The 64,152-nt window shown below is 32.3% G+C and overlaps 3 protein-coding genes and 1 pseudogene across 4 annotated transcripts; 1 reads left to right on the top strand and 3 right to left on the bottom strand.

Annotated features, from left to right (window-relative positions):
- Window positions 1–22,849: 22,849 nt before the first annotated feature.
- On the bottom strand, window positions 22,850–30,691 carry LOC7486625 (pleiotropic drug resistance protein 1). 2 transcript variants are annotated; one of them, XM_002298087.4, is made up of 24 exons: window positions 30,172–30,685; window positions 29,563–29,683; window positions 29,368–29,456; window positions 29,192–29,276; window positions 28,920–29,079; window positions 28,748–28,824; window positions 28,308–28,361; window positions 28,149–28,239; window positions 27,756–28,057; window positions 27,363–27,644; window positions 26,967–27,283; window positions 26,706–26,866; window positions 26,506–26,609; window positions 26,269–26,425; window positions 26,063–26,185; window positions 25,846–25,976; window positions 25,412–25,744; window positions 24,810–25,100; window positions 24,629–24,712; window positions 24,403–24,536; window positions 24,007–24,234; window positions 23,728–23,899; window positions 23,391–23,645; window positions 22,850–23,291 (listed from the first exon to the last, which is right to left on the bottom strand). In XM_002298087.4, exons 1-24 carry the CDS (start codon window positions 30,510–30,512, stop codon window positions 23,034–23,036), a joined length of 4,350 nt encoding a protein of 1,449 aa, XP_002298123.2. In that variant the 5' UTR covers window positions 30,513–30,685; the 3' UTR covers window positions 22,850–23,033. The 2 variants fall into 2 exon arrangements, with proteins under 2 accessions (XP_002298123.2, XP_024464746.1); XM_024608978.2 differs by lacking the exons at window positions 22,850–23,291; window positions 23,391–23,645; window positions 23,728–23,899 and having other exon boundaries at window positions 24,142–24,290; window positions 30,172–30,691.
- Window positions 30,692–37,775: 7,084 nt separating this feature from the next.
- On the bottom strand, window positions 37,776–41,698 carry LOC7490974 (uncharacterized). Its single transcript, XM_002298086.4, has 2 exons — window positions 41,501–41,698; window positions 37,776–41,245 (listed from the first exon to the last, which is right to left on the bottom strand). Exon 2 carries the CDS (start codon window positions 41,180–41,182, stop codon window positions 37,991–37,993), a length of 3,192 nt encoding a protein of 1,063 aa, XP_002298122.1. The 5' UTR covers window positions 41,183–41,245; window positions 41,501–41,698; the 3' UTR covers window positions 37,776–37,990.
- Window positions 41,699–46,453: 4,755 nt separating this feature from the next.
- LOC18094740 (uncharacterized) lies at window positions 46,454–50,055 on the top strand (annotated as a pseudogene).
- Window positions 50,056–51,880: 1,825 nt separating this feature from the next.
- LOC18094739 (root phototropism protein 3) lies at window positions 51,881–54,531 on the bottom strand. The gene is made up of 2 exons (XM_006369096.3): window positions 53,517–54,531; window positions 51,881–52,559 (listed from the first exon to the last, which is right to left on the bottom strand). Exons 1-2 carry the CDS (start codon window positions 54,252–54,254, stop codon window positions 51,981–51,983), a joined length of 1,317 nt encoding a protein of 438 aa, XP_006369158.2. The 5' UTR covers window positions 54,255–54,531; the 3' UTR covers window positions 51,881–51,980.
- Window positions 54,532–64,152: the final 9,621 nt, after the last annotated feature.

Here is a 64,152-nt window from a genome sequence, read left to right as displayed (position 1 = left end):
TTTACTAGAAATATATGGCATACGTACAAGAGCCTCCTAATCTACCATCTCTTTATATTTTCATGGATCAATTAGTCTCCAATGTTCCTAGAGTTGGATTCATTGTTTAACTCATCACTACAAAGCTAGAGCTGGACATAACCTAGTGTCCTAATACAATCTCTAATATTTTCATTGGTTCTAATGGATTCATGACCATCAACTATAATTGAGAACTTTAATGCATCAAAACACAATGACCACCAAATTTTGCCCGAAAAAGTTGTCCGAGTGGCTACTTTTTAGGTGTATCTAATGCTTTATATCTCCATCAAATTTGACAATACCTGAACCAAAATGATCACGTAACATTTCTCTACAACCCTATATGGTCCGTTTAGGCTGATTGTGTTAGGAGGTGCACTGGCCTAAATTTGACAATCCATGGTGCCTATTTTGAACCAACAGTTGGAATCCTTCTCAGCTGAATCAAGGGCCAATATTTGGCACCATTAAAGACAAGATAGAGGTGGATTTCATGGCCTGAGCATGAAGAAAACGAGTTTAAATTTGGCAAAAAATTCAGCCTTTTGCCCCCGGGTTTCTGCCATTTTTCTCTCCCTCTCTCTCTATTCGTCGTTTCAACCACCAACCATAGTTAGCTAGCCCAACTACCAGCCGGCCACTAGGAGCCACCGTCGGTCCCTCTCTCACTCCTGTAGACCTTTTTCTTCTTCTTCCTCCCTCTACCACAGACGGCTAGCACGACTAGCAACGCCTCCTCAATCACCGTCCGGACCTCCTCATCACAGTGACGACCATCTTGCTAGGTTACTTTCCTCTCCTTCTCCTTTCTCTCCCACCCCCCCCCCCCCACTGCAAAATTTGTCGCTGCATGCAGAACTTCTCGTTCTGCATGAAAAGGCAAATTAATTAACATGGTTGCTGAGTCGGGCCAACAACCATGCAGGCCTAGGCCAGACATGTTTTGATCCAGCCCAACCCAAAAAAAAAAAAATAAGAGAGATTTGTTGGGCTGAGATCGATCCGACCATTTTGAGTTGAGATCAGCCCAACCCAACCCTTTCTTGAGCTGGGCTCGACCCAGTTATCTAGATCGGCCCATCCCATATATATATTTAATATATTTTTAATTATAATATTATATATATTATAATACTATTATAGTTTTTAAAAATAAAAAATTTCAAAAAAATCATTTTAAAAAATTTGTGATTTCCTCGCGTGTTTTTCTACCAATTTTGTTCAATATTGGGTTGTATTTTTACATTGTAAGATATAAATCCTGTATTAAAAAACCTGGTTTTTTCTGAAATATTTCTAAAAAAAATTCAAATTTTTTTGAAAAATCTCAAAAATTTTAAATTAATTTCCCTTTTCGAAAGATAAAAAAAAGTTTTGTTTTTATGCATACGACTAAATTCTAAAAGTTTCCAATCATATTTGCATAAAAGACAAAACAATTTGCATCTTTCGCATGTTTTAAAACACAAAAATAGATATCGTAACCAGTTTATGATTATCTGTTAGGATTTAACCAAAATATCAAAAACCCCTTACCGATTATTTTGTTCATTTTATATTATGATTTAGATGTAGACTTTAATATCTGATGGTGTAAAACTACACAATAGAGTACAACTTTAGGCATTAAAGATACAAAATGCAAAATAAATGTGATACTAAAATTCAAACTTTAGAATAGTTAGGATTTAATCCGATAAGGTAGATACTATCTCACGAAGGGAGATCTACCTTGAACCGTAAATGAGACCAATGAATACAACCTTGACTTAGAAAAATAATCAAATAACAATGCAGCTTACCTTGAGTAGGGTACACTGGGTGTGACAGCCAGTCTCTTACCTAGACTCTCGCATGCCATAGGTTTCTAGTAACCATAATATCAGGTGACGACTTCTGAACCTTAATCATAATCCTATATTATGATTAAACTCAAATTCATTTTCTTTCCCAACAACAATACCTCTCAAGAGGCATGGAAAGCTCATCGTCACCCTGACATCGCGCACCCGCGACAACATTTTATTATTATAATATAAATTTCTCTAATAATGATATGAAGGATATCCAACTAGAGATGGAGAGCATATCTAATAACATAACAAATATAGTAATGGCAACCGAACCATGCATACCAAATATAATTAGTTGAATGAGATAAATAAATAAAAAAAACTTGTCAGATTATGCCTAGGAACAGTCGGATGTACACACATAAGGGGGTTTTCTAGGGATTTTTACAAAAACGAGTACTCTCATAGGAGAACTGTTTAGAATGAATAAAAAGAGGGTATTTTCCAATATATGATATATAGTAACAAACACGACCCAACCTGCATATGATAGCTCCTGACATGCCAATTGTTCCACAAGCAAACAAATAACCATGGCCAAATAGTTGGCCCCATAAAACTAATATTCCAAGTGACAACCTGTTATTGTGCAATTATAAGCTCCTCAAGTTGTGTTGCAGTAAGGAAATCTCAATCTTATATATATATATATATATATATAATTTAATAATATTTAATACTTAATAATACTTAATGGTTAGGTCGGTCTGCCAACCTAACATGGGGGCAACCAAATAATGGTAAGGCGTTGTCCTTTTACCAGATTGACTATTAGCAAGCCAGGACCTGTTTGACCACCCGGGTTTTGCTAAAGTTTGACCACCCGGGAGGTTTAGCTAAGGTTTTGTTAAGGTGTTACATATTTGAGAATATGGTAAAATATTTTTTATTTTAAAAAATATTAAAATAAAATTTTTTTTACTTTTTAAAAATTATTTTTAAAAACAGCACATCAAAATAAAATAATCTGAAAATATTAAAAACATATTAATATAAAAAAAAATTTAATATTTTTTAAAAACACTTTCAAAATACAATATCTTTTAGATTAGACCAGGTAAGTAATGGAGAGCAACCTCCTCACATCATTCCATCATAATAATTTATTTTTAAAAATAAACCCAACTAAGGTAATTTCATATCTTTTGTCTTATCTAATTATTTGGGAAAAGAAAAAACTAGAGTCAAATGGTGGACGGTTAATCAGTTACTATCATCCTCGTAAGCACATATGATGATGTCCCAATTAACAAATATAAGATACTATCAATATATTAAAACAATTTTAAAACATTAAAAAATTAAATTTAAATAAAAAAATTAATTTTTTTACAAATACATGCCAGCCACGTTGCCTAACAGTTTCTTAAAAGTATAGAAATAGATAGGTCATTACTCAGACATTGGAAGGAGATATATTTTCTTTCAATATGAAATATTACAAATACCTCGTGTCTCTTTAATTATATGAAGGTTACATCCATTTATCAACGACATTTTGAAACCAACATTGAAAAAAATATTTTTTTTAACATATCAAATCAATACGAAGATATGCAATGCATTTGTAAGGCCATTAAAAAAATATTTAATCATTGATAAACAAATTAATCTGAAAATATCATTTATTATAAAAAAAATGATATTTTAATTGTTGCCTTCGAGGGATCAAAATCTGGTCCCTGAGATTAAAAAAGAAATGGTCCTTAATTTATAGTGATAATTAATGCGAGTTTATCTTTATAAAATAAACGGGTCATTATTGAGATATTGAAATTAAGGACAGATTTTATTATTAATTTTTCCAATATTATTTGAACTTCTAGTTAGATGCAAAGTTGTCGATACTATCTCGAAGTTATTTCAGATCTTTTCTGCATATAAAAATTCTTGACACCTAATTATTTTGCTGTTCCATCTCAATTTTGATTATAACTAGCCATGTGCTCGCGTGGTTAGCTGCAAGACATGCAATAGAATTGGAACGAGGCAAAAGGAAAAATAAATCCTCAAAGGCAGAAGAAATTAATATTCTAAATACGGTAATAAATATTAATGATGTTTCATAAATTCAAGTAGGGTACAAATAGAGTTTTTAGATTGGATAATTGATTAATCAATTGATCCTAAAATTTTCATTCATTCTTCTTAGCTAAGATAGTTGATAACTTATACTTGGTGCTTGATAGGCCAAGGTAACTTATGGTTAGTACTTACAAAATATCTTATTTAGTGGAGGTGATGACTCTCTGATGCTTAAATAAGTATCTTTTTAAAAGGATAATAATATTTTAGAGAGAGATGCTCTAAAAATATATATGCAGTAGAGAATAAAAATTATGTACCTTTATTCTGAAGGTCTCATGATGTTATTATAACACATGAGTCTTATCTTTGTGTGAATAAAAGAGTATTCAGTATAATTTTACCCTGATAGTATTTAATGAGGGATAAATATTTCTTACATATGTATTAATGTTTGATGAAAATATGGTGGGTCCCTGGAGGACTTTTATAAACCTAAAAGGTGTAGGGAGATTAGGATCCAAGACGTCAAATGTAGCTGAGTCGATGGAGGCTGAGCTCTTCCTCTATAGGCTAGACCCAAAAGGAGGTGGGTCATTTTCTTGGTGAGCCTAAGAGAGGCTGGATTCATCCTTTAAGTGAGTCTGGGTCATCCTCTTAGGCGTGCCAAGAAAGGAAGGTCTGGTCTTTTTTTTTGGCGTGTTCAAGGAGGATAATCATTTTCTTGTGTATGCCCAGGGCTTGGCACATTGTAAGTCCATCATGCGAGGCTTGGTACACTACCAAGCCCAATTGTAAAGATTCAGATTCGTTTTATTTCCTCTCAGGATCAACTTGCAGATGTCTTTACTAAGCCACTTCCTACTGTTTCATTTACTGCTTTTCATTTCAAGTTTCGGGTTGATCCTCCACCCTCAGCTTGAGGGGGTATATTATAGAATGTACCTATATAGAAAATATTATAGGCGTACTCTTATGTTGTAATCTTCATCATTACTATTGTATATTGCTCTACACATATATATAAAAAAGGTTGGTTAACCAATAGATTAAATCTCCTAATTATTCTCAACTATTATAATAACTCTAGTTATAAAATCATAATTGACTTGACGGCTTGACTTGGGGCTTGTACTTGTCCGAGTTAAAAAAAAATAAAGGATCGACTTGACCTAACCCAGTCAAAAACCCAGGTCAACCTGGGATAAAATACGAGTCAGAAACCTGTTGACTTTTTAGTCAATCAGGTTGACCCTCCTGACCCTGGACCTAAACCTTGTATTGGGTCAACTCCTGAATCAGTTTTTAAAACTATAACAATAATTATTTTTATCTATATGTGGACTCAGGTCAACCCGTGTTGATCATCTCGACCTGTGACTTGGGCCTTGCTTAGTTGATCTCCAAGTTCGGTTTTAAAACTATGATAATAATAATTTTTATCCTTATATTGACACGGGCCTTATCCCAGGTTGACCCCCAAATTAAGTTTTAAAACTATGTTAATAATCAACTTTTATTTTATGTTGACCCGGGTCAACTTAGATTGACCCTCTTGACATGTGACTCGGGTTTTACCTTGAGCCGACCCCGAATCGGATTTTAAAACTATGTTAATAATCATTTTTGTCCTTACATTGACCCGGGTCAACGATCAACCACACTCATGACTCGAATCTTGCCCCAATTCGACCCCTAAATCGGGTTTTCAAACTATGATAATTATCACTTATATTCTTATGCTGACTCGGGTCAACCCAACCCGTGACCTAGGTTTTTTCCCGAATCGACCTCCGAGTTGAGTTTTAAAACTATGATAATAATTATTTTTATTCTTATATGTCTTAATTGAATAATTTTGGAATTGAGAGTTTTTACAATGATAGTTTAAGAATAAAAAATAAAAAATATATTATTTTCGAAGACATGTCTCCTCTATATTTCCTAAAAAATAATATTCTAGATTAAGTGTAGGGGAAGCTATGGATTCATAGCTAAAATCCAAAATTAACAAGTAAAAAATATAAAATAAGGTTTGAAACTTTGGAGGAAATTTTGATGGTCTTTGAAGTGGAATTTGGTGAATCTAAGTAGCAAATAAGCTTGAAGCATGGATGAATTTCGAATTCAATTTTTATCAAGAGTCAACTGTTTGAACTTAACTTATTAACAATTATTTTAACCACCATGACTTGTATTATTTCATTGTCTAATGGCCTTTAATAATAATCAGCCATTTTTTAAGGGTTTTTTTTTCTTACATAGGTGGATGGTAATCAGGTGGGAGTGCTCAGATTGTTAAAAACTCCCTAGATATTTATGCTGATGAAACAGCATATGTAGGCGATTATGTTTACACTGATGTGAATCAATCTAAAGTCCATTAATTGATTTGTCGAGAACTGGAAGAAGATGTTAGACCTCAATTAATTTTCTTATACTGAAATGATAGATTGGCTTAAAAAATGGTACCGAGAAACTATTATTGAAGGGCTAAAAGCAACTTTTTTATGGATAAGAGCCTTAAGTAGTGTTTCAAGTTACTTGTCTAGTTTTGTTTTAAGATAAACAAGTATATATGTTTGGCATTTCTAATAATCCTGATTGTTCGAATACTAATTAGTGTTTCTATTTGTGGTATTTGTTAGGTTCCTAAAATATATACACATAGCAAAAAGCAAAAACTATAAATTTAAAATTTTCTTTAAAGTCCCAAGGATCATGTGAGATAAATCTACAATTGTTTAGGGTTTACACAAAGATTACTTGAAGACGAGATACTTTTTTTGTTTTTGAATATTTGTTTCAAGGTTGGGTTGTCGCAAACCATAAGTCGTCTAAATATCCGGTTTCTAACGATAATCCACACAAATTACCAGTGGGAAATCTCCTAAACTGTTTTAGAAAAGAGGAGTTGCTATAACTTAGAGTACTAGCTTTTTTTTCTTTTCTTTTTTAGATGTTTACATATTGTATTCTACTTACCCCTTTATCACTTAGAAAATAAAAGACATATCTTTCTATTTATAGAGAAACCTAAAAAATATATAAATAATATCTCATATATTATTTTAGACTAATTTTAAAAATCTATTCAATCAAGTCCCTACATGGTTTTTCTAAGTCTAGAATTGTAATCCCCTATATAAATGCACTCTAGTCCTTAATTTCTAAAACTTATTTATAATCAAATCATACATGATTAATCATTCCATTTTAATTTCTGATCAATAGTTCTTATGTGTGTGACTAATTAGGTTCCCTAATAAGTTTGTTCACTTATAAATCATAATCCTAAATAAAATATGATTAAATAAATTAAACAAATTAATTTATTATTAATTCAACAATTGATTGATTTATATTTGAAGATTAAGTACAATGTTTAGTAACCTGTTATGATCTCCCAACACTAGAAAAGTTGTAAATTATTCTTTCACCAACAATGTTTTGATTTAGACATTATAGCATGGAGTTTGTATATTATATTAATTCACCAATATTTGCCCATTTGTTACCCTTTGTTAGAATAATGTGTAACATGATTAAAACATAACACTTTTTATATAAGATAACTTAGTGATCTCAAGTTTAAGATTACACAACTGTCATGTAAGCCTTTTTATAGACATAAGTGATCTCTCCATATGAAATTCTCATGAAGATAAGTTCAGTGTACATGACATCCAACAAGCATTTACATATTAGTTCTAGGTATCCCTCATATCTCAGTTTATATGAACAATTTTTTTTTCATAAAAAAGAAGAATATAACATATATCACTCTCAACAGCTATAATTAATATTCAATCTTAATAGAGCATTGATTAAGAACATTTAGGAACAATGCTTTGATACAATAAGAATTACATAATTGTAACAACTTTATAATTTTCTTTACAAAGTATTTTTGTCCCAATGACTTTATCTTTACTTTAGATTCATCAATAAAATATTTGATGAATATTAAAGATAAAAAATATTTATTAATAAATTAAATATATTTACATAAACAAAGTTAATGTCACGTATAATTAATTGAATGCATTAATATAAATGAATTCTTGAGCTGCTGTACATTGCTCTGATTCATAGTAGGGTCATCGGGTTACAACGATCGAGCTTATTAATCAGAAGGAGGTGGTAGGAGATCTCTTTAACCAGCTTCAGCTAGATCTGCAAAGGCAAAATACAGGCGTCCTACTCATGTTTTCTAGTTTAAATTGATGATCTATTTTTTAAGCATTTTTCAGTTTACAAACAACCTTTTTATATTATCTTTAGCTTCTTAATGGTTTGTAGGTAAAACCGGTTTTACCTCGTGTAAGACAAAGTGCAACAGTGCACCTGTCAACTTCAAATGCCGCGCGCCACCAACGCCTTCTGTTCTGTGCTTTTATCATCTTCCTGCTTCGATATGTTCTTTCATTTGGGCTTCAAATATAGCAAGTTGATGTTATCAAATTCACGTGTTAATCATTCCAATTTTTTTATTTTGTTTTTATATTAAATTTCAAAAGTGATTAGGCAATTTAGAGAGTGGAAAATGCAAGAGAAAGGGAATCAGGATATCAAAATACTTATAGAGAATTGTTTTACATTTTTTTTAATATTTTACAAGTTATTATTAGTTTTTATTTTTTAAAATTTAAATTTTAAATTTTTTTCTAGGTTTTTCATTTTTTTATGTTAATATTTTATTACGGTGATTATAAGACATTTTTTTTTCCAAAAAAGTATAAAATGACATACGGAAGAAAATATAATATATAAGAGCATATGGGATTGAAAAATGTTAGAAATCATATGATTCCAATTGTTAAAAACACTAAAACACAAAGTATTTGAACCTCCCTTCTCTTATTTATTGATACTCAACTCATTTAAATTTTGCATACATACACGCTTTGAATATATGATTTATATTTATATTTATAGAGAATTATAATCTCAAATTATCATATTTCAACAAGAATTCTAAGTACTAGTTCAATAATGATTCTAAATAACTTGTTAAATAAGGATTTTAAACAAAAATCATTTTTAATATATGATCGAATTCTTCTTCTACCTCAACATTCTCTCCTTTAAACTGATGTTCTTAAACATTCAGTTTCACAATGAACATCTTTCCTATAAACAAGGTTTCTTGGAGTGTAAACACCAAGTATCTAATTTGAGGATGTCTTCTTCTATATTTCGTTTGCAAATGATATACAGTTCTTCAATATATCACTAGAACCAAATCTTTTAAAACAAATTTTACTATGTGGAGTACATCTCGTTTTTGCAGGTAAGCGGTCAAAGTATTAGCAAACACTTTTCTCAATATTCTTTCTTGCGTGAAATATAGATTATCAAGTATAATTTTTTGTATTATTTTTTTATAATACATCTCTTGTTGGCTAAAGTACTTGTAGTTTTCATTACTCATTATACTGATCTTTATTTCTCTAACTATAATTTCTTTAGGTACATCAGAGTTCATTTTTGTCTACAAATAAATAATGAATAAATTTTGGCACGCCTTTTAGGTAGAAGTGTTCACAGTCTGGTTCAATTTTAAATAAAAAATTCAACCAAACCAAAAAATAGTATTCCTTATCAATATGACCCGGACAGAACTGAGAACCGGTTCAAACCGAACTAATGTCGTTATACCAAAGCCCTCTAATTCCTTCATTTCACAATGAACCACAGATGAGAGAGATGCTTAGATCTGCAAATGCATGTGGAGCCATTACAACCACTAAAAAAGGTGCAATCCCTGCTCTTCCAACACCAGATAAAGTCCACAAACACAAATTTCTATTACTTTCCACTTAATAGAAAAATACTCCATTCAGATGAAAGGATCTAGATCGAGCCTGAAAAACTGAAACTGGTTCTTGATGTGTGGGTTGTTGTTGGTGGTTGTTGATAGGAGTAAAGTGAAGGTTGTTGACGGCGTTGCTATATGGAAGACGATCTAGATCGAGCTTGAAAAATTGAACTGGTTCTTCATGTATGGGTTGTTGTCGATGGTTGATGATAGGAGTAAAGTGAAGGTTGTGGACGACTCTAGTATATGGAAGACCAGAGAGTGATGGTAGGAGGAGGTGGGGAGCTCTTGTGTAAAAACTCAAAAGGAGGATTTAATGTTAGGTTAACGGGAGAGAAAATGAGAGAGGAGAGAAGAGAGGAGAGGGAGGCTACTGGAAAGTGATAAAATGATTTAGGGTTAAAGATGTTTGTTTTTATACCTTGTTTTTTTAAGTCATTCAGATTCAATTGAACCGGTCCGGTTTGATCCGGTTCAATCGGCTTAAGCTTTTTGAAACCGAAACCGAACTGGACCGAGTGATCTTTTTATTTTTTAATTGGTTTATTCGGTTTTTTCTATCAGTTCGGTATTTTCGGATAATTTTTTCTCGGTGTTTTCGGTTTAATCGATTAATCGATTTTTTTGAACACCTCTACTTTCAGGTTGACAATCCCAAGGATTTTAAATACTATAGTTCTATAAGGATTCTAATTAACTAATTAAACAAAGATTCTAAACACAGATTTTTTTAATCTAGATCCACCTAAACATTGGAGTCATCCACCTAAACGGTGGAGCTGTACTCCAATTATGCAACACATGACTTGACTGGTCCACGAAAATAATAGTTTGTTACAAATATTTGTGATATGTTCTCATCATAGAGAGTTATGACGCTTTGCCATGATAGCTTAGTTACTTATTGCACGAGATAGAAGTAATTAATGTTGCCATGATCATGAAAATGATTTCAGCAAAAAGCATCACTTGAGCAGAATACATGGATAAACAAGGAGTGCACAGATCATGTGAATTTGTTGCTTGGCTTTGACTCCATTATTTTTCGGTGACCTTGTTCTTGTGTTTTTTACCATTATATCTTTGAGTTATTTCTATTTTGTTTTGTAGAGGAATGTTTATCTTTGAGCTCATTCGGATGGATATTCTATGGTTTTCTTTATTTTTGTTTATCTTTGACTGCGCTTTATCTTATATATGGTTTTTTATCATAGTAAGATATTGTGTAGCTTCTATACTACTCCCGCCAGACTTTGACGTTTAAATAATATACGCATCTTTCAAAAAAAAAAAAAAAACATCACTTGATGCCTTAAACCACGTTTTATTATTCAATATTTTGTCTTATATGTATTGCTTTCTTTGAGCTATTTGTCAAACATCAGAAATATAAATAATAAAAAATATAAATATAAAATTGATAGTAAATCATTTATCTCAGACAATACGTTTTCGATTAATTTTTGTAGTGATAATTTGACATGCTAGAGTAGACTACAGTGGCTTCTTAAATTATTGAAGTCGCATCCTTAGATCACCGACAGAAGAGGACATTAATTAAGGTTAGGGCGTCGCCATCAAGTCAAGTGGCCTCTTAAATTTATAGCATGGACTTGATTTTTTTTTTCTTTTTTTTTTCCTTGAACGGCCACAATATCTTTTAGGTCATCTTTGGTGACGAAGGTTTTTTTTTTTTTCTTGGTAAAAAAATTAAGTTATCCACAAATATTGGCAAAAAAAATATAATTTTTAAAAAATATTATAGATCTAACCAGGAGTTATATAATGACGAATTATTCATGTTATAACTACATCATTTACAAATTAATCAATATTGCATCTCATGACAAAAGAATATTGCTTGCATATGAATCATTTTACAGTTGTTATTGAAGAATGTCAGTCTCTTGCATCAATCTAAAACCATAAAAAATGAAAAACAAATATATGCAAAATTATCTGCGTATGGATGTAAATATACACTTGGAAGGGAATAACCATTCAGAATGAAAAACAAGTTTTTTTTTTATTAAGAGCTATAAAATTAGATTCAAATCACTTATTTAATTTGAGTATTTTTTATTTTTCTAGCATAATGTATATGTTGATCTCACAAATAATCACTTAATGTTAAGAAAAAATATGAAGTGTGGATGTCTCACAAATAAAAATATTTTTTATTTTTCTCACAATGTAAATTTTTTATTTTTAATAGAAACCTCACAAAACAATATGAAGTGTGGATGTCTCAAGATTTTAAACATTATAAGAGGTGAATCTATCTTACTTAATGTCAAGAAAAAAAATAACAAAAAAATAAATAAAAGAACAAGAGAAAGATAAAGAAAAAAAAATGATGCTTGTAAAATAAAGAAAATAAAGGTAATGCCAAAAAACATAAATTGAGGGAATAATAAAGGTAATACCAACATAAAATTATAGAAAACAAAATTCATATGCGGAGCTCACCATACCATCGTTTCCAGGTACTAGATGACCTATTTATATTGGTATGGAATTCAAGTTTTATTTAAACATTAAATTCTAATACTATACAAATTGTTTATATCAGATAAGGAACTTACACATTGAATCATAATACAATCTAAACTTCTCCTTGTTGATAATCATATGAATTCTAGCTAATCTGCAACATTGATTAGTTTAATCTATTAAGAATTCTTGTTATAAGTAGGACTAAACCTTCTGGCTATTCATGCGCACTCAAACTTCTATGGTTGATCACTTTTACTTGGTCGATCGTGATTTATACATGTCTAGTCAATCGCTTTCTAATTCCCTTAGTTGATCAAGACTCTTTAATCTTGGTTGATTTTATGATTCATGATCAATTTTATCATTTTCTTTCATGTTTGAATATGAACAGCTATTATTCTTATTTAGTTAATATGTTGATGTCTACTTTTTGTGTAAACAATACCTTTATATTCTTTTATTTCTTAAATAAAGAAATATTCCCCTTTATATTTATATTGGAATTGATTGTTCTAGTCGACTATTAATGATGTGGCAAGTGACATTGTTCCCCAAAAATATTAGACATGCTCTTAAATGTATTTGACATACTAGCCAATTATTGTCATTTAAAAATTATGTTTGCTCTGGCTTTTAGGAGTGATGTTTAAGGCTTTACAAATTACACCTAATCATTAATCTTTCATTTAAAAAACAATAATTTTTATTTCAAAAACTCGTAGAATCTTTAAAAGGAAAGAATCAAGAACCTTAAGCCTAGCCTTTCCTTTCTTCCCCGAAGAATATTCAAATGGCAACCTCAAGCTTTATTACTCTAAAATCTACACTCATTACCCATTTCCAAAATCATGTAGATTGTTTACCTCATGTTAATTAATCTATAATCAGTGTTGTAAAACACTAGTGGGAGAATGTTTTGGCCCCTCTTATAAAAATGCACTTCAAGAAGAAAAAGAACACCATTTCATGTTGGATTTTGAAAAAGGATGACTTCCATCATAAAACGACCATGTAAACCTATATACTTGGAACAAATCGATTCTAGCATGGCCTGGTGATGCTCCTACATATTATATTAGATGGTTGAACAAGGTGCAATAACACTTTGATAAACAATGGAATCATAAAAAAAAACTTTTTATATCATTAAGCTATCAAAATTCACCATCAAGTATAACAAAGAATTATTAGTCACTCCTTTTTTGGTCTATTTTAAGTCTAGTGACTATTTCCTTTTAGGTATGGAATGCAAACCATTAACTTGCATGACTTGACCATAATAGAAAGCCTACATACAATTGATGAGGAGCTTTATGCCTCTATCCTTCAAGGACTTAAAGTTGGAAGCACCTGAGTTTAGTACCTTAATGACTAGAAAGAAAGAAGAAATAAATTTGCCTTTATTCAAGAAACATATAGCTTTCCTACTATACTATATATGTAGGTGTTTAATATATTCCATATCTAAAAAATCCATCAAAACATGCCTAAAAATGGTATTGGCATTGGCTAATGGTAGAATAATGGTATTAAAGCTTTTAACACTTAGTCATATTTACAAATCAATAGGAGAATTTCAAGCTAGGTGGGAGGGTGCCCACTTCATGATAAAGAAAAATATTTATGAAGTGTTATAATGGGTTAGGCATGGTAAACTACTTATTTCTCATGGTTCAATAATATAAAATCGAACCTTAATCCAAAATCCATTTGCTCATTAAAAGGCTTATTATGATACTTCTTTTATGATTTTTCTTTTAGGAAATATGTAATAATCCGCACAACTTGTTACTAAGAAATTTCATCAATAATAGGGCATTGACTTTATAAAGACCTTCGGTCCACCTAATGCTTAGTATATGTCTAGCTCATGGTTGGACAGTTCACCAATTAGATGTTCATAATGTCTTTCTAAATATGCATTTGGATATAGCAATTTACATGGAGAAATCTTTGGGTTTGTCGATTCTAAATTTCCTAATCATGTTTGTAAACTTCAACAATCTCTTTACAATCTAAAATAGGCTCTATAAGCATGGTTTGCTTGTTTTAGCAACTTTTTAACTCCTCTTAACTTCTACGGCTCCTAAACTGACTCTTCTCTATTCATTATACTTATTTCTATTTTCACTGCATTTATTATTGCTTACATGGATGACATTTTTATCATAAGTGACAATCCTCTTTTTATTCAGTAGTTTATTTCTTATCGAGGTCACGAATTTTCCATCAGTGATGATTTGGATAACTGCACTATTTTCTTGGTATTGAGGTACTCATATTTGATGGTCTTATTTAATCTTATAATTGATATATTATAGATCTTCTTTGCAAAGCTGGCATGTTTGCTTGTACGCCTATTGTCACTCTTATTGTTAGAGGCTCTATGCTTTCATGTATTGCTGGTTCTCTTTACTTAGATCCTATGTAGTTTAAATAAATTATTGGTAATCTTTAGTAACTTGCATTTACTTGCCCGGATATTTGTTATGTCATAAATAAAGTAAAATAAATTCTATGATGTCTTAATGATACAACTTCCTCTAGTTTTCATGTTAATGTTAATGTGTTGTAAAGTTAGTTTACTAGAGTTGAATGTGTGTTAAGTTAAGCGCATTATTTTTTCTAAATGTTAGGGTACATGGGGTTGGAATTATATTAAGATATGGGTTGGAAGTGCAGCAAAAATAGGTAGAAATAGAGGTTATAACAAATTAAAAAAACTGCAACAATGTGTGTGTGTGTGTGTGTGTGTTCTTTCATTGTAAGCCCTCTCTTGTGTGAGTTTTGTACTAAAAAGTTATAGCAATGATAAGTTATGTTCAAGTGCATTTGTGAGTCTTATTAGCTTTAGAAAACACCCAAACTATAGCCCAACATATTCGTATCAGAGCAGAGGTCAAAGAGAAACTTTATCCAAATTCGAAAGAGGAAGAAGATATCCAAAGAAGGTAGTTCAAGTAGGATTTCAATCTTGTTAGTTTTATATGTTATGTAGTCAATCAGTTAGTTACACGTGACATTATTATATTCATATAAATACATATTTATTATTAATAAAGACTTAATTTATAATATTCATAATATTAAATTAATGAATTTATAGTAAAGATAAAGTTCATGGGACAAAAAAGTTTTGCAAAGGAAATTATAAAGTTGTTATAATTATAGAATTCCTATTGCATCAAAGCATTATTCCTAAAATATTCATACTCGATGCTCTCTTAAATATTGGACATTCATTAGAACCGTAAAAAATAGTATATATTATGTTCTCTTTATGAAAGGAAGAAGTTTTTCGCATAAGTTCAAGTATAAGAAATACCTAAAACTAATATGTAGGTGCTTGTCATAAAACATGTACACTGAACTAACCTGCATAAGAATTTCATATGAAGAGATCACCTATGTCTATGAAAAAGCTCACATGATGGTTGTTTAAGTGATTCTTAAACTTGAGATCACTAAGTTATCTTATATAGATAATATTATGTTTTGATCCTGATACATGTTATCTTAATCGAGGTAACAAAATGGTAGACATTATGTATATCATGAACTATATAAAGGTACTTAAGTGATAAAAAATGAATTCATCACCATAAGTGAATTAGAAAAAATATTTCATCTGTTCTTAAATAGTATTGACTGAGAAATTCTTGGTAAAGATGGAATGACATTTGAAAAGAGTTTCAAATCTTATTCAAACGATCAATGACTATTATGTAGAGAACAAACATGATTTAACATGACAGACATACTTCATGTTTAATGTTAAATTAGAACATTATTGATGAAAGGACATTAATTACACTGAGAAACCGGTCACTAAAAGGTTAGGACAAACCACTAATGACTTTTCTAATATTTGAAGGATCATGACATAATGCTAGATTATGCATCCGATCTTTAAATGTAAATTAATCAATTGTTGAATTGATAATAAATTAAATTATTTGATTTATTTAATTCTATTTAATTCAAATTATAATTTATATTTGGGTCAACATATTAGAAACCTAATGGGTCACACACATTAAAAACCATTAGTCAAAAATTAAACTGAGATAATTTCATTAAGTATGACTTGATTAAAATATATTTTAGAAATTAAGGACTAAAATATAATTAATATAAGGATTATATTTCTAGATCTAGAAAAATCAAGGACTTGATTGAGTTAATTTCTAAAATTATCCTGAATTAATATATGGATATTATTCAAGGGTAAATTGATATAGGATTTTTTATAGTTTCTTATAAATAATAAGCTATGCCTTTTATTTTAAGAGTGTTTTTCTGTTAGACAGAAAAACTATGTAAGTTATAAAATAGAGAGCTAGCACTCTAGGCATAGCAATCCCTCTCTCCTAAATAAGAATTTAGGAGATTTCTCATTGGTGTTTCGTGTGGATTATTGTTGGAAACTAGATAATTGGAAGGCTTGGGTTTGCAATAACCCAGCCTTTAAAGAATTATTCAAAGCTAAAAAAGATCAAATCTTCAGGTAATAAATCCTTACACAACTCTATATTTATATATCTAACGAGATCCTAAGACTCTCGAATAATTTTCTTTTATTGTTTTTGTTTCGTGTATAACATTCGGGAACCTAACAAGTCCAACCTTCAATATTCAAAAGAGACAACTATGAATTTTAGAGCTTAAAGATGAAGACTTTGCTCATCTCTCTTAACTTATGGGAGATGGTGGAGGTAGCATATGAAGAACCCGAAGATATTGACGATATTCTTATAGCATAGCTTAAAGATTTGAAAGCAAAGAGTAGAGATGCAATAGCCCTTAGCTTAATTCAAAAGGGAGTTGATGATCCTATTTTTTCAAGATAATAAGAGCTACAAATGTAAAGCAAGCATGAAAGACATTACAAAATGAATATAAAGGTGAAGGTAAGAGCTATTAACTTACAAAGTCTTGAAAGAGATTTAAAGAATATAAAAATAGAGGAAAATAAAGTTGTTGATGAGTTTTCTAATAGGATTGTTAAGGTTCTGAATAAAATGAAAAGTTATGGTAAAAAGATTAGTGATAGAAGAATTATAGTAAAAGTGTTGATTAACCTTCTGAAGAAGTTTGATCCTATTATGGTAGTTATAGAAAAAACAAAAGAATTGGCTAGTTTGAGTGTTCATGAGTTGATGGATTCTTTGAAGTCTTATGAGAAGAGATTAGTGAAGAAGAGTGAATAATCCATAGATAATATCTTTCATTCAAAGCATTCTCTTGGTAAATATAGCCAAGAGAATGAATCAAGTAATATGAGAATAAGTGTTAAATCATTTAGAGGTGGAGGATATAGAAGAGGTTGAAGTAGAGGAATAGGTAGAAATCAAAGGGGTAGAGGAAGAACTAATTTAGGCAATGGCTATAGTGATGCTAGAAAGTGTTATTCATGTAATAGATTAAGTCATGAGTCTAGGGATTATTGGTATAAAATGGAGACACAATGTTTCAATTGTAAGGGGTTTGGTCACTTAGCTAAAAATTGTGGTGTGAGGTAAAATCAGCAAGCACATGTTACCCAAGATGGGGAAGGTGATGGAAGAATGTTTTATGTTAGTCAAAGTGGCATGGAAGACAAGAATAGACAATGGCTCATTGATAATGCTTATAACAATCATATGACACCAAATAAAGACTTCTTCAATGACATTGATACAAGGAGGCAAACTGGAGTGAATTTTAGGAATGGAGAATTTACGAGTACAAGTGACTTAGGTACCATTGGAGTTGAAACTAAGAATGGAAAAGAGTTTATTTGTGAGGTAATACATGTGCCACCAGCTAACCAAGATTTGTTGACAGTTGGACAACTTATGGAGAATGGCTACTTATTGAATTTTTAAAGCCATTATTGCACTATTTATGATAAAACTCCAATTAGACAAGTTATGATAAGGGTGAAGATGGTGAATAGGTGTTTTCCACTTGACTTAAAGTGTGGAAAAGATATAGTTTTAAAGATAGAAGTGGTTGATGATTCAAGGTTATGGCATAAGAGACTTGGTCACTTGAATTTTGGTAGCCTCAAATTACTTCACCAATTCATTCATTTAAGAGATGAAAGATGCTTGTGAAGGATGTTCTCTTAGAAAACATCATCGACAATCATTTCCAAGAGGAGTATCATGGAGAACCAAAAAATGTACTTAAGTTGGTGCACACCAACATTTATGATCTGATGTCCACTTCATCTAATTCTCAAAATAAGTATTTTGTGATGTTTATTGATGACTATAATAGAATTACATAGGTGTATTTTATAAGATTAAAATATAAAGTTGTTACTATTTTCAAGAAATTTAAATGTATTGTTGAAAACTAATGTGGTTGTTATATAAAAGTAGTGAGAAGTGATAGGGGTAAAGAGTGCACTTCATGATAATTTTTCAATTTTTATGAAGATAAAGGTATTAAGAGGTAGCTCATTATTGGCTACACACCTTAACAAAATGGAGTTTTAAAAGGGAAGAATCAAACTGCAATAGAGATGACAAAATGTATATTGTATTTGAAGAAGCTACCTAAGAGTTTTTTTTTTTTGTTGCTAAAGTAGTGTAAACAACTGTTTATTTGATTAATAGGTGTCCTACAAAGACCATTTAGGGTAGCATACCATTTAAAGCATGGAGTGGGAGAAAGCCATATATGAATCACTTCAAGGTATTTTGGTAGTGTTTGTTATGCCTAAATACCAAAAAAAGAAGAGACGCATGCTAGATGAGACAAATGAGAAGTTCATATTTTTTTTTTGTTATAACTCATTGTATAAAGGTTATAAGTTGTACAACTTGAAGACAAACAAAGTGATTGTTAACCGATATGTGATTTTTTATGAAAATATTATTTGGAATTGGGAGCAATGTAGTGTTAAAAAAGAATCAGCTCTTATAGTTGTTTCTCTTGAATAATCTAATTATGGTGATGATGGGATGGTGATGGTGATGAAGAAGAAATTCAACCACTACAATCTCCATCAAGCTCAAGTTCATCTTCGTCAAGCTCAAGTTCGAAAAGATGAAAAGTTCAAGTGATGTGTATACAAGGTGTAATCTTTGCATTGTGGAACCTGAAAACTTTAAAAAAGCTATTGAAAATGAAGATTAGAGGAATGTTATACAAGAATAAAATGATTTCATTGAGAAGAACAAGATGTGGCGGCTTATTCACAAGCCAAAAAACAAAGAGGTTATTGATTCAAAGTGAATTTACAAGGTGATACATGATGTTGATGGCATGGTGCAAAGAAACAAAGCAATGCTAGTTGCAAAGGGTTATTCACAGCAGCAAGGTGTTGATTATAATGAGACTTTTGCTTTGGTAGCTCGGTTGGATACCATTAGAACACTTATAACACTAGCAGGTCAAAATGGTTGGTTATTATACCAACTTGATGTGAAATCAGTTTTCTTGAATGGTGAGTTTAAACAAGAGGTTTATGTTGAGCAACCTGAGGCTTTATTATTGAAGGTGAAGAAGATAAGGTGTATAGATTGAAGAATGCACTTTATAGGTTGAAACAAGCTCTTAGAGCTTGGTATAGTCAAATTGATGGTCACTTTGATGAAAAATGCTTCTTGAAAAGTAAGAATGAACCTACCTTGTTAGTAAAAAGGCAAGGTGTGGATGACATTCTTATTGCTTTGTATGTTGATATTTTGTGTTTACCAAAAACAATGAAAGAATGATTAAAGAGTTCAAGAAAGAGATGATGAAGAAGTATGAGATAAGTGACTTAGGGTTGCTTAACCATTTCATTGGCATGGGGATATATCAAAGAGAAAAAGGAGTCATTATTTGTCAAAAGAAATATGTTGAGAATGTGCTAAAAAATTCAAAATATATGGTTGTAATCTAGTTAAAATACCCTTGGTTGTGAATGAGAAATTGAAGAACGATGATGGAGCAAAGAAAATGAATGCAACTTTGTACAGAAGCTCGATTGGAAACTTTTTGTATCTCATTGCAACAAAACCTAACATTATGTTTGTGGCAAGCATATCGGTAAGATTCATGAGTAATCCTAGGTATGTTCACTTTAGAGCAGTAAAATAGGTGTTAAGGTATGTTTAAAGAACACTTGGTTATGGTATCAAGTTTAGCAAAAACTATAAAGTGAAGTTGATTGGGTTTTGTAATAGTGATTGGGCTAGTTGTGTAAATGATATGGAGAGTATTTTAGGATATGTTTTTTCAATGGGTTCAGGTGTATTTTCATAGTTCTTTAAGAAGCAACAAACAATGGCTCAATCTATAGATGAAGTCGAATATGTTTCAGCACCAATGAAAATTACTCAAGTGATTTGGTTGGGGAGAATTATGGAGGGCACTAATGAAAAGCAAAAGGATGCAACAAGACTTTATTATGATAACAAATCAACAATAACAATGGCTAAAAATTCAATTCATCATAATCAAACAAAGCATATCGCAATCAAACATCATTTTATCTGAGAAATCATTGAGAGTGGAGAAATGAAGTTGGAATTTTTCAAGTCTAAAGAACAAGTATCTAATATTTTCACCAAAGCATTTCCAAGAGAGAAGTTCAAGCTATTGAGAGAAGCTTTGGGAGTTCAAGAACATGACATTAGAGGGGGAATGTTAATGTTAATGTATTGTAAAGTTAGTTTAGTATAGTTTAAAGTTAAGTGGTAGGGTATATGGGGTTGGAATATACAATTAACACATATTCAGCTCTAGTTAAGTGGTATGGTATATAGGGTTGAAATTATTGCAATAGAAGGGCTAGAAGTGCAGCTGAAAGTAGGTAGAAACAGATATTGTAACAGATCAAAAAATAACAGCAGTGTGTGTGTGTGTGTGTGTGTGTGTGTGTGTGTGTGTCTTCTTCCATTGTAAGCCCTCTCTTGTGTGAGTTTTGTACCAAAAAAATAACAGTAATAATAAGTTATGTTCAAATGTGTTTTATGAGTATTATTATTTGTAGAAACCACCTAAACTACAGCCCAACACTTCATCTCACTTGATCAAGTGACCTTTTTTTACATACCTTCAGTGACTCTGATTAGACTGATGATGTTATGCTATCCTTCTTGGTCATAATTTTATGTCTTAAAAATCTAGCAAGCAACGCATCATTAATCGCACATCAATAAAGGTTGAGTACAAAGTGATTGTGAATGTTGTACCTAGCTAAAATGGCTATGTTCTCTTCTTCTAGAATGGAGAATTTTGGCATCTTCTTTTCCTCTTCTATGGTGTGATGATCTTGGATCTACTATATATCTCACTACAAATCTAGTTTTTCATATCACATGAAGCATGTTAGAATAAGTGCTTACCAAACCTCTTTCATCTACACGCTTTGCATTATTTTTAATCCAAGTTAAATGTGGTGTCGTTTTCATAATCAAATTACAAGGGTGTATTGAGGAATAAAGCTGACACATAGCAGTAGTGGGCATCCTACTAGAACAAGAAAATCCAGAATAGGAAAAATCCTAACATAATAGGAAAAGCCAGAATATGAATCCTATTGTAATACTAATTATATATATAATCGACAGTTGCAAACTGCAGTGTAAATAATTTGTCGCAATCTTCAATGAGTTTTTGTTTTCTCTTTGTTTTGTGTTTTACTTTAAGAGTGTTTGAGAATGTGATAGCGGTTGCTTTTTAAAATGCATTTCCTTCATAAATTCATCAAAATAATATTTTTTAAAATTTTAAAAAATTATTTTTGATATCAGCACATCAAGATAATCTAAAAACACTAAAAAATTATTAATTTAAAATTAAAAAAAATTCAATTTTTTTCAAAAGTACTTTTAAAATGCAAAAACAAACAATCTTAAACCTAAAATCCCTCTTTTTGAGTAAAAATAAGAGGAAAAACAGGTTTCTCTTTTAAGAAAAACATCTAGGTAGTGGCAATGGAAGTTAAATTTAGGAGTCAAATGTACTTGTGCCCAATAATAGCGTCTTTTGTTGTGCTGTGTTTTGAAATGGTCAAAATAAAGGACTGTTATGGTAAAGAAAATCAGATTAGGGGTGGCTTAGGGTTATCGTGCACCTCGTGTTTTATCATTTTTAAAAAATTAATTATTTTTTTATATTTTTTTATTATGTTTTATGTGTTGATATCAAAAATAATTTTTGAAAAGAAATTATTTTAATTTATTTTCGAGTAAAAAACATTTTAAAAAGCAACCACTAATATATTTCTAGAAGCCAAGGGATTCTTATTCTTTTTCTTTTTGTAAGTGTTGCCAGATTGCGTTTGCTTTGTGATTTTCTTCTAGTTCGTTTGAGCTCTCCCTCAATCCAAAATGGATAAGAAATAACAAGGATTCATTGGTTATTTTAAATTAAACATAATATAAAAATTATGTTCTGTCTAAGAAATTTTACTATGATTTTAATAATAATCTCTCTTGCCATATGTGTAAGTAAGAAAAATAAGATTTTATAGCATTAATAAATGTTTTGGAATTAATGCTATATTACCATTATTAAATTTATATACAACTATCACATGTTGCAACATCATTTAGTAAAACAATTCAACAACAAAATCCTTTAATATCTCTATTATTACTCTTAATTTAATAAATATATTGTATATCTTGTTGACAACATAAAATCATAAGAGAGAAAGATAAGTTTTTTAATAATTATTATGTTTATTTTTATTAATAATATGATGCTATTATTGCATTGATAATACAGTTAAAAATACTAATCTAGGTATCGGAATCGGCCTGGCTCCGCCTTGCATCCCGGGGCAGGAATATTTTTAAAAAAGAAAAGCTACACGTAAACTTCTACTCCTATCGCCTTTGGAAATTGAAGAGCTTGATGGAAATGGCGAAAGTTATTGCAAAAAGGACTGTAAACCCAAGAATCACAGCTGCAACAACTCCAAGAAAATCATGTTTGAAATCCAAATAAATTGTCACGAATTGCTCCACTGTTTCACCAGTTTCAAGTCTATCCTTCATATCCCCAAACTGGGAGGCAACCAGTCCATACAGGGTCCAAAAGACTGGACATATCCAAGAGTACCATCTCCACCACAAAGGCATCCGCTGTTGCAGGCCAAGTAGAGGAACGAAACAAGAAAGCATATAAAGCCATGAAAATAAGAGACGTAACACTTCAAAGAAATGTGCAGAACAAGAACTTACAGATCGTGGGATTACGAATCCTGAAAATACATTCCAGATTCCATAAAATGCAGCAGAAATTACAGACGCAATTTGGTGATTTGGTGACACGGCCACGGCCATCATGCCATAGAAGGTGAAATACAGTAGCGTGAAGTACATGAAATACAGATACCAGAAGAACTTTGAGATGGTCCATCCGAATCCAATCATTGAATAGACTATAACACCATAAACTGCAGCTTGGACAAAAATATATGGAAGCTCAATGAGAACCTGCAAGGAGATCGAATATTGTAGATGGTTACATGGAGCTCTACATAATTACTATAGCCTGTAATATATCAAGAATTGATACCTGTGCAAAGGCATACGGCAAGGCAGAGTACATTCCAGCAGCTCTCTCTCTGTAAAAGACAGTTCGCTCAACTGCTACCACAGGCTGAACAGACGCGGCATTTTGGACACCAAGAAAGAGAACAGCGGTATACATTGAACCCATTGCATTAAAAAGATCTTGTCGCTTTGTTCTACAATTTTTTCATATGACATTTAAAGTCAGACAACATTAGAAGGCATATGGATACTATCCCAGTTTAAACTTCTATCTTGTTTTTATCACTGAGTGATGACTTACATTTTGGAGCCAATATCCCAAAACATTGTTCCAAAGATCAAGCCTATGACTGTTGTAGAGAGAAATCTGATAGCAGTGTATGGAGGGTTGCGCCAGTACGACCAGTGCTGTTTCCATAAGCAAGCCAAACACTGGGTGAAAAATGATCGCGAATATTGAGTAGAGAAATAGAGGTCCTTCGAACCAGGAGCAGGAGTGCTCAAATCCTTTATGAGAGCTCTGTTTCTCCTGAAACGTATGCCATGCATCAACAATGAATCCAGTATGAAGCTCCTCTCGATATCCTTTGATAAGCAAGTTACTCATCTCTTATTAAAACACATTGGAGTCGAACATGGAGTTTTTTTCTTGATTAACACGACAATACTAATAGGTAGTTCTATAAATAAACTTTACCTAAACAATTCTGAACTTCTATATATTTCAGCAAAATCAACCCCCAGAGCCAATTCTTCTGCTGTACTGGTCACTTCCAACATCCAAGTAGCCGGATTGTAACCATCTTTGATTTTGTTGACTCCTTCAATTCCCTTGATTTAAGCAATACAACATAGCCAGAAAACATGACTAAAGAGTTTGAAATTACATGGCTGCCAGATTTTGGTAGTCCAAAGTAGCATACCTCAAAATACTTGATCAGATGGCAAGAAAGTCGACCCAATGGCCCCACATATATCTCTTGTCCTCCTCTCTTCAGTAGAAACAACTGCAGTTCCATGTTAAAAACATCAAACGTGACATTAATAGATGAAGAACAATCCACGATCATCTCTAACTCTGATAATCAGCTTCATATTTTTCACCTCATCAAAAGCTTCAAATATGTCAATGCTTGGTTGATGGATGGTGCAGACAACTGTTCTTCCTGTGTCCACTGTGTTCCTAACTGTTCTCATAACAATAGCAGCTGCTCTTGCATCAAGCCCTGAAGTTGGTTCATCCATAAAAATAATTGAGGGGTTTGCCACTAGCTCAACTGCAATGGTTAGTCGCTTCCGTTGCTCAGTTGACAGACCATCTACACCAGGCAATCCAACTAAAGCTTGCCTCAATGGATTCAGTTCTACAAGCTCCATGACCTCCTCAACGAACATCTGCATCCAATAGGAATACACTGAAATTAAACTGGGTTGAATGATCTGGCATGTTCAGGGAATACTCTTGGACTTACAAAACTTGGAAAAAGCCTTTTAGTTCATAACTTCTGTTATGCATTAGATAATTCTCAAGTAGACTCGAACCACTCAAGAAAGAATAAGAGCTTATCATAACATGACTGTAGTTGAACCAAGCCCAGTTGAATAACGATACATTGTTAGTTCATGTAATTTATTAAGAGGTCTAAATTGCAACCGTCAAATAACTTAAAGAAAGACTGCCTGAAACATGAGTAGCAAATACCTACTTTTCTAGTTTCAATGTCTACTTCAGTGGGAAGACGAAGCCAAGCTGAGTAGAGCAAGGACTCATAGACAGTAATATGTGGTGAGTGGATGTCATTTTGCTCACAGTATCCAGATATTCTAGCAAATGTTTCTTGCTTCTTCGGATACCCAGAAATTGTGATGTTCCCCTCAATATATCCACCAGTTTTCCTACCAGCAAGAACATCCATCATTGTGGTTTTACCAGCACCACTGATGCCCATTAAAGCTGTGAGAACACCTGGCCTAAATGCGCCACTCACACCCTTCAACAGTACCAATTTATCTTCATGAACACCATGACTTTTCATTTCCTGCAGAGTCCAGTTCAAAATAAGTAGTCGTTCTTCTAGGTTGTATCAGATGGAAAGAGAATAATATACCATTTTTTTTCCCTTTTGGAACTTTGTTTTACCTGTGGCATGTCAACTGAGTACATAACTTTATCAAACGTTATAGAATGTGGTTCGAATGGAATAATGACCCCCCTTTGTTTGTTACATGTGAACCTTGATGACTTGCTTCTTCCAATTTCATCTATGCTCTCTGCATATTAGTTGAAATCACTGACCCTCAAGAGATATAGAATTAGATGATACAAATGAAGAAACAATCTGAACGAGCATTCCTACCTGCACTTGTGTGGAGGCTAGAGTTAATTCCAGGGTTCATTAAATGAATGGCTTCTCCTATTCTACCAACGTTGTTGCTTTGAGGTTCTTCTGATATACCAGCCTGTTGTGGCTTTCCTAATGCTGAAAATGTTGTTTACAGAAAATAAGAACATGATCATTGAATTCTGAAAAAGCACAAAGTTCAAAGAGGTAAGAAAGCATACGGTTGAGAAAAGCGAGAGCCAAAATGTACAAGAAGTTGTATAGTAGAGTGAATCCAAACAATGCTGCTACTGCTAACCAATACCAATATGCTTCTGTGAAGAACCCACGAGACTTCAGAACTTCAATTCCCAATGGCTCCGTTGAGTTTGGAAGAACCTTTGATATTAAAGTATTCTTGAGTTAGCTATCATAAAGGAGAAAGTACAGAATATAGAAATGTACTGTTCAAAGTTTACATGGTTCCAACTCTTTCCAAGAAACTCGTTCACGACAACTGCATTCTGCGCATACATCATGGGTGATGTCCAGAAGCCCCAAATCCACCATTTCTTTATGTCATCTGTTTACATTGAAAAAAAAGAGAGAACCATTCATTGTGGCCTTAGCTTTAATATAAATATCAATCTCGAAATTAGACTTATTACACTAATTATACCTCGTGACAAGACAAAGCCACCCAAAACAAACAGCAAGAGAAGTACAAATGACCCGAAGGTGTTAGCAACAACCATGTTCCTGCCAACAGCAGCAATGGTTCGGAATAATCCAGAAGCCATCTGATTTGTTAATAAGAGCACGAGGTAATGCTTAAACAACCTACAAAAATATAGAAAACAATCACCTTAGACATAACCTATCAAGGGACAACTTTTAATGAAGCATCTACCAAATTTACTGTATTTTTCAATTTTTATACCTTCCTACATTTGGATCAAATCCAATGACAAAATACGTAATGAAAACCATAATAGCAACTTCGATGAAAGTGATAGGGATTTTAAGGATCCATGTAGGAAGAGCATATATCCAAGCAGGAAAGAATAGAAGGTCCCTTTGCTTGTAGAACACAGGAAGCTTTGCAAGGGTCATGGAAATCTCAGCCATACCATTAAACATGATCACAACCACAATGAAGAACATAGCGCCCACATAAATTCCTCCATCGGTTACCGAGTCTCGGTGCATTTCAGTCCGTAGAAAGAGTGTCATCGCAATCACTGCGACTATTGTCAGCTAATAGAAGAAAAGTAGACAGTAAATCATATCGTATATGAAACTCATGAAAAAAAGACTAACAAAAGTTAATACCCACTTGAATGAACTTGAAGGCGTAGACGAATGAGTTCCTTTTCATGAGTAAGAATTCTCTTGAGAAAGAAGCTTTGCATAGCTCTCTCTTATTAACTCCGTATTTCTTGGTAGTCAAAGCAGCTGGGTGGTTCTTGCTCTTATCAAATGGAACTGCAAGCTCATTTCCAAGTCTCTTTCCTTCATGAAACGAATAGAATGCCTCGGCAAATTCTTTGACTGTGACAAATCTGTATGGCACATCTCGTCGTGCCCAATACTGCATCTGATCTTTCCTTGATGTCACCTGCATTGTTTTCATTATTCATGGAGATTAAATGCAACATAGCTCAAAATTACAAGTAGGTCCACTCATATAATATTGAGAGTGAGAGAGACAAGCCACTTGTATGCTTACTTCTTGCAAGAAGTCTGCCACACCTTTCCTTGCAGGACACTTGAAGCCCATATATTCAAAAAACCTGAGGACATGCTCACGAGGTCCCTGATACACTATCTCGCCATCTGAGAGAAGAATAATGTCATCAAAGAGATCATAAGTCTCTGGCGCTGGCTGGAGGAGAGAGATGAGAGCAGTTCCCTCAAGAATTTGGACATATTGCTTGATGGAGTTCACAATCTGGTACGTTGTTGAGCTATCCAATCCAGTAGATATCTCATCCATAAACAGTGCCTTTGCTGGTCCAACCAGCATCTCACCTATAATTTCAATGTTGAATTAACTCTAATTTTTGTGCAAAAGAAGATAGATATTCTTTGATTTTGAAAATTGATAAATAAAGTCTGTTACCTGTGGTAACACGCTTCTTTTGTCCTCCAGAAATACCCCGCAGCATTTCATCCCCGACCAATGTATCCGCGCAGACTTCCAGTCCTAAAACCTTTAAATTCAAGATCAAAGTTATTGGAGGATAACGCTCTGGTTCTTCAAGATCCTTTACAGTATTACCTTCAGAATGTAATCTATCACCACACTGTCCTCCTGACCTTCTGTCGCTGCAGCCTGCAATAACAGAAATCACAAACAATAAAAAGTAAGCAAAATACAAGCAATTTCTAATTCTGGCTTTGTAACTTTTTGTGATGAATCCTAGTTTAACTTACAAGAACTAATTTATAGTCAACTATAGAAATTATCAGTAAAAAGAGAACCCTTAATTCCCTTGGAAAGATTAAACACCAATGTACATAGAATATTGTTTCAACTTTCAGCCAACAGAGAGTACCAGTCTGTTTTCTTAGCTCTAAAACTAGAAAAACGGTTTTCTTAGATCTACGCACTGTAACAAGAAAATGGATACATTATTGTTCTTATTCCAAATAAGGCGTGCATGGTGTTTCTCCCCTCCTAAAAATTAATTTCACAAATGTGATGGCTTCCTCTCTCACCTTCATGAAGACATCAATATCAGGATCAGGTTTGATCCCCGCTTCTTTCTCCCTTCTCGATAATTCTGCTAACATATCTGCAAATTGTGAAAGTGAAAACTGTTCATGCTTAGATGATTTATAGATGACAAGACTGTTATGTAAAGAAAAGGTACTGGTTCATTAAGCTTACCATAACGGCTTCCAACCCCTTGGCATCTTGCAGAAAAGGCCAAGGTTTCCCTTACAGTCATTTCTCCTATATGCAGATCGTGTTGACTGATATAGGCAGCAGTTCTTTGCGGTACAAACTCATCCATTTCATGACCATTATAAGTCACCCTCCCTGAAAACTGCAGGAAGATTTAACTTCTCAAACTAAAGGCAGGATTGAAGACTGGATTAAAAAATCTCAAGAATTGACAACGCACAAAGATTTAAGTCACAATTATGCATCATCATCACCTTTAGAGCATGATCAAGCTTTCCAGCCAAAGCTAACAAAAGCGTTGTCTTTCCGGAACTTGGAGGGCCCAAAAGCAATGTCATTCTGTAGTAGATAACAAAAACATTAGATCAGAAAAAAGAAATGGAAACATCATAAGGTCTGAACAGTCAAATTCAGCACATGATCATTGTACCTCGATGGCTTGATGATACCGCTAACATCCTTAAGGATCCACATATGTTTCTTTCTACTAGAAAGAATATGGAGATAGTTCAAGACACCCTTTAAATAAAAATGAACTAATACATGTTAGAACAAGCTGGTACCAGAAATGAATGAAAGAACAAATTGCAATAATAACTAGTGGTCTATACGGGCTGGTTCTTACCTCCAGCATATTAACAGAGTAGTTAAAGAATGTAGGCAAAGCTCTACTTCCTACATAGGCTTCTGCTTCAACATTTAGATGCTCGAATCGAACTTCAATTGTGGGAACATGAATTCCAACTCTAAAATAACCAACAAACAAGTACTTCCATCATCTAAAAATTATCAGTAAGAGAGACAGTGCACATGGCTGCAAAAACTTCAAAAATCAGAACAGAGTTCCTCTGTATATCTGCTAATTAATCAACTGGCTATCTACTGAATAGTTAGAATCATTGGAGGTCATCACCCCATCTTTTCTTCAGAAATAAAAATCACTAGACATCAACTACCGTTTTACAGGTTTCTAATTACCAACTGGATTAGTTAAGTTACGGATTTCTAAATTTTTTAATTTTAATTTTTTGGCAACAAGAATGTTTCCATTTCTCAAGAAATGAAAGCGAAACCAGGAAAAAGAAAACTAAAAATGACACCAAATGTCCCAATGATTTATATGTCGTCTTGGCATGTAAGAAAATCAAAAGAAAAAACATAAATTTAATTACCTATCAATACGGTTGTTGTCTTGACATGTAAAAATCAAAAGAAAAAACATAAAACTAATTACCTATCAATACGGTTCTTGAGCTTTAACAAGAACTTCTCATTGTCCTCTTCTGCTACATTGACCAACCTCTCCACCAAATTCTTCCTTTCTTGGAACCCAAGATTCTGCACCTCCACTTCACTAGCAGCACCTGTGGACGTGGTTAATATACCTTTCCTCAAACGATCATAGGTTGGTAGTTTCTCTAATGCCGCCCATTTTAAAGCCTCTTCATCGTCGTCTTGTCCGTGAGAAGAAAGTGAAAAAACTTGATGATCTGCAGCTGCATTGTTACTAAATGTTCCTGAAGAGTTTCCTCTTCTTACACTGCTACCGGCTCTGTAAAGATAACCACTTTCCATTGACAAAGTCACAAAGAGAAGCTGTGATTTTTAATTTACGTTGTTCAATATATACTTTGAGAAGAAGTGGAAGAGGAGAAGGTGTTTAAGCTTTAAACAACTGTAGCTAAGCATAGGTGGTAGGGATGAGGGAGTCGAGTACTACTACATCATTTCCCTGTTTATAAAGCCTTCAGATACTGAAAAATAAAATTAGAATTTTCTCAGTATGATTTGTTTGGATTGACATGACGAGGAACAAAACGATAAAGAGAAGTTAATGCTGTGCTGTAAGATGTTGAAAAAGGCAATCATCTAAAACTTTCCTATTGTGAATGCAAGAATTGAGAGGGGAAACACCTACCTTTTTTCATAAATACATGCCCCTTACACTATTCTAATGAATATGTCTCGCTACCAAAAATATAATAATAATAATAATAATAATAACAATTTTATTTTAACAAAACACTAAACGAGATAGTCCTTTCATGTTTATTGTCTCAAAAAAAATTATTTATTTCGGTAATATTTTTTAAATTTTTATGTTTACTTTTCAACATTTTATTTATTAAAAATTAAACTCCATTATTTATTTTAGTTCTTTTTATATTAGATTATTCTAACCCAATAATTTAGGTTAAGAATTTAGCAAGTTAATTTGGTTTATTTTTCCATCTTTCAATATTTAATTTGTTATGAATTGACTTTCATGATTTGTTTTAATTTACTTTTTATGAAGATATACAATCCCCATGATCCAGGTCACGAGTTTGGTGGGTTAATCCAATTAACTCAGGGGTTTTTTTTTTATTTCATCCTTTAATATTTTATTGATTGGGAATTAAGTTTTCTGATTTATTTTGGTTTGTTTTCTATGAGATTATTTTGGTATCATGCCCCAAGTTACAGGTTTGGTAGGTTAACCTAAGTTTACTAGGGTCATTTTTTTTAATTATTGTTTTTTAAAAAACATCACTTTCATCCTCCGACATTGGGTTAGGTAGGAATTGTGCTTTGTAATTGTTTTTGGTTTTATAGGGTTATTATAGTCTCATAACCTAAGTCACGAGTTTTGTAGGTTAACCTCGGTTAACTTAGGTTTTTTTTTTCTATAAGGTTATTTTAATCTCATGACCCATGTTATGAATTTTGCAAGTTGACTATGATCATTTTATTTTTTGTTTTTTTTTTAATTAATTTTTTTTTAATTTCTTCTTTCAACATTGGGTTGATTGATAATTGAGTTTCATAATTTGTTTTGATTTGCATGAGATTATTTCAATCTCATTACTTGGGGTACAGATTTGATAAATTAACATGAGTTTACTCAGATCTTTTTTTCAATTACTTCCTTCAACATTGGATTAATTAGGAATTATGCTTTATAATTTGTTTCAATTTTTTTTTTTTTGTGAGGTTATCATAATCTCATGACTATGGCTAAAGATTCGATAGGTTAAACCCAGGTCGATCCAATACATTTTTACTGATCGTCCAGGTTATATTTTAACATGTCAAGTCGACTGGGTCACATCATATTAACTTCATCATAGTTTAATTTTTTTTCTTCAAGAAAAAAACATTAGCAATGCCTTAATAATTTTTTACGTTTAAAAGAAAATTAATTTGATCCATAGCATAACGCAGACCAATAATATAGTAATAATACTAATACAATTCAGTTGACATTTGATGGGTGTTTTTCTTTTTTAGCATAGTTTGAAAAATGTTTTAACAAACTAACACTGATCAAAAAAATTGAAAATAACACAGTTTGATAAAAATTATAATTTCAAGAGAGAGGGAAAAAAAAGAAAAAATAAGATCTTGAAGTCGCATCAAAGCTTCAATAATAACATCTCTAATATCATTGGAAAGAGTTCAACGAAATGAATTCATAAATATCAAGGCCACTAACAGTGACTAGCTTAAGCCACACATGTCATCCAAGGATGAGTCCACTCGCAACCTTTGAACAAAGAATGTGCCACATGTTAGCCACCTTTTATGGCCTTCCTTCATGTTCGTGAATTTATCTTGTCGAGCTCTTTCTAATACTATCAAATATATCATTATTAGAGTTTTAGTATGACTCCAAGGATTATTATTTTTATTTATTTTCTCTTTTATCTCTCATCTAATTAAAAAAACCACACTTGGAGTGTGATTTTTTATCAAAATTCGCTATTTTTCAAAAATAAAATTATCTTTTCAATGTTTTTAAAAAAATGTGCTATCAGATCAAAGATGAGGGATATTGGATACTCTTAACTGACATTGAGTCAAGATGGAAATAATGAATTCATTTATTTATTTATTTATTTATAATTGAGGACAATTGCAACTCCCTAATGTACACGTATCCCGTTGGTCATGCACAGAACATCTAAATTCACCTCAAGATAAGGCAAAAAATTAACAGAAAAAATACATTGGTATTCTTCTAATTAATGAGTAGATAATGCAATATACATAAACAGTTGAGAAGAAAAATTTGTTCAATAATCCATCTCTCTTTTAGTCGCATTCGGTTTGTTGGAGGTTGAATCAATGCATTTTGTTGTCTTTACAACATAAAGGAATTGTAAGGGCCCAGAAAAAGTAAACCAGCAATTCTCTTTACAATTTCAGAAAATAAGAAAATAATTCTTCTCCATGAAAGAAGAATTTATCGTTGAAGTTAGCGGTAGATAGCAGTTATTTTTTAAAATTGTTTTTTTATTAGGAAATGTAATAAAATAATATATTTTTTTTATTTTTTAAAATTTATTTTTGATATGAGCAACGATTCAAAAATATTAAAGAAAATTAAAGAAAAAAATTTTAAAATCTTTGAGAAGCATCGTTGGGTCACAAAAACAAACGGGCTCTCAATTGATGAAGTCGTAAGAAAACTTCATAAAAATATATTTTTCTTGGCTACTGAGTTTTTAGATTCGTTTCAATCTACAAAACAAGTTTATTGTGAAAATAAAATACACTCCAATACTTAAATTAATATTTAAGTTTGTTTGATAAAGTTACATGCATCTAGAAAATTAAGATGATAAAATATATGTGTTTTGTGTGCATAGAAGAGATACTGAATATAGAGTTGTTCGAATCAATTTTTTTTTTTTAATTTAGAAATATATATAGTCTTGAAAAATATTCTAAGATTAATGTAGAATTAATTAATTTCTAACACAAATCCTATATTAAGATCATTATGAATCGTATTAATTAACAAGAGATTTGACATTTTTTAAGGGTTTAGTTTTGTCTTTGAAGAAATTAATAAAAGTGTGAGTGTGACATTTGACAATGAAAATCCTATATCGAAGTGGTTCATCCTTTGCCACACCCCAACAACTAAATTAATAGCCATTAAATGGCCGGCCCGTCACTCTTCGAGCTACACTAGTTTATAGTATTTATTTGAGAATGGTTGAAATTGGATATGCTGTCCAGTGGGCCGAAAAACTTTTTTAATATAAATGGTGGGGTGAAATAAAAAAAATTATTGAGAGCTAATCCAATAAAATTTAAAAAAAAATTAAAAAAAAGAATTAAACTGAAAAAATAACAAACAAAAAAAGTTATAAAAAAAGAATAAAAAATAAGCAACATCAATTTAGAAAAAGAGAAAAAAAATAGGTCAAACCTTTTAAACCTGATATAATATCTAAAAATCGCATCCCGTGAAAGTTTTTACCTGGATTCAATGAAGAAGCATAATTCTCAATCAATTTAATGTTGGAGGATGAGATCGGTAGAAAAGTATTAAAAAAAAAACCTTCAAAAGCAACAAAATAAACAAGGATAGAATTTGATAGGAAAAACTCAAGGAGGATACAATTTAATGAAAAAATAATAAAAAATAATTTCAACTAAAATAAATATCAATTAAAAGAATAAGGATCAAATTTTAAAGAATAAGGATCAAATTTTAAAGATTAAAAAAAAATCATAGGGGGTAAAATTGAAAATATTTGTAAGAAAAAATCAAGTAAACCCAGACAAACATCTTAAATATGGTCAAATCTCAAAAAGCTCGCAACACATGAAACCCTGAATCCGAGTCCTATCAAAAAAATTTATTATAAGTCAATTCAAAAATATAAATTTAAAAAATTTGTCAAAGAAAAAAATATAACAAATAAAGCCTTAAGTGAACCCAGCGGCCAACCCAAATCAACAAATCAAACACATGACCTATGACATAAAATTGGGATGTTCTTATAAATAGGAAAGCCAAAAAAAACACTAGCAAAAAAATAATTTAAAAATGCTTTTAAAAAAGACAGAAATTAACTCGAGTTAATCCTTTAGATCTATTACTCAGATCATGAGACTGGGTGACCCCATTAAAAACAAACCTGAAAAACAATGAAACAAGATTCATAATCAAACAAACATTGAGGGATGAAATTGAGTGGAAAAAAAGCAATTAAAAGAATCGGAACTAAATTCAATATAACAATTAAATGAAATTAAATGTCTACGGAAAAATCAAATGAAATTAAATGTTCAGGGATGGAATTGTACAAAACAAATCCATTAAGAAAATGATTTAAAAAATTGGAATTAAAAGAATTAGGACCAAATTTGACATAAAAATTAAATAAAAATAAATTCCTAGGGGTGGAATTGAAAAAAAAAAACAAATCAATCAAGAAAATAATTCAAAACAAAACAAATAGAAATTAAAAGGATGAGGACCAAATTTGAAAACAAATTAAAAAAATCAAATTATCAGGGGGGTGAAATCAAAAATAAAATCCAATAAGAAACAATTAATGTAAATAAAACAATTTCAAATAAGAGAAGAGTGATTGAATCAAAAAAAAATTGAAAGGCTGGTATGAATTTTTGCATGGTCAACATGCAATCCAAGAAAGAAAGAGAATGAAAATAAAGAATTAAAGAAAAAAAGCAATTTCATGTCAAACCACGTCGAACCACCATACACGCGCCACTTATAGAGGAAGAAGAATCCAAGATGAATCAAATTATGTGGCAGAATCATGGTTACAACCATCAAAGCTAGCCACGCACGCCACTAAAAGGTGGCGTACTGGTTGACGCGTTGCACTCGTTAACAGCTTTTTCAGGGTTTTTTTGTGCAAAACCTGAAAATGCTCTTAGAACTAAACAATATTAACAAACAAAACATGATGAAATTACAACAAAATCCTTGAAGTCAAGGCTAAAAAATTCTAATTGTAAAGGTAATGTGGTAATTCAATTGTTCTATAAATTTTGAAAATATGAAAACGCCCTTGTGCAAAAGGCATTGTATTATTTTATTAAAAGGTTACATTAGCAATTTTATTATGCATTTAAAAGTTCAATTACTAAAATAACCCCGTACAATTCTAAAAGGACATTTATGTTATGGTGAAAAGACCATCCTACCCCAAAACTAAAACAAAAAATAAAAAAATCAAGGGATAAAAAAACCATAACACTATTGTAATAAATAGTATTATGTGTCTGGTACATAGTAAAACCTCTAAGAAAATTAGTGTTATGGATAATTTTCCCTGGCTAATATATGTATCTTAAGATTTGGAAAAATAAAAATAAATTAAGTATGCTTGTAAATCTATATCTTTAGTCGAAGTTTATGCAATAAATATCATTGATGCATTGAAGTGTAAAATCAATCTTATAGCAGCAAAAATTCAAATATTTTTTAATAGAACTTCACTGATTTAATTATAAATTAAAATCTCTCACATATTCTTCTCTCCTTTTCTTTTCTGAGGACTTTCCTTGTAATGTCCAAATTAACCACTCATCCATGTTTTTTTTTTATATATATATATAACCACTGATTAAGCATGCTATCTTGTTTTTTCTAAAATGAAATATATCTTATTTAGATTTTTCTCTTCATGCGTCTTCAAGAAGTAGAATATTTTTACTCTACATTTGGCATTTTTACTAATTAATAATTATGGCAGTAAAACTGAAGGAAAGTATGGTCGCGTGAAACTCCAAAATTAACCTTTACCAGCACCAAAAGAAAATTCATCAATAAAAGTCCAATGGTAAGAAAGAAATTAGAGACTGGGAATATTGTGAAGCTTCTTCCACTTTGAGCTGTTCTCGCTTCTCAACATAACACAATTCTGCTTCCGGAAAAATAGAATTATTTCAATAAAATATTTTTATTATTATTTTAATGTGTTGATGTTAAAAATAATTTTTTAAAAAATATATTATATTCATATATTTCCGAGTAAAAATTATTTTAAAAATAATTAATATTATTATCATTTAAAATAATAGATGAAAAAGAAATAACTTATCATATTACAAATCATTATGTGAAAAGACCAATCCAAATAACTTGTTTATTATTTTTTGAATTCTCATCCTATAACTTTGAAGGCTTAAATTTCTTTCATGTTGGTTTAAACTTTAAATAAAAAAAATAGTTTGAATTGATTGATGTGTGCGAGTTAATGACTTTCAAATTCCAACACCTGATTTAACTGTTACTGCTCTTTCTTAAAGTGTGGAATTAATGAGCATACCAGTTTTATTTGAAAGCATGGTTGTATTTTTTTAAAAAAATATTTTTTATTTAAAAATATATTAAAATAATATATTTTTTATTTTTTAAAAAATATTTTTAAAATTAACACATCAAAATAATTTAAAATCATTAAAAAATATTAATTTAAAATTAAAAAAAAATTAAAATTTTCTTAAAAGCATTTCTCAAGAGAAAAACAAAAATCCCGAATTCTCATACCAGAATTCGAAGACTGACACGACCAACGTACCAATCAAAGATTTTTCATGGAAATTGTCTTCCTATCTCCAATTTTACATTTAACATTGCTGTGAAATAATGTTATTAAATTTAATCCGTACCGAGCAAGTTGGTTGAATCAAAGACTTGATGGTGGGCCACTCAATAGGCTCAGATTGATGACTGATATTAAATACGCAAAGAATTTGGTGAAATTTTGTTATTGTTTGGAATTTGTTTTTTTAAATGATTTTTAATATATATATATATATATATATATATATATATATAATTCAAGATAAAAACTTACTAAAACTCTTGAAATTATAATCATTTAGATGGTGACCTAGTGATAAGAGTTTGGGATCAAAAAATTTATTTTCTTTATGGTATCAGGTTCAAGCCCTGTAGTTGCTCATATAATGACCATTGAAGGCTTACATAGTCGTTAACTTCATGGCCCGTGGAATTAGTCGAGATACACGCTAACTGGCCCGGACACCCACGTTAAAAAAAAAAAAAAACTCTTGACAGTATGGAAACAGAGACTGACTATTCTGATATCTCATAAACTAGCAGGAAAGCCAAAAACGAGTAACCATTTGACACAAAGAAAACAAAGTTCAATACAACATAAATCAAAACAGAACAAGGCTCTGGTCACATGATGATAAGCCTTGAATAACAGCAGCTACTGTTGATGAAGTTTATAGAAACTCTCTGTTAGTTATCTATGAAAGGCTTTAGCATATTATTCTTCTTCTTCATGTTCTGTCTCCAATTTGGTATTTCCATTGACACCAGAAGCAAGTTCAGCCTCAACTGACTTTGAAGGCAACCTCTCATAGGCTCTGGACCCCAAAGGAAGTAGCCTTCGCCGCCCAATAGTGAGAGTTTGGCTTAGCTTCTCATAATTCCACTTCTGCTGAATATAGACTGCAACTGCAAGAAAAATCGCAGTGGCAGGTATGGCAACATCCCCAAACTTGGAGTAGAAATCCATATTCGGGTTCACAAACTCATATTTCTCGGCAAAGTAAGGATTGCGAACAGGCGACTCTATGTAATCATAGAAATGAGGGAGAAGTCTGACAACTGTGATCCCAATAAAGTAAAGTTTCCTCAGTGGCTTGCAATTGATTTGCCAAATAATATTACCTATTACTTGTGGAAGCAAGAAGAAATCCTGAGCAAGACCCACATACTCCTCTAGTTTGGTTTCCCATTCCCGGATCGTGTGGGAACGGCCTGATGAATCAAGGTATTCCACCATTTGAACAGATATCTGGCTGGTTTTTGCAGAATGAATGATGAGCACAATTACATACCCAATCACATGTATGGTCGAGGTAGTCAGAAATACCCATTTCTCACTTGGGACGCGATGTGGTTCACGGGGGCTTCTTGAAAGTAATCTGATACGAGATTTCCACACCTTCTGACAAAGCCTTAGAGTTACAAGAAATGCAACCATAACAAGAAGTTTCACCACGTAATCAATCACATTGAGCCACTGATTCTTCTCAAGATAATAAGATGAACTTTCATAAGATTCCGATGACTTCCTCTTAAAGAGAGCTTCTGCACCAGTGATTAGCGGAAGGCTATATCCAAGAGCTTGGACACCAAGCATAACCAGAGACATGAACGGAACAGAATCCACTTCATGATTGATGTAGAATAGTTGGCTTGAAATACAAGCAATTGCAAATGAAAGAGTCAAAATCCGGAGGATCCCCTCAACCCCCCTGCGAGATAGAATGTCTTCCCTCTGCCTCCTATACATAATAGGACGAGTTTGGAGCTTAACCGTGCTAAAATAGAGGGGATCATCTTCACCCCGTTGGCTTGAAATGGAAATCCTAGCTGTTGGGTTGACCAGCCACCGAGCTGTAGTAGGTGGATAAGACACCATTGCTTCAATTAAACAATCCAAACCCGCCTCAAGATCATTGCTTTCAAATAAGATATTCCATGAGGCCCGGACATCCCTGCAACCAGCTAGATACATCTTCCCAACAAGAGGATCATACAGGCCTTCCAGAAAAAGCACAGAAAAATTGCTATAAGCTTCTCCATCAAGTGTAATCTGAGCTGATACATTCATAAGAAGTTGTTTTTGGGTATACTGAGATTCATTATCGTAAAGAGTTTCCTCATCTCCGAACGAAACATTCCAGAATCGCCCAAACATGGGGCCAAGAGAGAGAATTTCAATCTGAAAATGAGTTCGTTTTTTTGGCTGTGAACGAGGGAGTGGATCAGGAAAGGCAGACCTATGGAGGGTAAGATCCTCTGCAAGAAGAGAAAGACCAGTTCTTAATGTCTCTGTGTCCTCTACTTTCGGGAAATGCAGCAATGATTTTTTTACAACAGTCTGAAAACTGAAGGGCTCATTTTTTTCCAGGATAACACCAGCTTGTTCTATTTTTGAGTAACTGTAAAATGGATGGGAATTCCTAAAATAATTCCACAACTCTGTCGGCTGCACTAGTTTTTCGAATGATAAAGGGAAGTATGAGTCATTAATTCTACTGGTGCTGGAGAAACTCCCAAAAATTATGCTCCGTTGCTTTATGGAAAATGACAAAGGAATGTACAAACAGATTCGTGAATCACAGGTACTTCCATCTGAGTCAACTAATCCAAGGCAACCGACCATGCAAAGCTGCCCGGTCGAAGATTTCCAGATTCCCTCAGCCACAACAGTCATGTTGCTCAGCCCGGATCTCATTGCCACAGCATACTGATTCTCTAGTGGAGGAATGGCTCGAAAGACAGCAGCAACTCTTGCAGAACTTGCATTTCCTGGAGCAGCTTTTTGCTCACATATAACATTCTGCATAGCAAGCTTGACGCCTTTAAAGCTCCCATCTGTGGCCTTGATCTCCTTGTCTGAAACAAATGGACCCAATTTACTGCAATAAGCATCTGTACCACTGCATCTCCAATTTGGCACAATGGTGAAAGGCCCAGCTCCTTCTCCAGTAATCATCCCCAGAATTTCACAAAATCCAGTTCCTTTATAGATATCAATGCCACCATTCACAAAGCTATCATTATATGGGTATGGAGCACACGATTTGGAAACCAAGCTTTCAGAGCCAAACTCGTATTTCACTGACTGCCCCAGTTGAGACAAAATGCGAACTTCATCAAAGTACTTAAGATTTGACTTGGAGTTTAAACTCTTCATCTCCCCCTGGATCACTCTACTTGTCAATGTAAAACTCATTGGATAACGAAGAACAAGCAGAATCTGATCATCTTGCAGAAGAGGTGGCTGGTTAAAATTAGCTTTTGCCCATTCCCATGGATTGCTCGAGTCGGACTCTCTGGAAGGCAACATGGTGCTCCCCAACAAACACATCACTCTTTCACCCCCATTGTTCTTAGACTCTGTATATATCCCTTGAAATGAAATGGAAAGCTGTGTGTGACCAGACCATATCTGAAAGTGAGGGCTACCATCATATGGTTTGTCCCTGAATGAATCTAGGGTAGTGCCCATAACCAAGAACCCATTCACACTAACTGATTTTTTCGATCGATGGGAACGATCAACATCCATGATCCAGAAAGAAGCTAAGTTCAGTGGGGTCTTGAAATCAGAAAAATTACTTTTTTGAATGCCTGGATCAATATATGGCAGTAGTGGGGATTGACCCACCTCCTGCCTCCAATCCCCGTTAACGAAATAAAGATCTTCAATATTATACACTCTATCAACTTCATGTTTCAAATCAGAAGCAGAAGCTAGAAAAGGAGCACAATGTTTCTTCACTTCATCAATTCTATCATAATTATAGTTCACAGTAGATTCACTAGTTGCAGACTCAAACACAACAGTTGAAGCTGTGGTGTATGAATTTGTGAAACCAAATATCAGCGGCAACCAACAGAAACTCCAAACAAGAACAACAACATATGCAGTATTCTTCATGATCACAACTCTTCTGGTAAACCCAACTACACAATTGGGTCAAAGCACAGAACTTGAATATCCCTGATGCTCAAAACACAAAAATAGTAGGAGTAAATAAAAATAGCAGTTTTGGCACACCAACCCACAAAGCTTCAATATTATACTACATAGCTCAGCAAAAAAAAAGAAAAAAAAAAGAAGGTTTGGAGATACAACGAAACATCAAAAGCAACAAGAGGAATGCAGGTATACGATTTCAAGTTTATTTTTGGTGAAAAAAAGAAAAAAAAAAACTGTCTGGATCACTGAATCTGATTGTTGAAGGAAATTACTGACCTGAATGCAAGGATTAAGATTTGGTTCGCGGCCTTTTCTTGCAAAGGTAAGTATAAATGTCTACTTAAGCTGAATCCCAGTTGTTGGTGAAAGAAACAGGATCTTGATTTCTCGAGGTCGAGGGAAAGAGAAAAGTGAAGTTGAAGTCAAGTTAAAGCAGCACTATGGGTCGTGGTGGTTTTTGGTGGAAAGTCAATCGATGGTTAATATTTTTTGTCTTAACAATTTGTTGAGATATATAATTAATATTTCCACCCTTCCAATACCTTGTATCGCTTTTTAATTTTTTTTAAATATATTAAAATAATAATATTTTATTTTTTAAAATTTATTTTTTATATCAATTCATCAAAACAATTAATAACATAAAAAATTAATTTAAAATTTTAAAAAATATAATTATACTGCAATGTTAAACAAAACTTGAAAATAATACAAAGAAATTAAGTTTATATTAGGAAAAATTTAATAATGGAAAAATATAAATATAAATATAATAAATGGAGATAAAGTGCGAGATATTAAGGGAAAAAATGGAGATATAATTAAAGGGAAAAAAAGAGAGTTAAAACTGTGAACTACCTTGAAAGGATCCAGCTAACACTTGAAAATAACACCTTAGGACCCAACATGGTGACAACATTGGACTCGGACCATAGCTAAATTACAATTATCCAAGAACGTACCCATTCAATTAAATATCAATTGTGTTGGTTTTTTTTTTTTTTTGCATTAATTACTGTTTAGGCAGTAGAGTTTGTTTAGGAAATGGAGTTATTATCGTTAATTTGACCTTTGTCACTGTTTCCTTCTCTGGCTGGTTGCTGTGGAGGCAATGGCAGTTATCAACAATTTCATAAAAAAAGAAAAGTTTCTCTAGGTTTTTTTTTTTTTGTATACTTTAGTTTTCTCAAATATAAAGAACTGATAATTAATATAAAGTTTAGTCAATAATTTTGATGTTATATTTAAGTTTAAATTTTAATAATTATGTAATAGACACAACATTCTTAATTATGAAAACGCATCTAGATTTGTGGCCTAGCGGTCCTGGCAGGGAATTCCTTGCCTTTGCACCCTATATTCGAATTTTGGTGTGCACGCCTATCACCCCCGCGGTGCCTTACCTGTCTACTGGGCTTGCAGGGTGTTCAGTGGATCCGGGGATTAGTCATGGTGCGTGTAAGCTGACTCGGACACCCCGGGTTATAAAAAAAAAAAATATGTGGAAACATTATGTTTAATTACATAAAGTTAATGGCATTAATTATAATTAATCATGAAAATGTAATGATTCAACCCACAAGATAATTATTATATTTAAATGATTAATTAGGATGCCATGGAAATACCTAGTTGTATACAAGTCTAAAAAATTATTTTAAAAATAAAATGATAATCCTATTAATACAAAGTAATTTAAATCGCTTGAGTGTTATAATCCAAAGATTATAATGACATGTTGATTTATTTTTTTGGATTAACTTACATGGATAAATATTTATATTTGGCTTCATTACATGTTTTATTTAATAAGTTTGGTTGTTTATTTGTAATTGTTCAAACTTTATCTATTTTAAATTTGGATTCCTCTAGTTTTGCTTCCTTAAATGGTGACAACTACATTGATTGGAAGGAGAAAGTTCTCCTTACATTAGGGGATTTAGCATTTCGAGTGGATAAGCCTTTGAAGCCCATGAATCAAGCATTCATGATTAGAAAATATTACAAAATATCATATGATCTTTGGAAGCCATCTAATCGCTTGAGTTTAATGTTTATTAAGTCTCATATTAAAAGGTGTTTGTGGATCCATACTTGATTATATTAAAGTGAAAGATACCTCAAAGCTATTCGAGATCAGTTTAAAACTTTTGACAAGGTATTATTAGTAACTACTTTAATGATTAAAATATATTTTATAAAATTTAATGGCATGAAAATAAAAATATTTCCTTAAAATAATTCTAAGAATTTTCTAATTAATTTCTGATATTTAAATATCAATCTACTTATAAATCCATTATTTATACCAGAATATTGACCATTAATTCTTATGAATTAAAATTTTAAAAAATTATTGAAATATTAGCTATATTTTTATGGATTCAATAAACTAGTTATTCAATTTAAAATGCATTCAAATATATATTTGTATAAAAAAAATGCTAAAACATAATATATATATATATATTAAGCAAAAACATGATTTTTGTGTTTTTGAGAAACTTGTCTGTATGAAATTTAAATAAAAATTAGGAGTAAAAAAATTATTTGTCCCTAAACTTTTGAGAGATTGTGGCAAAATAAGGCTTGGATTAGTCAATTTTATACTTACCTTATTAGTTTTTGGGTAAATTATATCATTTCATCTATTAAAATGTTAAGAGTGATGATCAAAATTTACCGAAGGATGATGAGGATTATGAGAAACGGAAATCTTAGGATTTTGTAATTGATGAGATGAACCAAACAGGCTCTGTCAATGATGTTCGGTGTTGCTGTTAAACTATGATTTTGTTATTATTTTATTTTTTAAAATATTTTTAAATTATTTTAATATATTAATATTAAAAATAAATTTTTAAAAATAAAAAAATTATTTTAATATATTTTAACTTCTACCACAATCCAAAAAGGCATTGCTCAAAGTAAAAAAATGGAGGTAGATGGCATATTTGTGCGGGCCAATTATTTATGCTAATTTGACCTCTTCAACTATACAATAGGACAACTAGCAAAACCCCACTTCGAGTTTGCAACGTCATACTCTTTTGTAGAACAAGAATCTGAAGTTCTAAATTCCCAAGATTATATATTTGAATACGGATTGAATCTCTAATTGACGACCAAGAAATTGAGTTTCAAGCCAAATAACAATGTTTTAAAAAAGTAATTAGCAAGAAGAATGACAATTAAAAAGGCGCTTCAAGTAATTAGCACATTCATAATTGAAACGCTATATTTAAATTAACTATAATTAAAATTAATTAGTGTTTCATTGTAGCGCGGGTTATTGTACACTGTGAGTGAATTCACTGTGGATTGCACTGTTCTGCACTGTAATGCAGGTACTATACACTGTTAGTGAATTCACTGTGGACTGTACTATTTGGTGGGGGCATGTGTGAGGCTGTAGCCAACAAGTCCTAAGCCCCATGCTAGAGACACGCTCTCTAGGGCTACGCACACGTGATGCTTGGGCTCCTGCTTGGAAGCTGGGCACCCACAGCACACATGTGGCGCTTGGGTTACCTACATGTATACTGGCAGATCAAGCGCACAAGTGGTGCTTAGGCTCTTGCCTCAATGTTGGGCTCGAGATTCCTATGTTCTAGGATTCTAAATATTATTGTTTGTTTTAGAAATATTATTATTTTTATTATAATTAATTTTATTAATGAAATAATTAATAAATTTGAAAGAAAATATTATTATTAATATTAAAAACATATTATTATTTATATTACAAATTTTTATGATATTGTTTATAAAAATATAAAGTGAGCCCACAACGCAGTATTATTAAAAATAGTCAACAATTCTACGTATTAATATAAAAAATATTATGATTTGAGTTGTAAATATTATTAGTTTTCTTATAATACAAAGTATTCATATAAAACATATTATTATTTGTGTTCTAAATATTTGTTTTTATATAATTCCAAGTATTCATATCAAAGATATTTTTTTTTTATAAGAATTGAAATTTTTAATAGAAAAAAATATTATTATCTGCGTTCTAAATATTCTTGGAATTAAAAATAGTATTAGTTTGTTATGAATATTATTATTTTCACTATAATAAAAAATATTAATATTAAAAATGTTATCTTCGTTATCTTTTGTGTTATAAATATTATTATCTTTATAATAATTAATATTATTAATAAAATAATTAGTAAATTAGAAAAAAAATTATTCTTAATATTGAAAAACACTCATATATTTGATTTGAAAGGTAAAACTAAAATTTATTATTATTATTATTATTATTATTATTATTATCATTAATAAATTTTAAAACACTGTTATTATTATCGAAGAAAAACCACGTAGAGACACGTGGCGCTTAGGTTGTTGCCTGGAGGCTGGGTACACCCCTTACGCCCACGTGATGCTTGGGTCCTGCCTCAGTGCTGGCATTCCCCTGCGCGCACGTGGCATTTGGGCTGCCTGCTAGGGGGGTTGGCACCCCCAACATCTATATAGCACTTGGGCACCCCAAAACTCAACTATCATTGGGCCCAGCATTTTGCAGAACCCAAAATAACTTTGTGTCATTGGTTGTACAGGGCCAAAATAGACTTGGGTCCTGTCCATGCAGGATCCAAATAGACCCAAATAACCTTGGGTCCTGTTATCTTCAGAACCCAACTTTTTAAGAAAATAAAAAGTCAGCCTGCAACATAATGCGGGTCACCTAACTAGTATCGAAACTATAATCAATTGCAAATTAAGTTTAATTATACCAAGATCATGAAATTAATAATGCAAAGCTTGCATTATTAAGAGCTCAACTTGGTTTAAATTTTGCTTTTTCCATTCCAAAATATTATTATAGCCAATATGGTGTGAGACGAAAATACTTTTTTTTTTCATTTTATGATGGGATTTTTTTTCTTGGTATTTAATTGTAGGAGGAGTTTTTATATATATATATAAAAGATATTGTGATCATGATTATTTTTTAAAGTATTTTTTATTTAGAAATGTATTAAAATAATATTTTTTTATTTTAAAAATTTTATTTTTGATATTAATATACAAAACATTATAAAAATATAAAAAAATTAATTTAAAATAAAAAAGTTATATATTTTTTTAAAATACACCGCAAAAACAATAATTACCTAGGAGCAGGAAACACCCTATCTATCTAGCCGTTGCACCCACCGTCTATTTTGCCAACGTGGCACTTCCATAATTCAAAACCCAACCAAAATCTGATACTCCTTTTGAACAAAGAATTTGACCGTTAGCTTCCTTTCTAATCAACGAAACCACGAAACACTAATTTTTCTGTTACGAAAACTAGAAGAAAATTCAAGAAGACAACAATGGCAGCCGATTATGCATTCAAGGAAGAAGATATGGAGATCGATGAGGGATTTGGGTTCCCAAGAGCCTATGCAAAGCTATGTAGAGATCATGGTGTTGTTGGGACTTATACCCATGGTCCTCCTTTCGCTTTCACTCCATATGCAATGCAGCAACATGAGGTAATTTAAAATAAAAAAATGGCCCTTTTGACAAGTCTGTTCGGATTCCTGGAAAATGGTGAAGAAGATGAAAATGAGTTTTTGCATTTTATTTTTTTTCTGTTTTAGTTTGTAGTGAAGGAGAAAAGTCGCTCAATGAGTTAAATTTTACAGGGATTAACTAGAAGTACACAGATAGGGCCTCTGTTATTTGATTTTGTTTTCTTGTTATAGAATTTATAAAGAAAATCTTTATGAATATAGATAATTTAATTCTTTTAGCTTCTTCGTTCTTCTTTTGGTTCACTAAGTTTCTCGTGAGAAACTCTACTAAGATGATGTGGTTTTAGGATGAAATTGAGATGTTAAAGCTGAAGCTAGAACTCGATATCAAACAAAAGATTAGACAACCAAAATGGATCATGAATTTCTGGATAAAATTGGTTTTAAAGAGTTAATACTGTCGACAATTCGGCTACTGCAACGCATTTTCTGGCTCATGTTATGAAATGATTTACAATGATAGTTTCCTTTTCAAGGAATATGGGTTTCCATTCCATCTATTTTGATGGAAAGCTGGCTTTGGTCATAATTTTCTCTGCAGATTTTGAGAACAAGGGAATTAGATCAGATGTTTCCAGTTATTGAACCAAAAGCAAAACAAACTGCCAAGCCCAAGATTTTTATCAGTCTCTTGTGGAGGCAGCTTAATCACCTAGGGTAACCACTTCATCTCTGCTCTGACCCTTTCGAAAATACCATAATTTCTGTGATAATATATTGAGGTGATATCTGATTTATATGTTACTGTGTTGGGTTTTAGGAATGCTGGATTTGATCCTGCAGTAATTCGAGTGGATCCATACGGCAATGTTCTATATTTTCATGCTGATAAAGCCTCTCCTCTTGCTTGGGACATTGATCATTGGTTCCCTTGCCCAAGTACATAATCAATCACTAATATCTCTCAATCTCTCTCTGTAAATACATACAACACATCTGTAATGTGTGATTTTGCTCATTTGAATTGTAGGGGGAGGATTGACAGTTCCAAGAAATCTGAGGATACTACAACGGCAAGTGTGCAAGAGGAAGCATAACAAGTTGGAGTTTCTCGTTCCATGGTGGGATCTTCAGCTGGGAATCTCTGTGAACCAGTTCTTATCAATCTTTGCTTCTTCCAGCTCAGATTTCAGGTGGGTCTATATCGATATATACCTTTTGCAGCATTCAAATTGAACAACGTTATGGAAGTTATATGATGAATTTGGTTCCAAAATTATGGCAGGCACAGGGCATTTTCATTTTTGTTCTCAGGAGGAGAAAGTGAGGAACTAAATGCTTCCCAGACAGTAGAGTCACATTCTTTTCCACAACATTTCATTGAATCGATCGAGAAACTGGGCCTTGCTCCAGCTGCTGTTGTTGTATCTCGAAGAGAATCATATGATTCTTCACTGGCTTTGAAATCATTGGATTACAACAGGCAGATAAGGCCCCATTCTCCTGCAATAGGTTGGTAGAGGAATATCAAATATAACTGTTTCTTTTTCTTCCTTTTTTCCCCTGTTCTTCCTCTTTTACAATCTTTCCGTCATTTTTCCTTTCCTTTATTCGTAATTATAAATTGAATTTCATGAGTTAAATATATTGTGTTCTTTGTTTGTGTTGCTTTAGCTTCAAGAAAAATGAAGCCAGGTGTTCTGAAAGAAAATGAGAACTCAGACTTTGTCACAAATCCATATCAAGCAATTGTCATGGCCAGAGATTCTCTTAAGCAAAAAGAAGCAGCTCACAAGATGCAGGCTGAAATACTGAGTTTGGACGACGAAGTTAATGAAATAAAGAGAAATGATGATGAGGAAAAGCTTAGTATTCAGGACTTGGAATTGACACTGATAAAGCGTAGGAGAAGGGCAGAAAAGTGCAGGCGGCTAGCAGAGGCACAATCTTCATATAGAACTATGCTAGAGAGGATGATTCGTGATGCTATGCACCAGTAAGATTTTTTTACTCAACACAAAAGGTTGTTTTCTCTATTTTTGTCATATAGTAATTGAAAGGTTGCATTTCTGAACTATTATTGCAGGAGTGTTGTTTATAAGGAACAAGTGAGACTGAACCAGGCTGCAACACATGCACTCATGGCAAGGCTTGAAGCACAGAAGGCAATCTGTGATGCTTCCGAGAAAGAACTCCACAAGAAATACAAACAAAGAGACGAGCTTGAGAAACAAATTAGGCCTGAATGGGAGCAGGGAAGGAAGAGATCAAGAATGGATGATACCTTACCTGAAGATGCAGACAGCAAAACTGTACTTTACTTACCAGGAATAAGGACAAGGACACCTTCACACAAGGAGCTCAGAGTTTTTCTAGAGGAGCAGAAAGCAACTGAAGCTGGCTTGCCTGCAAACGAAGATGCAAAACAAGACGAAATTGAAGAGGAACTCAAACAACCTGAAATGACTATCATGAGAGAAGAGCACGATAAATCAATCATTGCATTGGAAAATGAAATTCCAATTGAGTATAGGCTTCAGGCACTGAAAATAGGAGAAGGAAAGAGAGAAAAAATTCAATTCCCATTTATCCAAGACCAAGAAATAGAGGAGGATGAAGAGAGCAGAAAGCAACGCGGAAAGGGAAATGTAGAGAGGTGGCTGCAATTTCTGTTAGAGAATTCTGGAGAAGAGATTGAACGACAAAACTCAAACGGCTGTGAAACAAACACATCTGGTGATATTATTACGAAGCTGAACCAAAAGTTCCCACAGGAGGAGGCCAGGAGTTCAACACGTGTTCAAGGAAACGATAAAGGAAAAAGGTTAGAAGAGATTATTGAGATAGAACCACTGAAAGAAGAAGAAAATGGCAGTGTTGGTGGTGAAGCAATTGCAAGTAGCAACAGTTTTGAAGGGAAGGAAAGAATAGAGAGCCAAAAAGAAAGAGTGCTTACAAGGTCTGAGAGTGCCAGGACATTGCGGCGTATCCCATCCTCTACATCTTTGATCTTGGGTATGAGAAAGGGAGTGGAATGCATCAGGAAAAAGCCCATGGTAACTGGTGATGATGACGAGATGGTGATCGGGCTGCAGGGAACAGCTTCATCAAGTCATCCATCAAGAGTATCAAGAAAGCAGTGAAAATTTGAAAGTGGAACTCCCCCTTGTTCAATGCATTTGTATTGTACCTTAAAATATAGAGTGCAGCAATGGCTGCATCAGCTGAATAACTCTGTGAAAATATGTATAGTTTATCATAAAGCGTCTTTGATTTGTGTATGAGATTGGCTGTGAGAGGTGATAACAGCTTGTTGTTTTGCAAATAAATGTGATTCAGCTTTCTTCATTTTTCCTTTAACAATATACTCTCTCATTAATTGCCTTGACTCAAGGCAAACAAATAAAGATCCTCATTTGCAAATAATTCTGTGAAAATAAGGTTCGCTTGCACGCATATTGCTGGGTGTAGACTAAATAATAAAGGATCCAGATAAGAAATCCCAGCTTATGGGAATGACTTAGAGGCAGCTTCCTAGATCCTCAACAAAAAAGCAAAGATTTACTGAAAAAACATGCAGACTCAGTACCCACGTAGTGTGATGCTTTTAAGTGAAACTAAGAAATTCTAGCTTGGAATGCAACAAAACTTACGGGAAACATAGGACTTGGAATTATCAAAATTATATGGCATACATGCCATTTTCATTTAATAAAATATTTACACTGCAAATAAGCTCTTTTGTAGATCTGACACGAAAGTTACAACATCATAAGTAGATAAATGAGATCATAATTCACATACATGATATAATAACTGTTTGAAATCACCTGAGAAGGATGGAGGGAGGAAACTCAGGTTTCCATCTAGCCGTCAACCCTCGAAGATGATTTGTATATTCATGTTTCATGCTTGTGTGTGCCAATTATCAAGGTTACTTAAGCATTTAAGGGTTCCTATATTTATCAAAATAGACAAGTATTTGACTTTTTACGCATCTTGACTTTTCGCATCAAGTTACCACTTACCTTAGCTTTAAAAAAAAAAATAAACATAATGCAAAAACTAAATAATTAATATATTATCAAGCCATACAGGCTATGAACCTTGAATTTTGAATTAAACATCACCGACCATATATTTGTTGTTCCAGTTCCATTATTTGGGGATTGTCTATGAGAGACCAATTTTCATTACAATTCCTTGTAATTTTATTATTTATTTCTCTTATTGGATACTTGTGCTCCCATCACAATTTAGAGGTTTTTTTCTTAATTAATTTCTAAAGCTTTCTGTTTTGGGCTTAAATGAGACCAAATCTCTTTGTCATATGAGTTTAAAACAATCAAGTACGACATTCATGCTCGGACTAGTATGTTTGTAATAAACTATTTTTCTTGGAGTTGTTCTTAATATTCAAATTCCAATAAAAGATAAAGAACAAGCTCATTTAACAATTTAAACCTCTAAAGATTTCTTTAAACGAAGCTAACTACAAATTTTTGTATAAAATTATTTTTCTTTTAGGAGCGTCAAGATACTTTATTACCAATAACTTTCACAGGCAGAAACTTTATGATAACTTTATTTCATATAAAAAAAACTAGTAGCGTAGGAAGTATTTTAGTCATCTCTTCGCTAGAACATCTTTTTTTTTTTTTTTTAATAACCCGGGGTGTCCGGGCCAGCTTACACGCACCACGACTAATCCCCGGGGCCACTGAACACCCTGCAAGCCCAGTAGACAGGAAAGGCACCGCGGGGATGACAGACATGCACGCTGAAGCTTGAACCCAGGATACAGAGGCAGGAAAACCCTACCACCGTTGGGCTACAAGCCTCGGTGCTTCGCTAGAACATCTTGAATTATGGAATATGGGTATCGAGATTTTCTTTTAAAATAGGGTTATATCAAGATTGTATATATAAACATGTTTAAGGAAATACATTGGATGATTTTAATATATATATATATATTTTTTGATTTCAAAGTTTAAATTAAAAAAAAATCAAGGCATACCTATCTCTTGAGGCTTGAGGTTCCAAATGCGGCCATAATTGTAAAGAAATTGAGATGCATGGTGTTATGTAAAGGCAGGACATTGGTGATTCAATTTTAATTATTTTTAATTTTCTGGTGGACAAAACCTTGAACCATTAAAAATAGCAATGCTTGTAAATGAAGGCTTGATATTACCAGCAAAATCCTAAATATATGAGTGCTAGAAGCAGCCAAGCATAAAACCAAGTAGCTGTGGTCATATATAGTCAAACTAATAAGTAGCATTGCTGAACATTGATTTTCTCCGCCTGGGAGAAGTTTTACCTTTGCCTCTCACCAGCTTAGTCTTCAAGTCCACAGGAGTTTGTATTCCACTCCCCACATCTCCTTCTCCTGCATTTTTCCCTTCAATCTTCTCAACAATACTAACATTATTACTACTTCTCAATGAATTAGGCATAATCCCTAACTTCTTCCACCTAAAAAACCCTTTCTTTTTCTCCAACATCCTTTCCATCTGCATTTGCATCACATAGCATTGGCTTTCTAGCCTCAGCACATCTTCTCTCAGCTTCCTTATCTCCATTTGTTGATCACTCATTTCACGTTTCGAAAGCAACCTAGCCGGAGCCTCAAACCCTAAGCTGGGGCTTCTAGCTCCACTAAACGACCCACTCCAATCTATTTGTCGATTGAGCTTGGTTTGCTCAGAGTAGAGGACTTGGATCACAGCACGAACAGGCAATCGTTCGTTTTGGGCAGCATGGAGTGATGCCTCCTGAGAGAGCTTTCGGCTATCAATCAACCTAAAAAGAGCCTTTCTTTCTTGCTTTGGCAGTCCAGGGTGTGCCTGATCAGAAGAGAGCATTAATTTATCTATCGTCTTCAAAACTACTAAAGCAATATTTCATGAGCCACAGAATATTGAAGATCCAAGGAAAAACTATGCTAAGGTTATTGGTCTAGACTAAAACTGTATGCGATAACTAATTCATCATTTATAACAGTGAATCGAGGGGTTACTGTATTGATTGGTGCTGTTCATATTGATCTCGTGATGCTTAAAGGAAGGTGCCAAATTGCCAATACAAAACAAAACCCTACATAATTCAACACTGACACTACCTTTTCACGTGCTGCAGACCACATCGGAGAAAGGCCAGTATCAGGTAAAATCTAGACTACTAAGTGAAGGGAAGTGATAATGTCAAGTGGCTCCTACCCTGCAGCCACCCCACCCCACCACCTAATTATTCTGATGAAGCCCCACACAAAAGCAGCCACATATAAGGCCACCAGATCGATCGGTACTCATATGAACCTTTTGTTTTCTAATTGTTATGATTTAAGTTTACTATTTTCAAGCATTAATTCTCTATTTACTACTTTTTTACACTCGTTCGCATGTAATAAACTAAACATTTTAACATTTGAATTAATGCTTCCAATGTACATTCATATCACAACTAATCATTCTAAATACCTTGACCTTAAAATTCATTCTGCGAAGATTTTTTGTTTTTAAGTAAATTGTTCAAAAGAAATTATACTAGTCTTCGCACCCTAAAATTTAATCCTGGCTACGGCGCCCCTAAGCAGCATGAACCACGAAACTCTACCAAGACCTCAGCCTGCTTACCAACTGAGATTATCCGTTTACCAATTGGAACTAGTGAAACAGAGTTACCTTTTTTTTATCCAACCACTACTGACCTTGCTAAGAGTACAAGCAGAGTGCACATTTGCGTTAATTGGAGAAAAAAATGAAAATTTCACTCAATATTAATTACTACTTTTGACTACTTACTTTGAGATAAGTATCAACGGCACGGTATAGACCATCATCTGTGGCACGGGCGTGACTTGGGAGAGCACCAGCAAGAGCAATGAACTCTGATAAATTCAAATTAGCATCCACAGCAGCTTCTGCTAGGTAAGAATCAACAAGCTTAGCTACCTTAATTAAGGCAGAACCACTCTTAGCAACCTCATCTAAATTAACAAAACTCCTCACTAAACGAATTATTAGCTCAACGTCTAGCAATGTCCCACAAGTGTGACTAAAAGATGGTATCATAATCTCTTTCAATGAAGCTTGGTCAAGTTGCCATGAAATCCTCTTTTCAAGCTCAGCTCTATATGCAGGCTCCACACTGACCATGTTTGCAATCCGGAGAAGGCGTAGGAGGAAGCTACATGGGATGGAATCCTTCTCCGGAGGCAGGATTCCCACTAGGGTTTCGACGAAAAATCTCTTTTTCATCCACAAAGCTGTGACACTCTCCGGGGATTCTTCAAAGTTCGCAAGCCCCTTGTTACTAGAAAGGTGATCACCAGAGAGGTCTGGTAGCCACTTTGATGCATAATGAGCTATGATTGAACCGATGAAGTCTGGACGGACACCCTTAGCCTTAATGCCGGCTAGGGTCTTAGCAAAGTAGTCCATATCAAGGATGCATGCGTCGTCGAACCAGCATTCGGCAGCGAATTGGGATGTTTTTAATCCTGAGGAAAGAACTGATTCTGGAAAAGAGGCCGCCTTCATTTTGGTGGAAGAGCAGCGAAGCAATTTTGAGAAGGGCTACTTAATATTGTTGGTAGATGGCTCTTTCATTTATATAAGAGGTTTCCATGTTACAGAATTTCTTGTGCCTAGTTGGGAAGGCATTGAGCACCTGCTAGACGAAGATGCCCTTCAGCTTTTGTTGTATGAGAGGATAAATGTACGTAGGGATGGATGGTATGTATCATAAGAGATCTTTGAGTGAATGGGAGAAGAAGCAGAAAGGATAAAAGAAGAGTAGGAACAGAGAGGAGAGGACAAATTGTCTTCAATGCTAATATTCCTTCCTATGACACGTCGTGGCTTATTCTCTTCCCAGGAGAACATAATTAATTTTAACCAGCCGTGTACCCATTCTCAACACTTATATTTATTTAATTTTATGATAATTAAAATAAATACGTGCATGGTTTTAGTTTTTAAGAGAAAAAATATGTATTATTTTAGTTAAAATTCTTATTTTTTATTCATGGATTTTACTTCTTATTTTAACAAATTAAAATATGTTTTTTTTCTTGGGAACTTTATTCTTTCAATAAGAACTTAGGACAACTAAAATAAATATTTATTATAAGAATTTTAATAATTTAAATTAAGGAGAAAAACTTGTATTTCTTCAGTCAAAACTCTCTCATTTTATTCATGTATTTTTTTTATGAAAATATGTATTTTCCACTAAAAATATTAGTACAAGTTAAAATGCAATATGCAATGCAAGTATCCGTGATGCTTTTGTGTTGTCAACAGCAAGAAGACATCACTTTACACCTGGAAAACTAAGCAACACGAAGCATCATGAGGGAGGAAGCAGCCAAATGCTGGGATGGATCCTATAGGATCACGAGAACGCATTAATTTCAGCTAATTTGATTAGCAATATTGAAACTTCGAGGACATTACAATAAACTATCAAAACTAATGGATTCTTAAATGGGTGAATTGGGCCATTAGCATATAAAATACAAATAAATAGGGAAATAACATAGAATAAAAATGTTTTGGTGAAATAATATAATTTAAAGTTGTTGTGGTTCAAAATTATGTTATCAATTAGCAGAATATTTTGATAGATATTTTTTTTAAAAAATGAGAAAATAGCTAAAGTTTTTGTATTTTAAATTTGAAAAAATTTATAGAATCATAGTTCTTATTTTATTTGAAATTTATTTTATTTTATAATTTTAAAGAGTTAAAAATTTTATAATTTTAACAAAATTTGAACAGAGTTTTCTTATATAGAAACTATACCTAAAATTTTGTCTCATTTAAAAAAACCTGTAAAAAACACTATAACCTCAATCAACAAATTCTAATTAAACTCAACAAACTCTCACATTTTATAATCAAGAGTTAACCTCTCTCCAAATGTATTAAGTCCAAAGCGGCAAACATTGAACCAACAAGATGCATAAGTGTAACTCTCGTTTGCTTTGTCAATATTACAAAACACAAATGTGGCCTCTCGACCCTCCCATAGCAAGAAACCAACCTAATATTAATAAAATATTAGTGTTAAATTAAAATATAAATACATAAAACTCAACGGTTAACATATATTAATTATAAAAAGACTTGATTACTTACGTGATGTTGAATCTGTTGCACATGTTGCTCATAATGCATATATCCATGTGGAGGAACCTCCTCGAGATCCAGAGTAGTAACTCGACGTATGATACTCATGTACCAAATCATATGCTCCTCATCAGTAATCACAGAATGCATCTCTATAAATATCACATTCCTCCATGCATCTCATTATGATACATAAGCTCAATGATGACCTAACCAGTAGTAATCATCATTTTTTTTTTTTAGTTTAACGTGGGTGTCCGGGCCAGCTTGCGCGCACCTCGACTAATCCCACGGGCCCTGAAGTTAACGACCATGTAAGCCTCCAGTGACCATCATATGAGCAACCACAGGGCTTGAACCTGAGACCACAGAGGGAGCAAACATCTTGGTCCCAAGCTCTTACCACTGGGCCACCACCTAGATGGTTAATCATCATTTTTACTCTTATCAGTAATGGCGTGCAAAGCATCATTCATATCGATGTTGATTTGAATGTGATGTCTGTAGCCGAACTATCGCATTACTCAATCTAGACAATATAGCTCAACCATCTCAAGAAATATTAGTGGGACCACTAATATCCATATATCCATCTCACTGATGCATACAGTCAGAGCAACCACCAATCTTTCTTCCGAATAAGGCGTCTACATGACCTGCAGAATATAAGGTACATAGTTATAACAATAGTTCGGTAAAGTTAAATTTTTTTTAACAAATAGTTCAAAAAAAACTTGGATAACATGTTATCTATCGAGCTCGCTCGATAAAATGCAAGCACATGTACTGGATTATTTTCAAAAACTCGTTCAGCACACCACCTAACATTAAACACATGTTTATTTAATTGCGTTTTTTAAAGTTACAATTACACAATATAAATGCAATACATGTATGCTGGTGAGAGATGCAATGTAATCCCCATAATCTAGACTATCATATGCGGTAATCTAGGGCCTGCCCATATGAAGATGTTCTCACGACCATAACTCTGATTAAATAAAAACATTTTGTTTATTTCATGTTAACAACAAAATTATGAAATCTAAATAGTTATTTACAATTTTTTTATTCATACCTGTAGAAGTAGCAAACATCCCCTCTACCTGTTTGGCTCCCTTCAGGAATGCAAAATATAAATGTTTATACAAGCATGCCAATACAGCAGATCTCCAACTATATATGAAGATGGCATCAAAATTATCCAGAAGCATCAAATAAAGTAAAGGAACATATCTCCATATGAGGTCAATGAATAATACAATGTCAAACAAATAAAGTATATATGCTCTAGCATACCTACAAACAAATTAAAATCCTAATAATAATAATTAACACAATATTAATAAATAATCAACACATTCAAATCATAATTGATTTTGTACCTCCGCAAGACCTCATTGTCAGCATCATCTGGTGGTGTCAAAAATATCTCATCAATCCACTTAAGATATCTACTACCCCCCTTCAATTCAGAAGGAGGGAGTGATAATCCAAATGATCATTCGCATAACACAATTCTATTACGAACACCAGTAGATGTGACTACTCGTCCATCAATAGGTAGTCCAAGCAAAATCATCACGTTCTATAGTGTTTGTGTCATCTCTTCATACCTAAAATGGAATGTGTTTGTTTCACGTCTTCATTGCTCAATCAGTGCATCGATCAAGCCATGATCACGCTTGATGTGATCAAGACAACTAACGTACAAAAACCTGCATGGACCACATATGGTTGGACTCATTCATGTAGTTGCATTCGTCTATGTATACGATAATAAATAGTGGTGCCATCATGTATAACAATTTAAATTATAATTACATATATGTATAATACATTTAATTATAATTAAATTAAGCATAAATTGATAATTTATTAAAATTAAATATTCTTATAATGTCGGTGAATGTTTCCTCCGATTGATGTTGATCCTGTAACCACAAGATAGAAGTGTTGGAGGGTATGATAGGCATACATGGTGATTGATAGTCTACATGCTCATAATAATGCTCTCCCTGATCATCTTCCAAATATGGACGCTTAACATGAGAAGATGATCCACCACCTTGAGTGTATGGCATCCCATGTAACAGTACCTATAATTGATGTGAAATTATATAAGTTTGAATATGCTTAACAAAAATATCGTAATATGTTTAAAATCATATAATTATATTGTTATACATACATTGTCGATTACGACATATTTTTCTATTATACCATGTGTCATTGCTTATGACATACCTATAATGTGCATGACCTTCTCTTGCACTCATCTTGTTTTGCAAACGAGTAGACATTCGTCGATCACGTCCTAATTTCCATCTAGATGAGTCTGCTTCAGCTTGAGGTCCATTGTAATCAGTCTATTCTAACTCGTCTGGTAATGGACGAAATGACATTTCATATGATGATCTATAGCTTTGAACCATGTAATAATCATCAATAAACTATGTGAAGTCAAAGTGATTCTCGGCACAACATGTAAGAATATGTGAACATGGATGATGAAATGTTTGTCATTTACCACATATGCATGTTCTATCATTTAATATCACTACTCATCTGACTTTTATCACGACACTCGATTTAATAGGGGTGTTAACCTGGAAAACATGTTTCTCATAATCAAACAACATTGCAGTATGATCTCTTGATCTATCCCTACTCATTGTCATTTGAATCTGAATTGTTGAAGGCTAAATTACTCCACTTTGAATGACATCACTAACTTCATATCTCTGCTTAACCTAATAACCATTACATATGTAAAATGTTAATTGTACCAAAGTAGAGATAAGCATTGCATGAGTATTTTTCAGAACATGATTAAATGATTCTAAATGATTCGTTGCCATATTATAATCACGGTGACTTCCATCATAAAATAAAGCCTCTCTTTTTTTTCCTTTTCAAGCCATTTTGTATATGTTAGGTCTAGGTTACACATTATTTCATACCACAAATCAAATTTGCGCCTATAAGGTTCATAACACATCCTCATGAAATCTTTTTTGATAGATGGGTCTTTCAATTTATGGTTGAAGTTGCTAACAAAATGTTTGGCACAATAGCGATGGAATTCTAAAGGTTGACACTAAATTTTTGCTACTCCATTCTTGATGTTTGCATGTCTATATCATATTATACACATACCAGTTCTACCACCAGTAACATGTCTTTGTAAGCAAAGCAAAAACCATCTCTAATTATAATTATTTTTTTCATTGACAATTGCAAAAAGCTAAAGGGAATATCCTATTATATATATCAAAAGCAATTGCAATCAATAACTTCTCACCATATCGTCCATAAAAATATGTCTCATCAACATTAATAATTGGTCTACAATTCTTGAAACCTTCAATACAAGGTCCAAATGACCAAAAAACTATGTATGTCAAATCATTAGTTGTTCTAAGTTTGATTCCTTTATTGCCAACAACAACCTAGACAATTTCTTAAAAAACTCTTTTTGTGAACCATAAAAATGCTCAAACACCTTTTGGTTTGCAACTCATGCTTTGTCATATGATATTTTATACTTGTAATGCAATTTTATTCATCTCGTATGCTGACAACCATCATTAAAAGATTATTCATTACAAAGGTTGATAAAGCATTAGCAATAAAATTTGCATAAGTTGATGATGGTCTTTTTGGACAAAGGTCAAAACACATGTGTGTGGTCCTTTTAACTTTTTTTTATCTCAAATCAATCCGATCTTTTATGATATTCCCCACGTAAATACCACTTATATTATGGTGCTTGCATACATTGTAATTGAATAAATATAAAGTTTGATTGTTGGACTTGGTATTCAACCGAGTGTGTAATGTGCAATAGTTTAACAACATTAACCAATTCATTTTTACTACTAAATGTTTGACTAACCACTAAATCAGACCCTCCTGATATACGTTTATGACTAAGTGTTCAATCATGTCAAACAACAAATTTAGACCTAGAAGAATCTACAAATTCAAGAACATGAGGAATAATTTCATTATCAACATCATTATCATTATCAACACCATATTCATTATCACTAAGCTTAGAATAGCCAAATCTATATTGATCAGAACATGCATTGTCAAATATAGTATCATTTATCCTTTATAGTAAATCATCCGACAATAAACTATTTTTACCTCTACCAATTGAATTTGAAAAACCAACAAAATTTGGGACATACAAAGATTTTGATTGACTACTCACATACAATATCATCATGTTCAAACTACTTTGAATGAAAGAATCAATCATTGTCTTAAAACTACCATCACACATAATCAGTATAGGATAATATTGATATTCACAAATTTGACACCTCCAAGTTATTTCAACATCAATATCATTATAATTTCATCCAAATCCATGACAAATGGTTTCTTTCATTTCTGCATATGGCATGCCTAAATAACCAGTTAACAACAAACTACTCTCGCCAATGCATGCGATACTACTGTTTACATAAGAAACAATAGTGTCACCGTAATGACATAATATAAATATGTTATTAGATATTCTGTAAAAAAGAAAAATAGATTTTGATCAAATTGATATAATTTTAACTAAATTACATTACCCTAATAGGCAAAATTTATAGCAAAATCAATCAAATTCCCAAAATTTAATGTTAAAACAAACTTAACCAAAAATTAAATATAATTCATTATATGAAGTCTCATTGATATTTTCATGCTCAATTGCATTAAACCAAACCTAAATTCATAAAAAAATTAATATAATTCAAAGAAAATATTAAATTCATCAACTTATCAATAAGATCATACGAAGATGAATTCCCAATAAATTAAATATCGAAAGATGAAACCAGGAAAAAACACTAATTACACAAAAGGATCTAGAAAAAATGAGGGTGAGAATAAACATTAATTAAAGAGATAAAAAAATTTCAATTGAAGTGTTTAATTGAATTGAAAATAGCTTTAATAAAAGAAAAAAAAATCAAAAGAATGAGGGACAAACTGAAAAAAATAATACAACAAAAAATTTGATTGAATGATGAAATTAAAAAAAACTTAAACAAAAATGTTGAGGACAAAATTAGAAATTGAAGAAAATAAGGACTGAAATGAAAAATCAAACATATGAGAAATTACAATTGAATAACTAAATTAAAAAGAATAAAAACTTCTATACATGGAAAATGAACAAAATAAAAAATTAATAGAATGAGGACTAAAATTAAAAAGTAAGAAAAAAAGAGGATAGTGGTGTGTACATTACCTATTAAGAGAGAGAGAGAGAAAAGGAGGGGAAATCAAACTACCATCGGTGACAATCCAACTACCGTAAGTTGTCACACGCCACTCTAAATCGAAGAGAGGCCATGTCAGTGCATCTAAAAAGAAGGGAGACAACCAGTTACATCCACCGGGTGGCGCCACACACGTCGCTTAAATGGCGCACACGACACTCACGCACTGAGGGGTGCCGAGCACGCACCAGCAGCTGTAAACATTAAAAAAAACTCAGAAAAAAATGTGAAAAAATACCAAAATACCCATATAAAAGTACAAAAATACCCCTCAAATGCTAAGCTTATGTTTTGTCTCTCCCAAGGTTAAGGATATATTTGTACTATACAGTAAAATCCAAAAACCCCAAAACACCCGGACAGTCAATTGCGTCCACCGGGTGGTGTCACACGCGCCGCCTAAATGGTGGAGATGCCACCCACGTGTTGGGGTGTATCGAGCACGCATCAGCAGCTTTAAGCATTAAAAAACTCTAAAAAAATATGAAAAATAATAAAATATCTCCATAACCCTAGTAATTACACAAAATACTCATATAAAAATACAAAAACACCCAAAAATGCTAAGCTCGTGTTTTTTTCCCTCCCAAGGTTAAAAATATATTTGCACTTTACAGTAAAATCTGAAAACCCAAAAATACTCTTATTTATTCTAAGAGTAGAATCGTAGTTTTACTGTTAAAATATTTATGCAAAGTCAAGATAGCTCTTTGGTTAACAGTTTTGTATTTTGTTGATTCTGATGGTAAAACAATATTTATTTACTCTGTAAAAGAAAACATTAACATCCCCATCCAAAAAAAAAACTTAATTTTTTGAACAAAAAAGTACAAATATAATTTTCATGTGATTTACTATGAATAGGGGTAAAGTAAAACACTCGTGACTTTTAGTTTTCTAGGTAATGATCGATGCCAAAAGTTTGGATTGTTAAGCAAAGGTAAAAGTGAGGACAACATTGGAACCACCACGTGAACTGCTGCTTTTGAATGATTTCTAGGTCCACAGCAGCGCCTTGTAGTTCTAGCTGGTTTGTATTTTCAATTTTGGCTTGTATCTTGACGAATTCTCTTCAATGCTAATATTCCTTCCTATGACACGTCGTGGCTTATTCTCTTCCCAGGAGAACATAATTAATTTTAACCTGCCGTGTACCCATTCTCAATACTTATATTTATTGTAATTTTAGTTAAAATTCTTATTTTTTATTCATGTGTTTTACTTTTTATTTTAGCAAAAATATGTTTTTTTTCTTAGCAACTTTATTCTTTCAACAAAAACTTAGGACAACTAAAATAAATATTTGTAAGAATTTTAATAATTTGATTTAAAAAGAAAAAAGTGTTTCTTAAGCCAAAACTCTCTTTTTTTATTCATGTATTTCTTTTTTATTTTGATGAAAATATTTTTTTTTCTATTAAAACTATTTTTTAAAAATAAAAAATTATCATGATTTGAAATAAAAGTTTCAATAATATATATATATATATATATATATATATATATATATATAATTTTTACGTGGTTACATGAAAATTTTAAAAAATTAATTTGAGAAAATTATATAAAAACTGTATGTAACTATATATTTTAATCTCATTGAATATTCATAATACTTGAAAGTGCATATCTCTCACTCACACACATGTATGTATATACCTTAAAAAAAAAAAACATAAGAAATTTTAGAGAGAATCATAATGATAGTTTTTCTTGTATTGTTATGTATATATCCATGACTATTTGTATATAAAAAACACAATAATATAATAACAAAATTAAAAAATCATAGAATATTTAGTTTATGTTTGGGTATGAAATTTAAGTTATTTTTTAACTTTTAACTAAATAAAAATAAAAATATATTTAGTTGGAATTAACTTTTGATATAAATTAAAAATTAGGTATAAAATTGATTTAAAATTTGATTTAATCAAAAGTTAAGATTTTAACTTTTAATTTATGATCAATTATACCTTTTAGTATATTCTTTCTTAAAATGTTTTCTTTGAGTAATTTTTCTTAAAAATCCTTCTAACTTAAATTTATTTTAACTCATCTAGTGAGTTATAAAAAAATAACTTAAAAATTATGAATCAAAATAAAAATCATAATTCTTTGAATTATGTTAAACGGAATCTTAATTATTATTTTTCCTTTAATTGTGATTGATTATCTAACTGATGGATTCCATGCTCCACAACATCTTTCTATAATATCTTCTAATACAATCATCAAATTAATCCTGAAATTATATTAGACGTTCTTTTTGTTGTCTTGTAAAGAAGATAAAGCATATTAGTACTGATGGTCCCCTAACCATGTAAATGCAGCAGAAATAATAAATTTAAAATTTATTTAGGAGTTCCAAGAATATTGTTAAATAGATGTAGGGTTGTTTAAGTTTTATACAAAAATTACCTGAAGATCTGATATTCTTATCGGCTTTGAATAATTACTTCAAGGTGGGGTTGTCGCAAATCACAAGTCGACCAAATATCCAAGCTCTAACAGTAATCAATTTGAACCACCAATGAGAAATCTCTTAAATCCTTTTAGGAGAGAGTGATTGTTATATCTTATAGTGCTAACTATTTGCTTTTATGTTTTTGGTATTTCAGTATTATACTATACTCACATTTTTCACCATCAACTAGAAATAAGAAGCATAACTTTCTATTTATAGAAAAACCTAAAAATCCTATAAATATCAATTTATTAATTTGCCCCTTAAATAATATCATATAATAAATAAGCCTTTATTAATAAATTAAATATATTTACATGAACAAAGTCAATCATATGGGTAACCAATTGATTGGCTAAAGGCATATGCATTAACAAGTTCAAGTTAAAATGAAATTATTCGTGCATACTTTGGTGTTGTCAATAATATGTAAAATGTATATTAAATGTTATTCTCTCACTAAGTTGGCTGAACTCACCCATTATTTTTAATATTATTTCAAGTTATTAGTTTCTATTAGCATGTGGACTTTGTTAAGTGTTCTTACTTC

This window comes from Populus trichocarpa, chromosome 1, assembly GCF_000002775.5.
Source record: "Populus trichocarpa isolate Nisqually-1 chromosome 1, P.trichocarpa_v4.1, whole genome shotgun sequence".
In the NCBI taxonomy this organism is placed as follows: Eukaryota; Viridiplantae; Streptophyta; class Magnoliopsida; order Malpighiales; family Salicaceae; genus Populus; species Populus trichocarpa.
Note: the sequence above shows the minus strand (reverse complement) of the source record. Positions and strands in the feature narration are given on the sequence as shown.

Coding starts and splice junctions, on each gene's coding strand:
- LOC18094739 (XM_006369096.3), bottom strand. CDS start 54,254: ATGAAGGCGGCCTCTTTTCCAGAATCAGTTCTTTCCTCAGGATTAAAA. Junction 52,560..53,516: donor CCGTTGATACTTATCTCAAA/GTAAGTAGTCAA, acceptor TCTTCTGATCAG/GCACACCCTGGACTGCCAAA.
- LOC7486625 (XM_002298087.4), bottom strand. CDS start 30,512: ATGGAAAGTGGTTATCTTTACAGAGCCGGTAGCAGTGTAAGAAGAGGA. Junction 25,745..25,845: donor ACTCAGTTGACATGCCACAG/GTAAAACAAAGT, acceptor TGGACTCTGCAG/GAAATGAAAAGTCATGGTGT. Junction 23,646..23,727: donor TGCCGTATGCCTTTGCACAG/GTATCAATTCTT, acceptor ATCTCCTTGCAG/GTTCTCATTGAGCTTCCATA.
- LOC7490974 (XM_002298086.4), bottom strand. CDS start 41,182: ATGAAGAATACTGCATATGTTGTTGTTCTTGTTTGGAGTTTCTGTTGG.